Here is a 72089-nt window from a genome sequence, read left to right on the forward strand (position 1 = left end):
TACAATTCACCAACGAGTTCATCTTGGTGAGTGAAATACCAATGGAGACATTTGCTTGATTAGTAAATAAAAAAAAATTATATGTCTATTCTTGTAATTTTCAAAAATTAAGTGTTTCTGAAGATTAATGTCTTAGTTAATATGTGTTGTTAAATTTATTTTTATATTATGAATTTTTATTTTAAAAATTGTTTTAATAAACACAACACACTTAACTATTGTTTAGGTATATTAAAAGTTGTTTTTTATTTTGTTAGAATATAATTAGGATCAATTAAGATCAATTAGTATTATTTAATATATCTGAATAATACTAATTGATTCTAATTATATTCTGATCTAACATCTGAATAATACTAATTGATCCTAATTATATTCTAATAAATTTAATTTTATTAAATAAATATAAATATTTCAACTTTTAAAAAATTACTTTAGTAAGATCCTTTTCAAAGTTGTTTTTTTTTTCTCTTTTCTATTTTTGTGTACCAAAACCCAAAAAAACATATCGAAGAGGGAATACTTTAATTTATAACACGTATTGTATCATATAGGAGAGTGGCATTCTATATTGAGTTATGGGAATGATAAAATTACTATCCATATGATATAACAATCAAGAAATAAATCAAATTAAAATTCTGATACTTCACTCATATTCTTTACTACTTTCCACATCTTTATGAACCAAAAACTAAATGCATATGAGAATCAAGTAATTAACAAACTAACAAAACCAGAACTCGTCCAAAATTGAAGCAACTTAATTAGGGTAATATACTAATTATCCCTCTGTAATAAAGTACTATACTAATTAACAGGTTCAGCCATATACCTAAGAAAATTAACATTAATAATGGCCAAAACCAATGCTAGGAAAAAAGGAACAACTACTATTTCCATTACCATTAGCAGCAGCAATTATAGTATTGTTCCCAAAATCGCATGATCCTAAAGAATTCTGATTGTTACTGCTAGCAATTCCATTATTGGTCCAATAATCCCAATGTGCTTGTTGTTGTGGATGATGAACCGCGTTGAATCCAACATTATTCTTCAAGTTTGAATAAAAATTAGAAGAAGAAGAAGAAGCAGCATAATTCCAATGTTCTTGCTGTTGTGGATGATGAACAGCATTGAATCCACCATTATTGTTCAAGTTTGAATAAAAATTGGGAACCCTAGTTTGCATTGGAGGCATAATTGAAGAAGAAGAAGCAAGTGGTGGTGATGGCATCAATTCTTGGAACATGATCTTCTTTTCAGCGGTTGCAAATAGGTTAACCTTCAACTGTTCCAAGGATTCTTTGAACTTAACGAGCTCCTCCAAATCCATATCATCAATTGGATTCTCCCACCACTGCGATGAAAACCCTAAGCAACCGCCATTGTTGTTCATGTTCTTTCTTGCATTCTCAGCCTCTTCGAGTCGCTTCTTCTCTTCTTTGAGAGATTCTTCCAAAGACTCATATTGTGCTCTTAGGGCTTCCACTTTCTCCTCTTGCTTCTTCTTCAAGGCACCTACGGTGTTCGTGTGCGGAAGAGCGGAACCAGAACCAGAATTGGAATCTCCTCCGGAGAGGAAACGGTGGATCACGGCGTCCGGCGATGGATATCCGCAGGCGTAAAGCTTTCCGATTTGCGAGGAGACGATCAAGGCGGTTTCCGCCTGGCAAAGGATGGAGAGCTCGGTGACCTTGTTGAAAAGCCCTAATTTTCTCTTGGAGAAGGTGACGTGGCGCTTGTTGCTTTGTTCAACTCTTTTGATCTCAATCTTCCTTTTACGTGTTGCTTTGTCTGGGATTATTGCATGGGAAGAAGCCATTGTAATAGCAGCGACAAGAAACTCAAGAAATTAGGAAAGACGAAAAAGAAGAAAGAATTGATATAGTGTGAATTGAATGAGAAAGAAAATTGGTGAAAAATCTTTCACTTAATTTCCCTTTATATAAACTTGCTATTGAGTGTAAGAAATTAATTTCATACTAGTATTTTTACACGTGTAATAGGGCTTGTTTGTAATAGGGCTTGTTTCATGAGCTTTTAAAAATATTTTTTTGAGTTATTTTTTTCTAAAGATCTTATGAAAAAGTAAAAATAATTTTATGTTTGGATATTTCATTAAAAAAGATTTTTTTATTTATTAATTATATTTGGGTATAATAATATAAAAGTACTTTTTTATTTATTTATTACATGAAAAATATCTTTTTTTTAAGAAAAAAATATCTTTTAAAAAAAGATGTAAATTACAACTTCTAAGAAAAGATCTTTTTTTTTTTATTTTTCTAAAATTTTTATTTTTACCACTAGAAATTTACCAAAATAATGACTCCCAAACAAGCACATAATATTACGGGAATATAATTTTTTTAAAATTATGGTCTATTTTGTTCTGTTCATTATAGATTATGCATGTCATAAAAAATTTATAAAATTAAATTATTTTTACAATAAAAATCGTAAGTTAACAAAAATTTCTGACTAAAAAGATTAAGGTATATGTAGATAAAAAATTAAATAATAATATTTTTAGTTAATATTTTTATAAGAAAAAATCTGATTTTTTATTAATAATTAATTTTAATATTCGTTATCTAAAATTTAAAACAATTTAACGTGTATAATTTTACATTTAATTAAGTGTTAAGTTTATTGCACAAATAGAAATAATTAATTTTTATACTTGTTATCTAAAAATAATATTTTTTTCTATGTATATAAAAATATAATTAGATATTAGCATAAAAAATTATACTGATAGTTATAAAATTAACTCAAAAATAATTTTTTTTTAAAATTATATATAGAGTAAAAATAATAGAGAGAAATAAAAAAATGGAGAGAGGTAGATGAGAGAATTTATTAATTTTAAAAAAAAAAAATTCAATTTTAATAAGAGTGTTGTAACGACCCAATCCCTAGTAAGTCATGATCATACTAGAAATCAAGTGTCACCAACTTGTTCACATGAAACCTTTACTATGTATTATTAAGCCTGTAATCGGGTTAGCGTACTATCGAGTTTTGGATAAACTTTTATAAGAAAACTTGCAAGAACAACTAATTAAACATACACAAGCATAAGCATACAGGTACTGTCGTACATATAAGTATATGTATATATATATATATCCTGAGTTAGCATACAACCCTTCAGAAATACTACTATGCACAACCCAACACTCCGGGCCCTGGTCCATATAGAAAACCCCTAAACTGGCGCCCGAACTAGCCTAGGCCACTATGTACACCCTACTCTCTCAGTGAGTCTGACCAAAAGTGAGAGATTAACACAAAGGCTAGGCTAACAAAAAAAAACTAGCAAAAAGCACAACCGCAGCTCCCAGAACTCAGCTGTCATCGTCAGAAGAGATCACAACCACATCAGAACACTCCTCAGGATCCTCGTCCTCGTCATCGGAAATCTCTATAATCTCGGGAGGGGCACTGGCACTCGTGCTACTGATCTGACCAGCACTCGCCGGTCCACTAATAGAGGCGGTGAGCGGCTCCTCAGAAGATGGCTCGGAAGAAGATACTGAGATCTGCTCCACGGGGATGTCCTCCTCTGGTACAGGCTCTGGAAAATGCTCCTCCATGGGCTCAGGCTCAGGGTCCGCCTGATCCGCAGGCTGATCGGGATGCTGGTGAGGCACCGGCCCATCATGAAACGGGTGAAATGGAGCATCCGGGTGGAGCCACTGCAGTGGGAACTCATAGGGCATGTCGGGGTTAAACTGTGGAGTGTCAATCGGGTGATGGAAAGGATGATCACGCAGAATGTACATACGAGTCCTAATCTCCGCAGCTACTACATAAAACCTATGCTGTACAATATCCTCGTATATATAGGGAGGGTCCATCTCGTAAAATATAACTCCGGTCTCCATCTGAAGGGGAGGAAGAGAAGGGGTAAGAACTGGGGGGTTCTTAGTAAGGTCGGGGGTGGTTAGTTTAGTCAGGATTACCACAATTCAAGTAATTCACAACGAAATATACAAGTGTCACAAAGAAATATCTAGTCACCACTATTCAGAATAACATTAAGGAATGTATAAACACAAGAAGACAATCACAAACAATTTCACAATGTCAAGTAAAATGTAAATGCGCAACAAGAATGATGCATGTCTATTCCTAACGCAGGCCATGAGCTCATGTGTCGGTTGCCTACCCGCTCCCGACATTACCCGGGTACAAGTCCCAGATATGGCTTTCCAGATGCATACAGTGTGCTTATAAGTCGTACGGCTAGGCCGCATACAATGTGACTTTCCAAATCAATAAGCGTACATCTGGAAAACAGTTCTCAGTGTGTGGGCGTCCCCACTTTACATTTGGCACTAAGGCCCAAACAATGTCACATCTGCTCTCCTGTGGCAGTAATTTTGAATAAAAACTCAAAATAGCATTTTCCTTTCAAAACTTAGTTTATAATGATAAACATAACCTCAGTCTTTTTATAAAAATATAATGACATTCTTTAAAATAAAATTTCCAAACTAATATCTTGTCCTTCAACGAGACCGAAAACCTGTTTTATTTTGATCAAAATATTAACTTAAAAATTTATCCATTCTCGAGCTAACTAAACACAACTTCATCAAAATATCAATATACCAACAAAATTCAACAGGAAATGCAATCAAATTTCAATAACACTCAATCCAAACATCAATTTACTTTCAAATATCATTTAGTCGGTGAAAATTTATCAAAACCCTACCTTCGTACGTAATCGAAATACTCGAAACTCTAGAGAAACTTTCTGACCGTGCTGCTGAAGGGAAAAACGTCCGGAATCCTCCGTGCCTCCTAGAACTCCAGGTGGCCAAGCTCAAGGGGTAGGGGAGCTACGTCACCGTCGATTTCCACCGGACAAAAGTAACACCAACACGTAGAGGAGGAAGATACGAACACTTTTACCGGATTAGATTTTTTATTGGAGTTACAAATCGTAAGAAATCGAACTCAGAAGAGGTAAGGTTCCATGGTTTCTGATTCCTCTCACTCACGGCTTACTCTCTCTTTTTCTTTCAAAGTTGGTTCGGTGATGCATGAAGGAAAAGAAAGTATGATTAGTGATGAAGGTGATTAAAAAGGATTTGTGGTAATAAGGTTTATTAGGTGTCATTGGGAATTAAATGAATGTAACAGGTGTCATGGTTGCATAGACATATGTATACATATAAGCCACGACCCTTTGTTTCTCTTTTTCTTTCTAAAGGGTTCGGCTATAATGAATAAAAGTAATAAAAGAAAATGATGCTAATGAATGATAGTTTGTAGTGTAAAAGTATTATTAGGTGTCATGAGTTCATATAAGTATAATAGCATGCAAGCCACGTTCTTTTCTTTCTTAGTCCCTTAATGACATTAGTTATATATATATATATATGCACATACTTGTAAATGAGCCACATTTGGCTTTTCTTTATACATGTTTTCTTAATGGCTTCGGCCAAAAGAAAGAAGTAACTAATAATAATAATAATAATAATAATAATAATAATAATAACTATAAAAGATTAACTTAATTTTTGTCTATCAAAATAGTTTTTAATAAATAGTTCAAACTAATAAAATAAGTTATAATTAAATTAAACTTCGATAATCATAAAATTTTATTTAATTATCTTTGTTAAAAAAAAATAAATTTCTTAAAAACAAAATCTCAATATAATATGATAACTCATAAATAACTAATTACTTAATTTTTAAAAACAAAAAAAACCGAGATGTTATATCCTACCCACCTTACAAAAATTTTCGTCCTCGAAAATTGCTATAAACGAAAATTTTCATCCTAAAAGAAAATTTTGCTCTCAACATTTCCTTTACCTGTAAGCAGGTGTGGGTAAACGGTTCTTATCTTATTTTCTAGTCCTCAAGTATGTTGTGTGTCCTCATCTCGTCTCAACTTACGTATAGCAGTTAAAGAAAAACAAGAACTTGACGCACCAGAAACATAAAGTGCAGTTAAGGAGCGAGTCTTAACACAAAACTGACCTTGGGTCAGGGAGTCCGAGTACGAGCATCTTCAGTCATCATTGTAAATACTCTTCCTGGCTGCTGAGATTTAGCTGAATCTTGAGCAATCTTCTTCTCACAATTCCTCGCCATGTGTCCAGGCATACCACAAAAATAACAAACGCTCGAACCCAATCGACATGGATTCCTACCATGGTTCTTCCCACACTGATTACAAACAAGGTTTGTTAGTGCTGGCTGTGGTTGCTTTCCAGTATCTCGTCCTTGCCTATCGATATTGTCACGAGCAGGAAGATTACTAACTTGCTGATTCCCATAAGAAAGTGTTCTATTCATTTTAAAGTTCCTTCCCTGAGGGGCTAAATACCGATTAAAATTTTTCGGAGGTAATTCTTGACGACTCATCTTTGCTGCCGCCACCTTCTTGGTACAGTCTTCCACCAACTGACTCCTATTGACAAGCTCTGCAAAGTTTCGTATTTGCAGTGGTACCAACGAGTGCATTAGTTCTTCGCAGAGTCCTCCTTCGTACTTCAAACACTTCCATTCCTCAAAATCATCTGGGTTTCCCTGACAGATCTTAGAGAATCGGCACAAATCCTCAAATTTCCGAGTATATTCTGCTACTGACATTTTCCCCTGCGTCAACTGCATCAGTTCCATTTCTTTAGCATCACGAACAGTTCTAGGGAAGTACTTTTTGTAAAATTCTTCCTTAAAAGTATCCCAGTCAATCTCTTCCACCACCTGCCTTAACAAGCGTTGCACTCCATGCCACCAGTGTTCAGCTTCTCCTTCCAGCATATAGGTCGCAAATTCCACGTACTGTCTTTCTGGTACATGTTGCGCTCGCAATGACTTCTCAATACCACGGAACCAATTGTCAGCTTCAGTTGCAACAAGCGTCCCCTTAAACTTGGGCGGATTTACCTTCAGAAAGGTTGCTAGTGTCATAGGGTTATCGTGGTTTCCGACACCTTCATTATCATTACCGTCTCCACCACGCTCACCATTGCGTCCTCCGTTACGATCTCCGTTCCTCTCCCCTAAACGGTCAATTGCTCGCGTAGTAGCAGTTGCCGTTTCACGCACAGCCTCAGCCATGGTGTTCATTGCAGCTATAAAAGCATCTGCACCCCTCGTTGGTTCCTCTGCATGGTTCGCACCACGCCTACCATGTCCTCGTCCCTGTGCAGCCATCAAGATTCTGTGCACACCCAACATGTAATATTAAGGTGATCAGTCTTAACATTTCAGGCAAAGTGTGAATAGTCTCTAAAATGGAAACACAGTGACAATCATGCAATTCATATCACAACGATATCCTATGTGCATGAGACACAACTCAGAGAATGCAATGAAGCATGATTCAGTCCATATCCCCAGGCTTTAATAGGAACGAACTGCTCTGATACCAAGTTGTAACGACCCAATCCCTAGTAAGTCATGATCATACTAGAAATCAAGTGTCACCAACTTGTTCACATGAAACCTTTACTATGTATTATTAAGCCTGTAATCGGGTTAGCGTACTATCGAGTTTTGGATAAACTTTTATAAGAAAACTTGCAAGAACAACTAATTAAACATACACAAGCATAAGCATACAGGTACTGTCGTACATATAAGTATATGTATATATATATATATATCCTGAGTTAGCATACAACCCTTCAGAAATACTACTATGCACAACCCAACACTCCGGGCCCTGGTCCATATAGAAAACCCCTAAACTGGCGCCCGAACTAGCCTAGGCCACTATGTACACCCTACTCTCTCAGTGAGTCTGACCAAAAGTGAGAGATTAACACAAAGGCTAGGCTAACAAAAAAAAACTAGCAAAAAGCACAACCGCAGCTCCCAGGACTCAGCTGTCATCGTCAGAAGAGATCACAACCACATCAGAACACTCCTCAGGATCCTCGTCCTCGTCATCGGAAATCTCTATAATCTCGGGAGGGGCACTGGCACTCGTGCTACTGATCTGACCAGCACTCGCCGGTCCACTAATAGAGGCGGTGAGCGGCTCCTCAGAAGATGGCTCGGAAGAAGATACTGAGATCTGCTCCACGGGGATGTCCTCCTCTGGTACAGGCTCTGGAAAATGCTCCTCCATGGGCTCAGGCTCAGGGTCCGCCTGATCCGCAGGCTGATCGGGATGCTGGTGAGGCACCGGCCCATCATGAAACGGGTGAAATGGAGCATCCGGGTGGAGCCACTGCAGTGGGAACTCATAGGGCATGTCGGGGTTAAACTGTGGAGTGTCAATCGGGTGATGGAAAGGATGATCACGCAGAATGTACATACGAGTCCTAATCTCCGCAGCTACTACATAAAACCTATGCTGTACAATATCCTCGTATATATAGGGAGGGTCCATCTCGTAAAATATAACTCCGGTCTCCATCTGAAGGGGAGGAAGAGAAGGGGTAAGAACTGGGGGGTTCTTAGTAAGGTCGGGGGTGGTTAGTTTAGTCAGGATTACCACAATTCAAGTAATTCACAACGAAATATACAAGTGTCACAAAGAAATATCTAGTCACCACTATTCAGAATAACATTAAGGAATGTATAAACACAAGAAGACAATCACAAACAATTTCACAATGTCAAGTAAAATGTAAATGCGCAACAAGAATGATGCATGTCTATTCCTAACGCAGGCCATGAGCTCATGTGTCGGTTGCCTACCCGCTCCCGACATTACCCGGGTACAAGTCCCAGATATGGCTTTCCAGATGCATACAGTGTGCTTATAAGTCGTACGGCTAGGCCGCATACAATGTGACTTTCCAAATCAATAAGCGTACATCTGGAAAACAGTTCTCAGTGTGTGGGCGTCCCCACTTTACATTTGGCACTAAGGCCCAAACAATGTCACATCTGCTCTCCTGTGGCAGTAATTTTGAATAAAAACTCAAAATAGCATTTTCCTTTCAAAACTTAGTTTATAATGATAAACATAACCTCAGTCTTTTTATAAAAATATAATGACATTCTTTAAAATAAAATTTCCAAACTAATATCTTGTCCTTCAACGAGACCGAAAACCTGTTTTATTTTGATCAAAATATTAACTTAAAAATTTATCCATTCTCGAGCTAACTAAACACAACTTCATCAAAATATCAATATACCAACAAAATTCAACAGGAAATGCAATCAAATTTCAATAACACTCAATCCAAACATCAATTTACTTTCAAATATCATTTAGTCGGTGAAAATTTATCAAAACCCTACCTTCGTACGTAATCGAAATACTCGAAACTCTAGAGAAACTTTCTGACCGTGCTGCTGAAGGGAAAAACGTCCGGAATCCTCCGTGCCTCCTAGAACTCCAGGTGGCCAAGCTCAAGGGGTAGGGGAGCTACGTCACCGTCGATTTCCACCGGACAAAAGTAACACCAACACGTAGAGGAGGAAGATACGAACACTTTTACCGGATTAGATTTTTTATTGGAGTTACAAATCGTAAGAAATCGAACTCAGAAGAGGTAAGGTTCCATGGTTTCTGATTCCTCTCACTCACGGCTTACTCTCTCTTTTTCTTTCAAAGTTGGTTCGGTGATGCATGAAGGAAAAGAAAGTATGATTAGTGATGAAGGTGATTAAAAAGGATTTGTGGTAATAAGGTTTATTAGGTGTCATTGGGAATTAAATGAATGTAACAGGTGTCATGGTTGCATAGACATATGTATACATATAAGCCACGACCCTTTGTTTCTCTTTTTCTTTCTAAAGGGTTCGGCTATAATGAATAAAAGTAATAAAAGAAAATGATGCTAATGAATGATAGTTTGTAGTGTAAAAGTATTATTAGGTGTCATGAGTTCATATAAGTATAATAGCATGCAAGCCACGTTCTTTTCTTTCTTAGTCCCTTAATGACATTAGTTATATATATATATGCACATACTTGTAAATGAGCCACATTTGGCTTTTCTTTATACATGTTTTCTTAATGGCTTCGGCCAAAAGAAAGAAGTAACTAATAATAATAATAATAATAATAATAATAATAATAATAACTATAAAAGATTAACTTAATTTTTGTCTATCAAAATAGTTTTTAATAAATAGTTCAAACTAATAAAATAAGTTATAATTAAATTAAACTTCGATAATCATAAAATTTTATTTAATTATCTTTGTTAAAAAAAAATAAATTTCTTAAAAACAAAATCTCAATATAATATGATAACTCATAAATAACTAATTACTTAATTTTTAAAAACAAAAAAAACCGAGATGTTATAAGTGTCATGTGACACATTTGATTATTAAATTAGATAGTAATATATGATACATAATATAGGTATATTTCAATTTTAATTTCAATTTTAATATTTTAATTTTAATTTTAATGCAATTAAAGAATGTCATGTTGCACATTTTGATTGTCAAATTAGTATTTTAGTTGTAAAATTAGTAAGGAGGAGGGAAGAATTCTTTAATTTTAGAAGGAAAGATTTAATTTCAATTACAATGAGAGAAGACATGTGACACATTTTGGTTGTAAAAATTAGTAAGGAAGAGAGAAAATTTTCTTAATTTTGGAGGGAAAGATTTTATTCCAATTGTAATGAGAAAGTGACATGTGGCACATTTTGGTTGAAAAATAATAGATATATAATAGATATAATAAAATATATAATAGATAATAGATTGATAATGATATATAAGAGAGATAGAGTGAGTGAAGGAATGAGAGAGATAGATAAAGGAAGAGAGAAGAGGGGAGAGTTTTTTAATTTTGGAGAAAAAATTTTGATTTCAATTGCAATGAGTGACATGTGGCATATTTTGGCCTTAAAATTAGTAATATATAATAGATAATAGATATAATAAATTTTTATTTTAAAATTATAAATTTAATATTAATAATTAAAAATAAATTATAAAAAAATAAAATATCTTAAATTATTTAACATGTCAATTGTTAAAATAAACAAATTTAAATTAAAAATAAGATTAAAAAATATTAATTATTATTATGTGTAACAAAATCAATATAAAAATTTACTAATATTATTTAAAGACTAGTTATTTATAAATATTATTAAATTTATTTATTTTCTCAATCCTATTTAATTAAAAACAAATTTAAAAATTTATATCTAAAATATTTTTTATCTCTATCTATAATTCTAATAGATAAAAAAATATATTTCTTCAATTTATCTTAAAACTCTTTAATTATCTTTAATTTTATTATTTTTTAAAATTATTAATTTTTATTTTAATTATATTATCTCATCATATTATACACTATCTTTTCTCTTATCATATTATTATGTTGCCTTATTTTATTCTCTTTTATTGTTTTCTTCTTCTATTCATTCCAATTGCAATTAATTATCACTATACCATTGTCCCAACTTTCATTTTTGTTTATCACTTTGATCTATAACTACTATTGTGTTAACTTTTGAGTTATTAAAGATTTGCTAAAAGAATTATTTTCTTCTTTAATTTAGATATTTAGATGTATAACTATTATATAAATTCTTATTATTTTTCAGACTTACTTGTTAAGTCATATTTTATTGCTTTAAGAAAAAATTTAAGATATCAAATATTCAAATTTTTTGTTAATCAAATTATAAAATTTGTCAACAATTATAAAAAAATAATATCAAATATATTATATCTTCTTAAAAGAGTAATATTATATATATGGACACTAATATTTTAGCTACTATTAATATGTACAATTGAATATAAAAATATTATATTGTTAAATATCTTTTCTACTCTTAACACTTATTTGTAATAATTTTTAATCTTTTTCTAGATTTAATATGTGAACTTCTATATCTCTAACTAATAAAATTTTTAAGATTTTCTTAAAGTTTCATTTAATTTCAAAACAAAATTGTAATTTTTATATTGTTATTTTTTTAATATTTTTAGAAAATTAATTTTTATGTTTTTTAAATTATAAATTAGAGATAAAAAATAAAAATTTTAATAAATAATAAATTATTAATAAATAAAAATAAAAATAAAAATTTTATAAGTTTTTTTTATGTATAGAATAATGAAATTTAAATTAATTTAAGTATAATACTAAAATTATTATGTTGTTATTATACGTAACAATCAAGATAAAAAGTTATAAATTTATATATTCTTTTAATCTTATTTAATTGGAAGCAGATATAAAAAATTAAATTTAAAAAACTCTTTTTTCGCATAATTTCAATTGCTAAAATTTTTTTCTTTTAATTTTATATTTAATATCTTAAATCATCTTTTATTCTATTATTTTTGAAAATATTTTAATTTTTATTTTTATTATTTTTTTACTATTTTTTATACACATATTTATTATTATTTTTTTATTAAAAAAAATAAAGATAAGGAGAGAGTATTATATGTACTTCATAGAATAAAAAAAAAATAATATAGGTAGAAGTTATATTTTTTACCAAATTTTAAAATGATAATTATATTAATTACTATTTATTAATAAAATGAAGATGAAAAAATTATCTGGATATCAAACTTTTCTATTATCTTTATATATTGTTATAAATTTGGTGTCTTAATATATGTATTTGTACATTTAATTAGTGCATTGGCAGTGTAACAAGCACGTACCGATGTAGGACACATGAGCAAGAAAATTTTTGGTGTAGGGTACATTTCTTTTGTTTAATTTATTATAATTGATTCAGATAATTAAAGTCTTGTGTATTGCTAATTTAAACTATCCATATTTATTAGTAATTGGTTGGACTTTTTGCAAGGATATAACTAAGGTCATATAATAATTATAATTTGTTAATTAACGATAAATTTTTAAATAAAATTTTTAATTTAAAAGAATTAGTCTTTAATTTATTAAATTAAGAGATATTGTAAAAAATTTTGTGTAAGGATGTGATCAATAAGATTCGTGATATAGTAATTTAGAATTTGTTTGATAAAATTTTTAAAAGAGATATTTATATTTTTAATAAATAAAAAGTCATGTATTTATATTTGTAGTTTTTTAAAAATATAAATACTTTTAAAAGTACTTAGAATGAAAATTTTTAAAAATGATTTGTACTTAACGAATTTAAAAAGTTTAACATAAGTTTATACATTAATTCATTTATAAATTTAATTATTTCATTAATGTTTATTACAGTATTTTTTAATTTTAAAAAATATTTTATCAAACACACTTATTATTGTTTATGTTTATTGAAAGTTATTTTTAATTTAATTTATTAATTAATTTTATTAGCCAAAGACAAACTTTTAAATGAAATTTCGATCCGTGATAAATTAGTCTTTGACCTAATTTTTCTTTACATAGTGTGAATGAGAAAGAAAAATTGTGAAAAATCTTTTACCTGATTTCTCTTTATATAAATTTGGTGTCTTAAATAATGAGATCTAGCGTGTAGTAATTTATATTTTTAAATAAAATTTCAATCTATAAGAATTAGTCTTTAATTTTTGATATTGAAAAATAGAATGAAAAACTTCTTGCAAGGATGTAATTAATGAGATCCGTCGTATGATTAATGATATCCGTCGTATAGCAATTTAGATTACTTGATTTGGTAAATTTTTTGACTATTTATATTTTTGATAAATAAAAACAATCGTGTATATGTGCTTCTAGTTTTAAAAAAATATGAGTACTTTTAAAAGTACCTAAAATAAAATTTTTTAATAATAACTTGTACTTATCAAAGTTAAAAAGTTTAGTATAATTTCATATATTAATTCATTTTTAAATTGAATTCTTTCATTAATGTCTGTTATAGTAATTTTTAAATTTTAAAAAATATTTTATCAAACACATTTGTTATTTCTTATATTTATTGAAAATTATTTTTAATTTAATTTATTATATATAGATGTTATAATTTTTTTAAATGCTATCTTTTAAAAATTAATTTTTATAAGTTATTTTTAAAAAGTAAAACGTTATCAAATCAAGTTTTATTGGTCAAAGACAAATTTTTAAATAAAACTTTGATCCGTGATAAATTAATCTTTATTACATCGGATTAGAGGATACAATGAGAAAATAAAAAAATTCTAATTGTGCCAAAGAAATCTTGTGAAACAGTTGATTTTAGCAAATCAATGGATATGAATCCGTTAATGTCTTTGTACAATATGTAATATGAGCAGAACAATGCAAGTTTAATATTGAACATCTTTTCTTGATGTGTGAAATGACATCAAAAGTGTGGAGTTTCTTGTAACATACAGAGGCTTAAAAACTTTCATGAGTTATATTACATCATAGACTTTGTAGGAATGTTTATGAGTTGTTTTGGAATTAAAAGGAAAATTAAGATTCGAAAATACTATGAGTCAGATCATTCTTTGCAATCAACTCTACGATTTGAATTTGTAAAAACTCAATGGTGCATACAACCATTTCTAGCCCTGATAAAAAAAATCTATGTATTCTATATAACTTTTGAATATGTATGTGAGTTGGAATCAATATTTATGTTGGCTCTCTTTTTTTTTTTATCTTTTTTTAAATATTTTGACTTTACTCTGTATTCTTTATAACTTTTGAATATGTATGTGAGTTGGAATCAATATTTATTTTATATATATTAAGGTTCTGAGAATTAGACCAGTCATTAAACCGTTTTAATTACTGATTTATTAATTTATTAGTTTAATTAGTGGTTTAATTAAAAAATCATTTTAAATAAAATAATAAATAAATTATAAATAAATATCTTAAAATTTAATTATAGTTTAATATAAATTTTAAAATATCTTCTAAATTTAAAAGATTATATAAAATATCATCAACCAAATTCATATGATCTTATCAAAATACAAATTTTAGAATAATTTTGAATAACTATTATTCCCACTACGGTCAAACACAATATTTTCATAAAATCCTTAAGATTAAAAAACCATAACACTACTACTCTTTTGGTTGGTTTTAGAAAACAAAACTTTAATCCTCTCAATACAGTAATTCCACATAGATTCAAAGCAAGTAAAACCAAAAAATTTTAAACGTATATTCCAAGAAATGATGAATAAACCAAACGTGAGAGCGGTTTTCACATAAACTAAAAGTTAGTTGACAGAGTTACATAATATAAAGTTGTCAAAATTATTATGATATTTTTTTACATAGTATAATATAATACTCTTTACATAGTATGATATTTTTTTACATATGCGCATGTTATATTAAATAAAAAAAAGTTTAAGAGTTAATAATGTTAATTTATATTAACTAGTATTTTTAGTTAGTAGTCTAATATTTTAGTTTAGCAGTTCAACATATTCTTTTAATCAATATTTTTAAATATTATTAGTTAATTATTGGTAAAAAATAATAAATTTTATTGATTCTATAATATTACCCTATTAAATATTTAAATTGTAATATGTTATATTATTTAATTTTTATTATAATAAATATTTAGTCCTAAAGTTTTTAATATCAGACATTTTAATCTTTAAATTTTTAAAATACACAAAATAATTTTTAATATTTATCTCTGTTAGACAATATAGTGTCCATTCAATTTAATCCATTTAATCAAAATAGCTATTTTTTTTATAATTTTTCAAGTATTGTCTAAAAATCTTTTAAATTTTTCAAAAACTATTTTGTATTTCACTCTTTGAATTAAATTAAAAAGAACTATATTATCTAAAGAAATAAATATTAAAAACCATTTTATATATTTTAAACATTAAATACTAAAATGTTAAATTTTAAAAACTTCATACATTGACTTGGATAATTACTTTAAATATTATATTATAAAAAATTTGATCAATTAGGATAATAAATTGTCTTTATCAAATCTATTCACATAAAAGAGTAACAAATATATAGTCAAAATCTAGTCATGTAATAAGTAACCACCATGTAATATATCTGGCACCCATGCTTCTTCTTCTTAAGAATTCTTTCTCTTCTTTGAAGCTATGTATTCGTGTATTTGGGGAAACACCCCTCTTTCTTTTTTGGAGGATGCTCTCATAAAGATGCGTAAAATATCTTTTTGTAAAGACACTTATGTGTCGCATTATTATTGAACGTATTAATGAATTGATTATTTTTGAATTTTTAACAAATTAGAATAAAACCAATTTTTTTATAACAATAGTAATAAACCTAATTGTTATCAGATCCGGTCGAACCAACCAATTTACATAATCCACTAGATCATGATTTTAAAAAAAAAAACAAAAACAAAAATCAGAGATATATTTGTCTTTCGGGCCTGCTACACATACAAGCAAAAAGACCTTACAAGTGATACAAGCCCCCAGTCCACAATCATTCCACACGCGCAGTGAATAACATTGAATGGAGCGTCATTTACACGCGCTCTACCCAAACGGTTGCACTTCGCGTAAACCGCTCCTTAATGGCGCATTCTTCCACTTCTCAAAGCCATTCAAAGAAAACTCAACAGTTCCATTTTCGAGCAACATTCGAAAGCGAAGATATACAACTCGTCGTTCATATTCGAAAATTTCATCAACACAACATAGAACTCTCGATCGAGAATCTCCAGAAAAAACGAAGTTATAATACTGAAGGTACATTACGTTACTATTTTAGTCATCCTGTATACATTCCACATTTCGAAATCGAAGAACTAGGTTTTACTATTCTTCTACGTTGTTGTACGTTTTACTATTCTTCTTGTTCTACGTCTCATTTTACAGTTAATAATGTTCTACTTGTTCTAGTTTTTACTGTTATTCTTGGTTCTATATTACACTGTTCTACGTAGTTCTTCTAGGTATCACTGTTCTTGTTGTTCTAGTTCTACTGGTAACTGATTTTTGGGGGTATATTCCGTAGTTTGGTGGGTGTATATGGAGTAATTTGTTGGGTGTATATGGCATAAATTGTTGGGTATATATTTCTGAACTGATATATTGTAATAGTCAACAGTTGCAACTGTTCTTATATTTGCTTGTCCATGGGTGTATATTGCTTGACCTTGTAATATTGCTTGACCTTGTAAATTAATGCATGTTTGAGCGATATCTGACTGATATATATGGGTGTATCTGACTCATATCTATGGGTGTAACTGACTCATATCTATGGGTGTATCTTACTGATGTCTATGGGTGTATTTTTCATTTCAGAAAAAATGGCAGCGAGAAACTAAGCTGGAAAAAATGTAAGAACAATAATTTGTCTTAGATGAAATCAGTTTTATATAATAGAAATATATCTGACTATAATTTTGTTTTTTGTTTACAGCAAACCAAAGACCTTAAGTGTGCAACATATCTGTTAAATGAGAAATTTAGAAACATGAGTGAGGAGAAGAAAACGATTGTGAGGGATTTGGGATTCGGTGGCTTGATGCACATCCCGCCACTAAGGGTGAATCACCAACTATTAAGGGAGTTGGCTAACAACTTCAAATTAGGGGAGAACAGACTGGAAACCGGATACGGTTCTTTTAAAATAAGACAAAAAACAATAGGTGATGCGCTTGGCATCAATGTATCAGGTAACTCGCTAAAAATTATAGTGTATATTAAGTGATGCTTGGGTGTATTTAAATTGATGCTTGGGTGTATTTGAACTGATTTTTATACTATATTTTTTTCCTTTTTGTAGGAGATCTATTTCCTCAGAAGGTCAATTATAAGAAACTTTCTGAGGATGATAAAGAAATTTTTAGAAGATTTCAGGGTAAGACCCTCAAAAGTCTTACAGATGAGATGATGGATATTGGCGTTGGTAACGAACAGGATCGCCTAATGTTCAAGAGGATTTTCATCCTCTATATACAAATGGCATTCCTTTTACCAACAACAATAAACAAAATCTCACCTGTGTACCTAACCCCAATTTTTGAGATGGACACCATAACAGAGCGAAACTGGGGAGGGCATGTTTTGAGTTTTATCATCAAGGACATAACTGATTATAAGGAGGAAAAGAAAAAGGCAATTGATGGCTGTCTCTTTGCCTTGATGATAATTTACTTCATCTTTCTAAAAATAAAGACAAGAAAAGGGCAGAAAGACCTCCAAAACCATGGATTGCCAACTGGAGTAAGGAGCAGTTGGTCGAAAGAATGAGGGCGGAAATAGAGGAAAATATGGTAAGTCATCATAATATGTTGGGTGTATTTTATTTACCTGAATGCTGCTAACTAAAATTTCTAATGTTTCAGGGGATTGTAAAAATGACGGAAACAAGAGAAAAAATGAAAAAAATAGAGAGAAAAGAAAAAAAAATAAGAAATAAAAAAAACAAAAAAAAGGAAGGCAAGTTCAACATCGTCTTCGGAGACAGAAATAACTGATAGTGACAGTTCTACCTCTGAGTCTGAGACTTAAGAAGACTCAGAGGATTCACCAAGAAAAGAACCCAGCAAAAAAGGAAAAAAGTAAGTACCATAGTTAGGTGTATTTTCTTTATAAAGTTGGGTGTATTTTGTTTATCAAGTTGGGTGTATATTGTTTATGCAGTTGGGTTTATTTTGTTTATTAAGTTGGGTGTATTTTGTTTATTATGTTGGGTGTATCTTGTGCATTCATTTGGGTGTATTTTATATCTTTAGTATGTTTTAAATAATGATTGTTTGCGTTCCAGAATGGACTCCAAAAAAAGAAAGAAGAGTCAAGAGGATTCTGATTCCGAATCCGAATCAACTGATGAATAATGTTCTGAAATTATTATTCCTTTCTTTTGCCTTTATTGTCAAGATTTCATGTATTAACAGGGTGTCTCTTATTAACTTATAGAAGCGAGGAATCATCACCGGTGAAGAAGCAAAAAAAAAAAAAAAGAAAAAGACACAAAGAACACCAAAAAAGTAAGCACTTCTTTGGATAATATTTTGTGATAAAATTAATTTTTTATTTCTGATTCATAATTATTTTTTTCACCCAGGACACAATCCAAAAAAAAAAAAGGTTGTTGTTGAGTATTCATCTCCTGAAGAAGATCAATCCTATCATGGGTATAGTACTTTGTAAGCTATATTACCGTCTATCATCAAGATTATTTTTGTTAACATCTTCTTTTATGAATGTAGTGACAGATATGAAATAGGAAGTGAAGATCTAGATGAATTGTTAAGGGAAAACAATAAAAATTCTGCTGCACAGGGGTATGTCTTGTTGGGGTATATATTTCAGATTTTAGGGTGTTTTCTTTGCTAATAATTGTTTCTTGTTTCGCAGGGAGAAGGAAACTGACATGCGATCGACGGAAGGTCACTATGTCCCCTCTGAAACGTAAGAAGCTTTATTTGATAAAATCTTGTTATCATGATTTAATTGTATGATATTTTGTCTGAATAACATGAAATCTGTTTAGAATACCTGACGTAAACTTGGGAAGTGATGATCCTTCCTCTCAAGGACTTACAGAACAAAGCAGTGTAAACAGACCGACAGAGAGCATGTAATTTCTGTTTCAAATAACTGTTACTTTTGTTCTTTTATTACCTTCTACTTCTAATTCTGTATATATTTTTTTTTAGAAAAAATCCCTTTATTGTTTTATTCGAGAAAAAAAGGCAGGAAAAAAAAGTAAAAACTGCAAGTATGTAAGTTCTCAAAAAACAAAGTCTGTCTTTCTTATGAATTGTTCGGGTGTATTTTTGACTTTCTTTGGGTGTATTTTAGGTTGAGTATGGTTGAAGAGTCAGCCAGTGAGTCGGCTGATTCGAATATGATGGTTGTGAAGGAAGAGACACCATCCGAAAGTCTTGCCATGTGAGTTTTTCAAGAATATTTCAACCTTATAACTTTTTTATTTTCAAAGCCATTGTTAACCTTTCATTTTTCTTCTTGTTTAGAGTTTCGATTCAAGTTTGTCTACCAGTATCCCAAACAACCATTGAGCCAGAATTTCAAGAAACACCTTAAACAGAATATGAACCAAGCCCTCTGCTACAAATTGAAGAACCTACAAAAACGTAAGAAATAGTATTAGATGTATATTTTATTACAGTATGGGTGTATATTGGGTTACAGTTTGGGTGTATATTGCCCCTAAATAGTTTTTTTTATGTCATGATTAATTTTATGTGCCATGCAGCACTCCTGAACCCCCACCCCCAACAACTTCAAGAAAGCACACCCACACTTTCCCCAGCTCCATCGAAAATGTAAGTTCATTAGAGTAAAATCAATGTATGGGTGTATATTGGGTTACAGTTTAGGTATATATTGGGTTACAGTTTGGGTGTATAGTGCCCCTGAATAGTTTTTTTTATGTCATGATTAATTTTATGTGCTGTGCAGCACTCCTGAACCCCCCCTAATAAGTTCCCCCAGCTCCATCTAAAACGTAAGTTCATCAAAGTAAAATCAATGTTTTGGTTATCATCTGTATATTCTTATTGTTATAATATGTTATACATGATCACGCAGTAATCCAGCCCCAGAAGACGCTGCTGTGTTGATGATGATGGCACGGACAGCATCGTACATTCCTAAAACGGATCCGATGCCATCATTCAGCCTTGACTTCACTGATTCTAGCCAAGAAGAAATAACAACGCAGGAGGGAGCGTCAATGCAAGATGAACACAGGGCAAAAACTCCAGAAACCCTAAAATTGCTGGAACAGTTAGAGGATCTGGTACATAAAATTGCAAGTGGTGGGGTGACAAAAAAAGAAAAAAGTCCTCCAATTCCAAAGGAGAGTGGGGCAGAGAGTTTCGAGAAGTTTGAAACTCCTGTCAAGCCGAATTTAAATACTACTGACATGAAACAGAAATACTACCACTGGGCTATACGGGTGAAGACCTATTCAAATGGGAGAACTGATGAGTTTGACGACATCTGCAGACTCCAAGCCCAAGATAGATACACTCTGTCAAAATTCCACCTTGCATCACTCGCGCCTAAATCACATATAGAAGCTGAGGTAATATTACAACAACATTAAGTTTTGTATCACCAAAATTAACTACAATGCTGATTGATGTAAAATTGATTTCGGCATCTTTTTCTAGATTGTCACTGCCATGTGCTTCATCATAAACCAACAAAATATTCCAAGGTTTCAAGAAGAAGTATACTGTCTCTCCCCTGATATTTTGGTAAGGGTTGCTTCAACGAATTTTGGGTGTATTTTCTTCATACCTTCGGGTGTATTCTTTTTCTTATATTGGGTGTATTCTGTTTATTCATTTGGGTGTATTTTCTGTGTCCAATTGGGTTTCAGTTGTTTATTCGTTTGGGTGTATTTTTTGGATTCATTTAGTTGTTCACAATTTTTGCAGAACATGACCCTTGCAAATCATCCAGATGGCGTATTCTTACAGCCTAAAAACGATAAGCCATTCAGCGTGGAAGACTATCCAATGTTCATACCCTTCTTGGACCTTCAAAAATTAAAATTGCATCGTTATGTAAGTTTTCATTTATAAAACTACTTATTATCATTTTTTACTTACATGGAAAATAAACTAAAACAGTGTTCAATCTGAACATATTTCAGATATTTGCACCTGTTTGCTATTCACATTATTGGTGGTTATGGATCGCTGATACAAGAAAGAGGAAATTTTATATAGTCGACCCATTACACAACAAATCTCCTTCCGATACAAGAACTGCGCTGAATAAATTTGTTGTAAGTTGGTTCTGTATTCTGTATATATATATATAGTTGGGTGTATTTCTATTTAATATAAGGTGTAACTATTAGCTCCTTTGGGTGTATGCTTTTATTGAAATTATTCATGTATTACTGATCTGTTTTGTGTTTTAAGGGATACGTAATTTCACGAATTAAAGTATATGCTGGGGACACCTCTGAAATCAAAGGATATGGACAGGAAAATTGTAGCACCATACCTTAAGATCTCAGGCCAAAAGACAAGGTATAAATTTTTCACTCTGAAAATTAAACTTTTCTATATGTAATTTATAATTTATTTTTCTGTTTTCAGCTATGACTGTGCTATCTACGTATTGAAGTGGCTTGAGATATTTGAGCCCGCAAACATTAAGAGGCGGAAGTATGAGTGGGACAATTGGACCTAGGTAAATATGTCTAAAACTAAATAACTCTGTATTGCATTACTCAATTAACATGGTTGATTAAACAGAATATTCTTTTTTACTGTAGGACGAGGTGGACCACTTTAGAGTAGAATATGCTTCTCGGATTCTATGTCATGACATGAATCTAGACAAAGATGAAGCCATTAGGGGAAGTAATGCAATCAGACTGTCCAAGCCATCCTCGTTCTTATTGAGTCCATATTGTCAGATAGATTTCTCAGGATGTTGACACTGCTTAATGTAAATGTTATATAGTCTTGTAACAAATGGAAGACATGTTGTAAATATTTGACAATTATAATGCAGTTTATTGTGAAATTTCTTTCAATAATTAAACTCTGTCTGCTGTATTTAAAATGTATGAATTACAGGTACTATAATATGAAGAAAAATATCAAATCAAATATACACCCATAACCTGCCATTTTTTACACCCAAAGAAAGTTGATTATACACCCTGAAATGTATCACCCCTGATGCTTTATCCCTAAAATCCTGAACCCTAAACACTTAATACCATCCATATGCAAATTGTATTTTATAACATAAAATCCATAAAACGTTGTAAAAAAAACAAATAGTATTTTATAACATGTATATATATGTAAAATGTGAAATACAAGAAAATTCAGAAATACACCCAAACGAACACTGATTTTACACCCATATTCTGTAACTTTATACCCAAAGAATTATCCACTGCTGCTGGTACCCTGAACTGATAATTCATAACACGTGCTTGATATTGGCTAGAATTTGAATGCACCACTGATCAAAGAGGTTCAACTGAATATAAGGAACTCACATATTAGTTAAACTATTAACGAGAAAATTAAACTCAATCACCACGTACTTAAAGAACATCACTTTTACCTCGTTTAAAGCTTTCGTTTTCTTCTTCTTTGTGGCATTTGCAATCTGTTTCTCCAACTTTGAACCTAGCCTATTTTTTGGACGTCCTCTTGTTCGAATCCTTGGAGGGCTTTGAAGCTCGTTAACGAATTTCAAGTTGGCATCTTCGTGAGATAAAGAATATGTGCCCTTCCTTTTGGCTTTCAATGATTCCATCTCAACCATGACGTTATCGTACGCATGGTGTAGAATTGCAGTCAGCTCCTCAGATTCGGATGCGAATTCGCAAATATTTTGCGAACGAAAAACCAATTGGTCAAACCTCTTGCTTCTTGGCTCCAACAGTGGCTCATCGTGGCTGCTCTTGATGTGTGTGTGTCGCCTCTTTACCTTCTTGCTCCATCGTTCCAGTATATATCTCGGTGACACTTGGCTTACTCGTTCAAAGCTTAACACGCTTAGTGCGTGACGGCACAGTATCCCTCTCGACTCGAATAATAAACATTGGCATTTTACCTCAACTGCTACTGAGTCGTAAGTAACCACAAACTTGTTGAATATTGAGCTGAAAACTTGTTCTCCGACTTCGTATACTGAATAGCCTAGAGCGGAATTCGTTAGTCTAGTGATGCAATTCGCCTTTCCTCTGAATTGTGCTTGAACTTTCCTAAACTTTTGATGAGTGTACACATCTTGAAACTGATCTTCAATGGAGGATTTTGTTGCACACGGTATGACCGTATGAAAATCTTCAGTATCTGATTCTCTCTCTACTTGCTCCCTGCTTCCAAGGTAATTATCGTATTGTTTGACGAATTGAATAAGCGAACTGTTCCGAGTAATAAACTTGTTAAAAAATGAATGCATGCTCTCGCTCCTTTGTGTGCTTCTCATCCCTGCCCAAAAGTGGTGATCCAGATAGATTGGAACCCATATATGACGGTCTTCATAGAGATCTGCAGAATACACCCAAACATACATTATGAATACACCCCAAAAAACATGTGATTTACACCTCTGCTGCATATTTTAAACAAACATTATCTGAAAGCCACTTGTTGTCCACAAGACCAAAATTCAGCAGAAAATCGTTCCAATTCCTATCAAATGAGTCTTTGCTATGAGAGTTCCAAACAACTTGGCTCATTTCTTATTCGATTTCTGCATGTCCCTTGTACCCGTTTAATTTGCTTGGAATCTTCTTCATGATGTATCAAATACACCAACGGTGAATTGTTGTTGGCATACAGGCCTCTAAAGCCCTTTTCATTGATGCACATTGATTGGTGAGAAACCCTTTCGGAGCATTTTCTCCCATGCAACGAAGCCAACATTCAAATAACCATTTGAATGATTCAATTTCTTCGTTTTTCATCAAAGAGCATCCGAGAAGTGTTGACTGACCGTGGTGATTCACCCCGACAAAAGAACCACAAATCAAATTATACCTGAAACAAATTACCATAGTGCAGAGTGAAAAATCATTAGGTACACCCAAAAAATGCTTTGTATACACCAAAAAACACCCAATATACACATCTGCTGCGGTTTCATAAAAATACATTAATTTAGCATCATAAACAGGGACAGTTTGTTACCTGTTTGTATTGTAGGTGGTGTCAAATGAAATAACATCTTCGAAATACTCAAAGGCAGCTCTACTTCTTGCATCGGCCCAAAAAACCAGCTTAATCGATTGATCCTCCTCGAGTTCAAGCTCAAAAAAGAAATTCTTATTCTTCTCTTTTATTCTTAACAAATATTTTCCGAATTCCTTTGCATCTTCTTGTTCGGAAACATTTCGCACTTCTCTCGTAATGTAATTCCTCACATCCTTTTCGATAAAATTTAACTCGCGGTGACCCCCGGCAGCCGCAACAAATGATTGGTAGGTTTTGCTTGGTCTGATACCGGCCTCCTCGTTATTCTCTATTGTACGACGAATGGACATGCTTAGCTCCCTGTGCTGTTTGAGCATCTCTGCTTTACTTGGACAGGAAGGGTGTGAATGATCCAGCACAACCTTTGAAATGATCCAAGCACCAACATCCTTCAATGTGTGTATATAAATTCTTGCAGGACAGTTTAAACCGGCTGTCGGATTGGTCTTCTCGGTTGGAGATATTTTAGATTTCCATTTTCCCTCTTTGCTACATGTAATCAATTGATTCTTAATTTCGTTTCCCTTCCTATTTGTGCTCCGAACTCTTGTAGAAAAACCTGCAGCCTTGGCATAGTTCCTGTAAAATTTTCCAACATCTTCAAGGGTGGTAAAGGTCATTCTAACCTTCGGAACAAACTGGTCATCAACAACAGAGAGAGGCTGCAGAATACACCATGTCAAAAACTAAAAATACACCCAATCATTGCTGATATAATACACCCGAACCGCAACAACTCAACTAAAATAACAAAAAAAAACTATAAACTGTAAATACACAGGCTGCAGAATACACCATGTCAAAAATTAAAAACACACCCAATCATGTCTGATATAATACACCCGAACGACAGCAACTCAGCTAACATAACAGAAAAAGCCATAAACTGTAAATACACCCACACTTATCGCAAAAATACACCCAAAAAAGTTCTGATCTACACCCGAGCGTCTGCTATAAATTCCAGATAATTAACCAAAACTAATACATTACATTCAATCCACAGATTCATGTTAACGTGTTAGTTTCACAGTCAATGTTCACGAATTATTCAGCCACACAATGCTATTCAAATGACTGTAACAAAATTCAGAGTAATCATATGTAAATCAAACCTCAGGAACTTCGTTAGATTCAAATTCATAATCCACTTCGCCCTGATTCAGCTGACAATCTGAGGTTAAATCATCCATAATCTTCAAAACGAGTTCAAAGTTTGATTTCAGAAAACAACAAATCAAATAGAAAACGAAGCTGGAGTTGCAAAGAGAGGAACTAACGTAAATCACGAAAAACATACCAGTGAGAAAGGAGGGGAAAAGAACGATCGAGAAGAAGGAGGGAAGACGCGCGAGAAGAAGAACGAGCAAATCTGAAAATAAGGAGAACGAAGAAGGAAAGAAATCTTTTAAATTTGGTAGTTATATATACGCGGGATCTTATATAGCGCGTGTATTGGACGTATGTGTAGCAGCGTATTTTTTGGGTTTATTCCTTAATGAACTTGTAAAACATACAAACCCTAATAGCTTGTATGCAGAGTTTTTCTGTTTGTCTTTTTATCAAAAAATTTAAACATGATTCGATTTATTATTGTTGTTATAATAAATCGATTTTGTTCTGATTTATTAAAAAATAAATTATTAACCAATTTAATAAAAATGTCCAATAATATCATCACATATAAACATTAAAAAAAAGATATTTTTAGAATCTTTATCAAAATGATCTCTTTTTTTTACCTCTCTGTGTAGTCCGAATGTGGACCAACCCTCTCTTATTTTTATCAATGAAATAAAAGTCTATCTTCGCTTGAAAAGGACCAAAAGAAAAAAAAAAATGGTAACCACCCGATCTATATACACGCAGAACAATTTTTTATAATAACTTTTTTTTATCGGTAATCTTAATTTATATTTTTAGAACACATGTGAGTTAAATTTTATTAAAATTATAACTTTGTTAATTACCAAAAAAAAAAATTACAACTTTGTTTAAATTAAATTCCCAGGTATCCTTACCACTTTAGAATGGCGCCTATAATAAGAATGACTTAAATAATTAGGTCGTTTGTTGTTTTGTAAAATTGAGCTTATATTACTTAGATTGGTTATTGAGACTCTTCTGATTTTCTCTAATTCAAGGATAACAAGAGGTTAAGATTTAGTTTGGTAAAAATTTTTATTTTTTAAAATTAGTTTATAAAAATTAATTTTTAAAAGTTAATTTTTTTTAAAATTATAGTATTATCTGAGTTTGATAAATTAAATTAAAAACAGTTTTTAATAAGTATATACAATAAGTACATTTAATAAAATAATTTTTAAATTTTAAAAATATTATAATAGACATTAATATAAGAATTAAATTTTAATATTAATTAATGTACGAAATTATATTCAATTTTTTAATTTTGATAAGTACAAGACAATTTTAAAAAATTTCTCTTTAAATATTTTTTAAAAAGATCAGTATTTTTAAAAATTGCAAGTATAAATATATAAGCTTTTTATTTATCAAACATAAAATGAGATGCGCTTTTAAAAAGAATAAACATCTCTTTAAAAAAGTTTATTAAACCAAGTTATAAATAAATTAGAATATCTTTTGGTAAAGATGGGTCAAATTGAGATTGATAATAAATAAATAAATAATACCAACAATTAACAAAATCAAAATGCAAGTGATTGAAGAAGGTTCTAACATGGGTGAATTAATTTTAAAATAATTAAAGATGGCCCTTAATATATCATATATGTTGTTGACTCCTCTTTAATGTGATTGTGGCCCATATTAATCCATCAATACTACCTGCCTTTCAATCACAATTGATTGGTTTCTTTGTTGTATTAAAGTCGTCAGATCCTCTTACCATTCAACCTTAGCTGGTGTGTTTTCAAAAGGCAGAGATATGCTGACCAAAATTAAATATTAGAAAAGAAAAAGGTCAAGACATGTATATGTAGTAACATTTAAATAAATAAGTAATATTAGAAAAACAAAAAAAATTCAAAATTTACTTTATTTAATATTTATTAATTATAATAATTAATAAATATTAAATAAGAGATATTTTAATTATTTTTTATTAATTTTTTTTAGTTACTAAATATTTTTGTAAATAAATATGCGACACTCTGTACGATTTATATGCTTTTAAATATATACGCAAAATAGACTTTTGAGTGTGTCGGTCAGGGTTGTTGGTGAGCAATAAGTTTCATTTTTCAGTTAATTTTTTTTCATGATATTAGATAAATATATATATATATATATATATATATATATATATATATATATAGCACTGGTTAGCAAGCAAATTAAAACCTATTTTCAATTCTATTATCGATAGAGAATTACATATCCAACATAAAAATAACATAATATACTTTGAGTATAATTTAAAAAAAAATGTTTTGTAAATTTGTTTTTTTTTTTTTTGCACAACAACAATATTATATTTTTTTTAATTAAATACAGCAGGTAGTCAAGAATTAATCCGCAGCAAATTTAAGTTTCGTTTAGAGAAAAGGACAAATAGACCTTTTGTCTCGCGGACATTTTCGTCTCTAACCATTGAAAAATACTTTCAAGTCTCTGACCTTCACAAAACTTGGACGAATTAGTCCCTGACGGAGGCATTTGGACGGATCAGTTCCTGACGGATGCATTTGGACGGAAGGACTGAATACTGATCCGTCTAAGTTTTGTGAAAGTCAGGGACTTAAAAATATTTTTTAATGATCAGAGACAAAAGTATCCGCAAAATAAAAGGTCAGAAATCTATTTATCCTTTTCTCTTTCATTTAAAAATTTATTATTGATCAATTAACATATTTCAATCTGATTGATATATCAATCAGAAAATATTTCCATCAAAGCATCACTAAAAAGATGGTTATAAATAAGTAGATTGAAGAAGTAGTAATTATTAATAATTACGTCCACCTTTGAATTTGAATAAAAAATAATGAGGGAACTATAAACTATAAAGTTAAACACGTATGCCTTATGTATAATCGTGTCATGTGTGGGACATTATTGTTTTTAATTCCTGAGACAAACATAAAATTGAATCAACATATATAAACAATTTGAATGCGACAGAAAAAGTTGGTTTAGACATAAATATTTGTCTGTGTGTCTAACTCACCTTTTTGTGAGCCTATGACTTTTGCTATGATCAATTTCGAGGATAGGGGGTTGATTGGAACGAGTAATTACAAATTATTAATTAGTACTAAATTAGAGGGCAATAATTGAAGGAAGAGACAAGAGAGTGATGAGAGTGAAGAGAAACAATATACAGAAAATGTAAGAAGGATCAATTTTTTATTGTAAATTATAAATCGTGTTCCAATCTAATCAGATTGTCATTAAATTTAACAAAAATCTTAATAAGTTTTAGACGAAATATGATTGTGAGTTTAGTTTGAGATTTTCATAGCTGGTATATTGTTTTAAAACTTATTTTTATTAAATATTTTTTTATAATTGTTAACAAGGAAATTTTGATTAACTAAAACTCTTTCAATTCAATTTCAAGTTTTAATAAAATATTTTTTCATACTAGCAATAAGATAATAATTGTATGATGGAAAAAATATGAGTTTACAAAACTTTAATTATTTAAAGCTTCATATATTGGAGATATATATATGTGTAAAATCTACATACCTTGAGCTAAATGGAAAATGTTTTCTCCTTAAGATCCCAAGGTTTTATCCAATTAAATATTTAAAAGACGTCTATTAAAATTTTTAAAGTAGTAAGTTTTTGTGAAAGAAACAAAGATGGAAACTGTGATCTTAATATATGATTAATATATTCAAAATTTTAAAAGTTACTATATTAAAATTTTCAATAAAAATCATTAATTTTTTTATAAAAAAAATTACGTATACATAAAAAATTAGTTATCATATATTTATACGTATTAATTGACATATTTTTTAACTAAATAATCAACCACAAGAAATACTCAAATATATATAGCATAATAAAATAATCAAATTCTTAATAGACTAATAATAATCAAACTTGTTTAGTATAATAAAAAAGTTTTATAAGATATTAAATACATATTTATATATAATAAATTATTTTTGGTATATAAATAACTTTTGTTCTATAATCTATATTCATCATATAGTTACAAGATTCCTAATAATTGCACCTGCACTAATATTGCAAACTCCACATGTTTACTCCAATTTAACAACCAATCTTTTGTATCTTTTTAGCAATTTCTTTCTTCCTTTCTTCCTTTCTTTTTTTCTTTTTTCTCTTTAGTTACATCCATCCTTGGACATTGTTATGGGGCCTCCATCCAATGCAATTATACTCTACACACTTTAGATTTAAAAATTAAAATCTTTTTCTTTCTCTCTTGTTATTAGAGATGGATCACTCCCTTATCTCTAGTAACATATTTTGGCCTTTTCCTTTATTTTGTCCATTCATGATTAACCATTTTACAGCAAAGAGAATGATATAATATCTTATTCCAAATTCTTCCTTTCACTCTAATAGGCAAAAGTAAATTGAACTTGGATTTGCCACTTTACAAGTGTTTCAAATTCATGGGGTGGGAAAAATATAGAGAGTAAGAAAAAAAAAGTACCTTGTTTTATTGAAGGACCCCCACCCACCCACCAAAGGCAAAGATTGTAGTTAAGATCATCAAGATTTATATATAGATTAAAGAGGAACAACAACTAGCCAAGAGGGGTCACCATCAACTAGCTCAATTCAAGAAAGATGATGATTATGTTATTTACATTCAATTAGTTTTTGTCTTATCAACATTAATAGAAGAGAAATGTTATTTGTACACCAAAATCAGTCACTAATATATTTGTGTATAAATATATGTATGATTTTAATTTATTTTTAATATGTATTTATATTTCAGCATGTATTTTATATTGGTGGTTGACTTTGGTGGCTTATTTTAGTGTACATGTAATATAACTCTTTCTTTTTTTTTACCAAAGATATGAAGACTCGAACCCGCAACCTCTTAATTGAGTATGGGGAGACTATGCCATTTGAGCTATTGCTTCTTGGCAAAATTTGGAAAGATAGGAGACTCGAACCCGCAATCTCTTATTTTAGTGTACAAGTAACATAACTCTTAATAGAATGATGTATTTATTCTGTATTATTATTATTTTATTTATCATATGATATATTAGAATAAATATAAATTATTTTATCTTATAATAATAAAATATAAATAGATGATAAATAAAAAATCAGCCACATATATTTATATTATATTATTAAAAATTTGACTAATTGTTCAATTCAGTCTTAGTTACAAAATTTACATGAAACAGGTTTCAGTTAATTTTGAGACTTATTTTTTAAGAGATTAAATATCTATTACATGGAATTTTTACATGGGTAAATATTTTTTTGGGTAAAACACTCAAATTAATTCTCAGCAATTTTAGATTGAAATTTTAGTTCTTAATAAATTTTTATTATTCTAAAAATTCTTCAGAATTATTCCTAAATAAATAAGTTAGTCCTTTCATTGTTTTTATTACAAAATTTTAATATACATATTTAATAAATAATTTTTAAAAAAATATTATAAAACAAATTACTTCAATTCCCCTAAAGAAAACCAATCTATTTGATGATAGTTATTTTTTAAAAACTTTAAAATAAATAAAATTTAATTAAATAATTTGTTAGTAAAATTAGTCAATATTTTTCTTCCCACTTATGACGGGCATGGAGACAAATGAAGTGAGACCCCACACTCTCTCTCCTTTTCTTAGTTTCACTTCAAAAACGTTGAATGATGACATTTGGTGAGCTACAATGTCGTCCTAAGCAGGCCCCATGCATAATGCATGCGAATTGCCAAGCTCTACCTTTTTTTTTAAAATTGGGATTTACCTAATTCATCTTTCTTTTCTTAATGTTCTTTTTAACCTCTTCTATATTGATTTTGTTACTTACTTACTTTGGAACTACAGCTTGATTGATGGATATACAAAGAGTAATTTTTGGGAGTAAGTAATTTTTAGTATTTTTTTATTATTATTTGATTAAATTATTTTTAATAAATAAAATTTATTAATTTATGTATATAAATGATTAAATTCTAAAATATAAGTGTAAATTTAAGCTGTATTGATTTATGTGTATAAATTATAATAAATATATGTATAAAATATATATTTTTTATGTATAATTTTTTTTTATAAATAAGTATAAATTATTATTGATCAAATTAAAAATATTAATATTTATTGGCCGTATAACATTGCTCCTGTGTGTATATATATATATATATATATATGTGTGTGTGTGTGTAAATTTTCCATATAATGTAAGTGGGTGGGTAGGTGAAAATTTTGTCACAACAATGATTATTTTTATGCATACTAGACTATGGAGTAGTGTTATAGGAAGAGTTTGAGGTGTACGGGAATACCGGTGTTCCAGTTGTTTTAACCGTCGATATGAATTATAAAAAATATATAAATTGAAATCAACGGTTAAAACAACTGGAACATCGGTATTTTCTGGTACACTTAAAATTTTTCCAATGTTATAATTGGTGTATGTTAAGATGACTATTATTATAGTGATTATTATGATTATACAACTTTAATAATATTTAAAAATATTACTAAAATTAAAATAATATTTTTTAATATAAAAAATAAAAAATTGTAAGAATATAAAAAAAATTAATCTTAATTTTAGTAAATTTTTTAAGAACTACTTGTTAAATTTGTGTAATCAACATGGCTATCTTAATGATAGCTACCATAGGCTCAACTATTATAATTTTGATTAGTGCCTTATATATAATTTTTTTTTCTAAATTTTGCCTAAAAGAAATCTTTACTCAAGGTTTTTAATTTACATTGGTTTTTTCACATACCATATAGCAAAAGGTTAAATATTAGCGAGGTAATAATCAACTTGTATTTCAAATAAACCAATACGCCCATGTGAGTAGCTATTTATAAGTGAATGATTTATTTATGGGACAACAAAATCAACACAAGAACTTGCAAATACACGTACATTAGGATATTTTGGTAGCCCTAGTGTTCTTTTTATTTGATACATCATACATCATGGGTCCATTACCATATGTAGGAATAGGCACTGGATTTTACAGACTTCAGTAACTACTCAATTTGTATGCATACACACATAAAAATATGAAAAATAATAAATTCTACAGAGGAAATAAAATTTTCCCATAGTTAATTAACCCTAAGATAACTTAATGTTGAGACTTGAATAAATTATTTATTTAAAACAATATAATTTGGACTCAGTAAAGTGTAAGCCTGTGTGTAAGGTAACGAATTTGACATCTGACAGAGTTGTGGGCCGTGGGTACCCGCTAGAGTTAGCTGACGTCATCATGGACCCAATTGTGGGCCTACACTTTTATTGGGGCATTGATTTTTTCCTTCCAAACAAAAATTTATTAAAACAGGTTCTACAGAATCAGATGGGTTGGTCCTTCATAATGACTTAGTTTATTATTTAGCTCTGAGGCAGTAATTAATAATTTAATATTTTTTGCCCACAACAAACACCTTTTATCTTTTCCATGTTTTTGGACTTTGGCAAATTAAAGTAAATCGTCTTTTAAAATATTCGTACAAAGATGAAAATTTTAATGAGATGAAATTAGTTTACTTAATTGTTTTTTGTTTTTATAAATATTTGCTTTTTAGTTTTAGTTTAGTAAAAATTTTAAAAGTCTTATTATAGTTTCTACTGTTAATTTATTTTATTAAATACTATTGTGGAAGTTAAATATATATTGATTGGTCAAGTGTTGCCACGTTAATATAGGACAAATTAACAATAAAAAATAAAATATAAATTTTTAAAATTTTATTAAATATTTGTTTGAATGCCATTAAGTTGATAAAAAAGATTTTTTTTAATAAAAAAATATTTTTTTAGCATGTTCAGTAAATTTTTAATAATAAAAATAAAAGCATTAGAAAAATAAAAAAATATTTTTTTGAGAAGCTATAATTTATATTTTTTACGTAATAAATAAATAAAAAAGTACTTTTATATGGTTATATCCAAACATAAATAAAAAAATATTTTTATATGAAATATCCAAACATAAAATTATTTTTACTTTTTTATAAGATCTTTAAAAAAAAATAATTTAAAAAAAAATTCTTAAAAACTCACCTAAACAAATCCTAAACTAAAATTAGAAAAAAAATTATATAAAGACCAAAATAAAAAAATTAAGACCTTATAAAAATAAAAGCTTAATTAAAGTTTATTTATTTATAATAAAATATATTATTATATTTTTAGCAAAAAAAATTAGAAATAAATATTTTTTACTAAAATTATTCATGGAGAGTATATCTTCTCAATTTTTTTTCTAATGTAATTTTTTATCGTTTAATATTTTTTTGATATATTTTTTCTTCTATCTTACTTAAAGAATATAAAATAAAAAATCACATTTTACTAAATATATGTTTTTTTTTTCTATACATAATGCATGCATAGGGGATATGTTAGAATTAGATGTAGCCAGGCAGTGGTAGTTTTCTTTTCCCATGGGACATTTTTCTCTGTGTTGGCCTTAGTTTTTTATGACATGACAGGTGCCATGCTGTGTCCACTACAGTGTCTGTCCTCCATGCACATTGCAGACCCACAACAAGACACCATGCCCACTCTCAAATCCTCTATCACTGCTTCATGTATTTCTTAGCTACCAAAATTCCAACTCACTATCCACACAGCATTCCTTCCTTCACCCCCTTTTTTCTCTCTTGTATTTTATGTCATGTACAAGTGCTAGATATAACATTTTCCCATTAATAGTTATACAATAGCTTCTTTTATTACTAACAAATTAACTTTCATAAGGCTCTTTATTTATTAAAATGCACTAGGACACTATACCCTATGCTCAAAACTCCACCTCACCCTCCTGCTACTGCTTAGTAGTAATAAGTAAAGTAATAATAGATTAGTAATGTGGGTCTTCTCCCAATAACCTTCCCTTCCCTTCCATTAAGAAACAAATCTAACTCCTCTTTATATCCAAGTCCCCTTCACTCTTCACTCTTCAGTCTTCACTTCACCTAACAATGGCAAACCCTCCCATTTTCCTCTTCCTTACTATCTTCATTGCCACACTTCTGTGTTGTTGTTCTTCTTTTGAAGAAGAAAAGAGAACAACATTCATAGTCCAAGTCAACCACAACCTGAAGCCTTCCCTTTTCACAACCCACACTCACTGGTACCAATCCACACTCTCTTCACTACTCTCAACCAAAACTACAAATGGAACAACATCCAAACACGCCCTTAACAACAATAACCCCATTCTCCACACATACGACACCGTTTTCCACGGCTTCTCAACAAGGCTCTCACCTTCAGAAGCAAAGAGGCTCCAGACACTCCCTCACGTGACAGCACTCATACCTGAACAAGTTCGTCACGTGCACACCACGCGCTCTCCTCATTTTCTCGGCCTTCAAACCGCCGCTAAGACCGGCTTGCTCCGGGACACCGATTTCGGCTCTGATCTCGTCATAGGAGTTATCGACACCGGAATCTGGCCGGAGAGGCAGAGCTTCAACGACCGCGACCTAGGTCCCGTTCCCGCCAAATGGAAAGGACGCTGTGTTGCTGGAAAAGATTTTCCGGCCGCCTCATGCAACCGGAAACTCATCGGCGCAAGGTTTTTTTCCGCCGGATACGAGGCTACCAACGGGAAGATGAACGAGACATCGGAGTACCGGTCGCCAAGGGACTCAGACGGCCACGGCACGCACACGGCGTCAATCGCCGCCGGAAGGTACGTTTCTCCAGCTTCGACTCTCGGTTACGCAGCTGGTGTCGCCGCTGGCATGGCTCCGAAGGCCAGGCTCGCGGTTTATAAGGTGTGCTGGACCGGCGGATGCTATGACTCCGACATCCTCGCCGCCTTCGACGCCGCCGTCTCGGACGGCGTCGATGTAGCGTCGCTCAGCGTCGGTGGCGTCGTGGTGCCGTACCACCTCGATGTCATTGCCATTGGAGCGTACGGCGCCGCATCAGCCGGTGTTTTTGTCTCGGCTTCCGCCGGAAACGGTGGTCCCGGTGGCCTCACCGTCACAAATGTCGCCCCCTGGGTGACAACTGTTGGCGCCGGAACAATTGACCGGGATTTCCCCGCTCATGTGAAGCTTGGAAATGGTAGGGTTATAGCTGGTGCTAGTCTTTATGGTGGTCCGGGTTTAATTCCGGGTCGGATGTACCCGGTTGTATATGCTGGATCCGAATTAAGTGGCGGTGGAAGTACCGGTGGTGGTGATGGTTATTCGGCTTCACTTTGTTTGGAAGGTTCCTTGGATCCCAAGTTAGTGAAGGGGAAAATTGTTGTTTGTGATAGAGGGATTAGTTCTAGAGCTGCTAAGGGTGATGTTGTGAAGAAATCCGGCGGAATTGGCATGATTTTGGCCAATGGGATATTTGATGGTGAAGGCTTGGTGGCTGATTGCCATGTACTCCCTGCTACCGCCGTTGGAGCGATAGGGGGCGATGAGATCAGGAGGTACATTGCGACTGCGGCGAAGTCCAATCACACTTCGCCACCAACTGCAACGATTATATTCAAAGGTACTAGGCTTGGTGTTAGGCCAGCACCTGTGGTGGCATCATTCTCAGCTAGAGGGCCTAACCCCGTATCAACAGAGATTTTGAAGCCTGATGTGATTGCCCCTGGGTTGAACATCCTTGCTGCGTGGCCGGATAGGGTTGGCCCCTCTGGCGTCCCATCGGATAAGCGCAAAACCGAGTTTAATATACTCTCTGGAACCTCAATGGCTTGTCCTCATGTTTCTGGATTGGCAGCATTGTTGAAAGCGGCGCATCCGGATTGGAGTCCGGCTGCTATTAGGTCTGCATTGATGACCACTGCTTATGTTGTGGACAATAGGGGTCATGCCATGTTGGATGAGTCCACTGGGAATGTTTCCTCAGTGTTTGATTATGGTGCTGGCCATGTTCATCCTGAGAAGGCCATTGACCCTGGTTTGGTCTATGACATTTCGGATTCTGATTATGTGAACTTCTTGTGCAATTCAAATTACACCACTGACACTATCCAAGTGATCACAAGGAAGAAAGCAGATTGCAGCAGTGCGAAGAAAGCCGGACATGCCGGGAACTTGAACTATCCTTCACTGTCAGCAGTTTTCCAGCAATATGGCAAGAAGAAAATGTCCACGCACTTCATTAGATCCGTGACCAATGTTGGCGAGGCGAACTCAGTCTACAAGGTCACCATTAAGCCACCGGTCGGGATGAAGGTTACAGTGGAGCCTCAGACCCTGTCCTTCAGGAGGGTGGGTCAGAAGCTGAACTTCCTTGTTAGGGTGCAAGCTAGAGCAGTGAAGCTTTCTCCTGGAGGCTCAAGTATAAAGAGTGGTTCCATAGTTTGGTCTGATGGCAAACACACTGTCACAAGTCCCTTGGTTGTGACAATGCAACAGCCTCTTGATTATTAGTGTTGGAGGTTTTTTTTTGTATGTAGAAATTTTGTGCCTTCTACCCATCTTAGAGAGATTTTATATAAAAATCTAGCTCTATATATATAAATATATGTATGATAGAGAAAATGTTTGGTTTTCTGAAGTTTTTAGTTTTTATATTCCTAAGAACTGATGCAGGGTTGATTGTAAGAAAGTAAGAAAAAAAAAGGTATGGAGGTATTAGTAAGACATAAAGGTATTGAATTATATTTTCCCTGTTGTAAAATTAAGGATGTTGCTTGTATAAAATGCAGTGTTAAGAACATGGATATTGAGAAGATGCTTCTTTTTTTTTTTTTTTTTTTTTTTTTGAGTATGAATACATTTTGATCTTTGTTATTTTGTTGTGGTCAAACATTTGATCGCACCATGCATGAAGATATGATAAATGTTTTATGCTTAGATCAATAACATTTTGCTGTTGTTTTCTTTACTAATTTGTATGTATCTCATAGACTACACATTTTGAAAATCTATTGCATGTTTACTGATATAGAGTCCATAGATATGGTTTAAGGATAACAATTTAGGGATTCTAAATTCTTGAAATAAGATTCTTAGAAAGGTGTATATGATAGAGGAGATAGAAGTTGATACAAAATATCGGTTGTTATTACCTGTTTTGGATAGTGGATATTTAATAGTTTTAGACAAATCAGTTATTTAGCACAGAATCTTGGTTAAACTATAGTTGCCTGTTCCATTTTAGCACAGAATTATTAATGGTAATTAAACTAAAGACAAAACGGTATTAGACTATTACTGATCATTGTAAAATATTAAAAAAATGTTATTCTTTCAATATTTGATCTGTATCAGCACATACAAATCAATATTATAATTATAATTCTTAGATTAGCAGTGTTGAATTGATGGAGTATTTATCTGAGAAAGATTGTACACATCTTTGCATTGTAGAATTTAGAAATGATGGTGGCTTCTTTCATGAATCATAAAGACGTCTTTATGCGAGCATAGTATTGTAAATCGTTAGATGATTTAACATATTGTAAATCGTTAGATGATTTAACATATTTGACCGAATATATTTGATAGAACGAGAGTTTACAGGACCATTTTCAGATGAAAATGTCTTTGTAGGAGTATCCAACTGAAAGATACCATGTTTTTAAATTCATGGATACTTGTCAAAATTGAAACTGGCAAAGCAAGACAGAGATACTGCATTCAATTGGATGATGTGGGAACGTGAATGATGAAAGTTGACTCGGACAGAAAGCTAACTAATTTAAACGTTCAAAGGAAGCATCTTAGCTGGAAAATAAAATGCGGCTACTTCACAACCTCAAAAAGATATTTGTTCCTAATCTGTTTGTCTCAATGTGTATCATTAGGTTTCCTTTTTCTTTTGTTCTTCCCTTCTGGACATATAAAAATATTGTCCATAAAACTTATCAATCTGACAATAATAATAATAATAACAACTAAATTTAACAGAGTAGATCAAGTGAATTGGAAGTTAATTTCAAACTAAATTAATCAACAAAATTAAGATAAATGAAAATAGGGGAAGACACAAAGCAATGTCACGTTTTATTTAAAGAGATTGTGATGAATGAAATTTCTCTTAGGAAACTAAATATGGATGAGATTTCTTAGCTTGTCGTGTGTGTATCATTTGGTTCCCTTGGGCTGTGTTTGGTTTATGTATGGGTGAAGACATAGACACAAATACACAAAATATTAAAAACATATATATAAAGAGACAACTTTTATTTTGTTTGGTAACTATGCACAAGATAGAATATAAATTGCAAATATCAATATTATCCTTATCTTCCAAAAAAAAAAAATCATCACAATCACTACTATTAAGGATAAAAGTGGAAAAATTTGTCTTAACCTTTGTGTCTTAGTGTCTCAATAAAATAGCATTACACAAATTTTATGTATTTATATATCAATGTATACTATTGTATCTTTACTTATTTTATGTATTTAAAAACCAAATATAAAATATGGGTGTGAGTATGTCATTGTATCTCAAAATTTGGTGGACACACCCACTAAACAAACGGTGCGTTGTTTCTTTTGCTTTTTTATGTTATTAACAACACTAGAGACAAAACCATTAACAGGATATGCATTGTGCATGCATGGCCCTTCACAACCCTTTTATTATTTGTCCAACTCCGATTCCTTTTTTGTACAATTCAAGTGTAGCCGCTACCATTGCTTGCTTAATTTAAGTAATAAGCTTTTAACACTACTTATTTTTCTTTAAATAAAAGTTTTGGTGATTGAGGCTATCTAGAGAAAATAGAAACCAAACCACATATATAGATGTGATCAGAGAGAGTCAGAGAGTAATCAAGTTGGATTGGTTTAGTAGTTAGTTCATTAGTCCGCTTAAATAAGTGTCGGGATTCGAATATTGTCTTGTGTATACACCAATACAGAGACTATATTTACTTAACAATATAATACAAAGACCCCATGAGTATCTCTAAATGCACAATGATCCCAAAAAAAAAACCTGAAAAATTACAAAACAATCCTAAAAGTACAAATCTTATATTTCGCGATTTCAATTCTTTTCAGACAACACAACCCTACTAGTCGGAAAAGTTGTCGCCTTTTCGACCAGAAAATATGGCTCCCTAAACAGAAGCGAAACCCTAGAAGAACTCTCTAAGCTAGCTATATATCTCCATGGTTATACTAAAATAAATAAAAGAGCAATGCTAGGGAACCAAAAGGGTATTAGCCAAAAATCAGCCAAATATCTTTGGGTGAATTCAAAATCTCTACGAGTTAATATACATAGATGTTTTTTCTGCCAAGTATAAGAATGTTTCTTTTTCATACTAAATAGATGTTCTTTTATATTTTTTTGAATTTTTTTGTATTACAAATATGAATGTCTCTATTTCTTTAAGCATTTCATAATTTTTTTTAAATTTTATAAATATTTAATTATTTTTGCTAAAATATAACTGAATATTTCTTTTGTTAAATATTAGGATGTTTTTTTTCCATATTAAATAAATATTTTTTTTATATTTCTGTAATTGTTCAAAGACTCCTTTTGACTAAGATCAAATGTGTAATTTATAGTCTCTTTAATCATCAAAACAGCACCTAATATTCCAAAATAATATATTTTTAGATCTAAAATAATATATTTTTCATCCTTATCCATAAAAGAAAAAGCTCCCCCAGAATATCAGTGTGTTATTTAACGGTGCCTATGCTTTTTCCTTCATCGATCAATCTCCTTTGAAGAATAAGAAGGCGGCTATCCGAACCCAGATTTTTTTATTAAATTAATCCGATTCTCTACGAGGAAGGATGAAATCAGCACTGATTTGACCCAGTTCTACGCCCCTGTTTCTCGACGCAAGAGATGTTCATCGTCACATCTGGTTCATGAAAAAGAAGTGGCTCTTGTCGACGGTGGCGAATCCAACGAGTCAGATGTCGGTGATAGAAGAGGAGTCGCGGTGTGAAGGAGGAGAGGGCTTGATGGTGAGAGAGAGGAGTCTGTGTCTGATTGTTAGAGGTGAATAGGTTAACATGAGAGAGAAGAATAAAGTTTTTATAGGTTACTTAATCAATTTTAAATTTTTTAAATTTTGAATTTAAAAAATTTAAAATTAATGTGATTTTGTTTAATTTTTGTCTGATAAATTTTTGGTTCCATATACTTTTCCTAAATAAAATTGTGGACATTTTTACAAAATAAATAAAAGGGAAGGAAGCTTGGTGAATATATAATCACTTGGCCCAACATGTCCAAGTTCCAAGCAACATGCTAGAGCCCAAAATTAAATGTGCAAATTATGTAAGTGGACTCTTTACTGGCCCAAGATACTGCCTTGGTAAGTTGGTATATTATTTAGTAATTTTACAAGCCCACAATTCTTAGAATTTTTTTTCATCCCTTTAAAAAAATTGTTCCATAGTTGACAAACACGAAAAGAGAAGAAAATTTTTCTATACTTAGTTTTCCGTATGAACTTTTAGTTTTGTTGATTATGTTAATGCATAATTAACCCAGTTTTTTATAATGGTTCGGAAGATTAGTCCTTACGTTATTTTAGTTCCTTTTTTTTCTTGGTATGCATGCAACATGAAACCTAACCTAAGAAAACCTAGATTATTCTACTGATACGATGGGATTCAATTATGAATGATTCTCTTGCCTTCTAGAACTAGCATCCTTATCAACAATATATTGGATAGAACTGAACTTGCAAGTGGTCATAAAATACCAACATATTCAATACTAGTCTAACAATAAAATCAGTGATGATAACATCGCTATTTCCAAAAATTTAAATTTATAGAAGAAGATATAGTTATGTATTTAACGTATCGCTTTAAGTAAGAATTTCTTTTGAGTTTACTTGAATTTTTATATAAGTTTTTTTTTTTTATGTCTTATGCGGAATTTTTTTTTGGAGTTCTACAAAAATCAAATTTTAAATTTTTTTATTATAAAAATTTTAATATCATATCATAAAATTATTTCTCTTAAAAATTTAAACTGATAAAAAAATACATAAATAATTATATCTTCAATCATTTAATATTTTCCTAACCTTCGCATCATTCTGAAATTATGTCAAACACCTAGTAAGAAAGCCTTTCAAGTCATATAATTAAATAAATGACTAGAATTCTTGAAGTGATTGATCGATTGATCTTTGGCGACTTGATATCTTGTTACACATGTAACATTTATATCACATTACGTCAAATGATGAAATTATTGGAAGATCGATGATATTTCTTTGACAAAAATTGCATCGTGTGCAATGTGCATTCCAAGTGAATAATATGGTATGGAAACTTCATGCATGTTGCTATAGTACTTCGTAGGGCATTGTTTTATTTTGTGATGAAATTAAGATATTAATAAGGTATATAGGGCTTATGTGATCTTTTAATTAAATAGTGAAAAAACAAAACCCATTTCGGAACCCAATGCCACTTGTGTTAATATCACTTATTATCACTTTCATGACCAATGAGTAAATTAAACTTGGACATGATCATCATCAACACGTACTAGAGCTGTTTTTTCTTTTCTTTTTGTATTAAATTTTTTATATTATCTTTAGTCTAACACACATTAAAAACTAATTTGTTATAAATGAGCTCCAGTCTATAAATTTTTGTATGTAAAAAGTGAAATTCGAATACTCAACACTAATTTAAGGGAACAAATAAATTAATTACTTAATAAATTTAAATTAATTGAATATGTATTTGTTAAAATTTTATTCTATTTGTAGTCTAATTTATTAATATAAAAATTAGTCAGAATAGTATTATAATTATTAAAAAATTTTATCAATTAAGTGTATTAACAATTGATTTGTTTTTTTGATGAAAAGAAGACGATTATCTACAAAATATAATTTGGGTTCCTAATTCTAATTATTAAAAATAAACATTATGGTTTCATTTCATCTCAATTTGGTAGTTCAAAAATTGAAAATCTCAAATTTGAATTAAGAATTATTGATAATGGCTGGATCGGAAGTACTTAATGAAATAATTAACGTACTAACCAGTGAAACAAGAAAATTTCTTTAATGAAGAGTGAACAAAATTAGGTAAAAGAGTGAAGATTGTAACTAATTTTTTGAAGAAATTAAATGTGTATTACACATAATATCTTTATTTTTTAATATTTTTTGCATTATATAAAAAAAAATCATCACTCCTCACCTAACTGGCTAGCCTCACTCTTCATAGTAGCATTACCTGCTAATTAAACAAAGCCCAATTCAGATCCCAATGCCACTTGTGTTAATATCACTCATCATCATCATCACTTTCATGACCAATGAGTAATTTAGTTCAATTAAACTTGGACATGATCATGAACATTTACTAGCTGGTGATCATAAGATGCACAATAATAATTCTTTAATGCACCTTGTCAATAAGTGCACATAATCTTTTTGGCATCTATGTGCTTATTAAATTGGATTTTGGTATCAAAATCGCAAAAGGATCAAAATTAAGGTCATTAGCTTCTATCTTGCTATTATAAACACGTATATATACAACGATACAAACATTACTTGAAAAAGTTAGAAATGTCATATTTTTAGGTTTTCACGCATACACCTATAATGAATTGCTTAATTTAATTTTGAGGTAGTGCATGCCGTTTATATCAAAATATATTAGTGACATTGGGAATCAATGAGTTGAAAGAAACGTTCATTAGATTAATCTAACTTTAGCTTTTATGAGGTATAATTAGTGGGTTAAAAAATTACACCAACTCATTCAACAACTTGCCCTAGTTGGAATAAAAAATCTATAAAAAGAAAATTATATATGTGTTTTTGTCGATTATTTTTTGATCCGGTGATTACTAATGAGACGATTATTATGTAATTAATAGGAATAATAAGCTTTTACTTTTTTGTAGCTAGGTGAGAGTAGGGGTGAGCACGATTCGGGTTGGTTCGGATTTAAGGTTAAATTAGAACCGAACCAATTGAATTAGAATTGGTTCGATTTGGTTTGGATTTATATATATATATATATATATATATATATATATATATATATATATATATATATATATATATATTTTGTATCCGAACCAAACCAAACTGATTAAAAACGGATTGGTTTGGTTTAGGTAATTGAGTACCCAACAGAAATTCATAAAAAAAATAAAAAAATAAAATTTTTATCTTAAAAATTCTGTAAGTATAATAAACATGTAACATTAATAGAAATAATTCAAAAATGTTAAACATCAAATATATTAAAAACTAAACACATTAAAATCTAAACATATTAAACACTAAAGATATTAAAATCCAAACATATTAAAAGGCATATATATTTTTTAAATTTTTATTTTTTTATTTAATTAATATATAATCAGATCTACGGGTTGGTTCGGATTCTACACCCCAAAATCGTTATCCAAACCAATTGCTAGAGAGAGTTATTGGTTTGGTTTGGATTGAATCCGATTATCCATTAGTTCTAGAACCAATTTAATTGGTTCGATTTGAATTTGGACGGACAATTGAATACCCGCAACCTGTGCTCAGCCCTAAGTGAGAGTATGATTAACTTATATTTTGCTGTCTTTTTTTTTTTTTTTAGTTTTCTCTTTGTGGATGAATATCTTTCTTCTCCTTTACATAATGAATCCTATTGGAAATTGGAAAAAATAAAAAAATAAGAAATAAAAAAGACAAAATATGTTAACCTTTTATTTTCATAGGCCATTAATGAATAAACATTTATTTCATCAAGCAACTAGCTAGGGATACCATAAAGATCATAAAATCAACGCATAGGAAGTGACAATTTTTCTTGTCATGTTGCATTATGTAAAGTTATTAAAATTGAACTACAAACTTAAACTTCACTACTCCCTCTATCACCCTTTGTTTTATTTCCCTTTGAAGGGAAATAAAAAGGTGGAATTATTATATATTTTAATAATTGGAATTATTGAAGGATAGTAAAAAGCTATATATATACCAATTAACCCCTTTCTTAAAAGAAAAACCTATATAGGATCTTAATTATCCCATGGAAAATTCTAAAGATGATAGTAAAACCAAAAGATAATTTATGATGAACAAATTCTAGGTTGTTTCCCATGGTTAGATAACTTAGGTCACATGTAACTTGAATATTTGGAATTATGTGAATAATTCTAGAGCAATAATTCAATGTTGGCAATATAGGTCAGTCCAGCAGCACATGAATAAATGAATGTTTGGAATTTAGCATCTTCTTTCCCAATTTTCCTTCTGATCCTATCTTATGCTTTTCACACACGACACATTGCCTAAATATATGGCAAGTGGATGTGGGCATGGGCCATGGTTTGTTCGATTCTTCAAAATCCAGCCCGGCCCAGATGGGTCACCCTTTTACCTCTCTCCTGCCTTTACAAGGGAGACAGCTTGCTATGTGGGCCAGCCACTCCAACAATTATTTATACAATAAAGAGGAATGCCAGGACCAGTAACTTTTATAATTTGTAGCCATCAAATAGCCATCAATGATAGTTTTAATGGTGTGAGATTGGTGTGAGATTTCATCTAATAGCTCACTTTTCTTTGCTGGTTACATACTGGCCAGAATTTAACAAAATTACTGACTCCCTAAACTTTTCCTACAATAAAACTACACCATCAACCAACTTCTCTTGTTTGATTTCTTTTTCTCCTCATCCTTTTTTATTATCATCATTGACATAATGAAATTGGATTGGTCTAGTGGTTAACTCACTAGTCCGCTTAAATAAGTGTCGAGAGTTTGAATCCCGCCTTATACATACAGCAACCTATTGGCCAGTGACAAACCCCTTAAATAGAGTTCAGTACTGCAATTGATTAGTTCTTGACCTGCCAAGTTGGGAGATACTGTGAAAAACAAAAAACATAAAATATTTTGTGCTATGGGTAAATTTATATATTATGTATAAAAATTTTTATGCTATATGTTAAAATTTTTACTATGTGTAAAAAATTCTGTATTATAAGTAAAAATTTATATGTTGTGTCAATAAATTTTTATGGTCTCTAATAAATATTTCTGTGCTAAAAAAATACGAAAAAAAACAATAATACATGTTTTAAATTTGTGTCAACTTAATTAGACTTAGTTAAAAAAAAATACTTATACGTATAACATCACCATTATTTATATATTTATGAAATCCGGTTTATGTCAATAATAAAATGATTTAAGTTAGGAAAGTGATTTTGTCATTGCAATTGTTCGGTACTCTTTAGTATTATAGGATAAATTAATCTTTCTTATTATTTCTTATTTATGTATTTAATGCACAAAATATTTTTTTATATATTTTATTTGAATTAAACTATAGATAATTAACTTATTGCTTCATTTCTATTTTTGTGAAACATAAACTTTGAGAAATATTTGTGCAATCATAGAATATATTTAGTGCATCTTTCAAAGTTTTCATTTTTGTCTAAATTTTAATTATGTGTTAAATTGGTTAAATGTATTATTACTTTGTATGTTATATAAGCGTGCAAAATAAACCTATATTATATAATATGCAATAATTCATGAAAAGATGATAATTTATCCTTTATTTTTGGAGGGTTCATGAGCAATTGCCTTTTGTCATTATATAATGACGCTTTTTTATTCTATATTATTTTTAAATTATCTAAATTATCCTCGTTGGGAGGTTTTATGAAAAATAAAATAAATGAAAACTAAGGTAATTTAAAATAAAAACATACATAAGGCAGTGAATTTATCAAGTTTAGGTGTGACAAAATCACTCTCCTTTAATTTATATGAAGACGGAATGTGCTATATATTAATTTATTTATTATTTTAAATTAATGTAACTCAGCATTTTCTATTTAATTAACTATTGGCATTTAGGTATTATAATTACAAACTTGACTAATCCATCCCAAAATAACTAAACGTTGATGAAGTATATAATATTTTTTTTTTTTCAATTTTCAATATTTCTTTCCATTTTAATGAATTCGAACTTAAAATTTTTAGTTAAAAATCAATTTCTTCATTCCTTGGCATGCATTCTGCTACTATTTGAGATAGGGTGAAAATTTAGGTGCGGTTGACTTCACGTGAAGTTGATAGTTAAGAGCCGTTAAATAAAAATTTAGTCAAATCAATCAAATCATCTAATAACTCTCAGTTATCAATTTCACATTAAAATCGATTGCACTTGAGTTTCTACATGGAATAGATAGAGTATAATTTGAACGTATAATAATATTATATTTCTTCAAGAGGAGAATAGTTATTTATTTTTGGATGATGAGGATCACAAACTTAGAAATTAAATCATCATAGTGATGGGTCAGATATATGAATGACAAAGTCAACAGTGCAAATTCTGTATAGCCTGTCTCCATTGCAAGTGATGAGTAAAGAGGACCACTACTTTCATCAACTTGCTCACTTGATCTTCAATAACCATCATGTTTTCAATAACCGTTGATTTCAAATTAATATATATTATATATATTTTTTATAATTAAGATCAACGGTTAAAATAACTAGAATACCGGTATTTTTGGTACACCTAAAACTCTTCTTATAATATTATTAGCATATATTTTATCTCACACCCGCGTATAAATGTGATCCTCAAAAGATAGATTAATTATTAATTTTTATAAATTATATTACGTATACATTAAAAATAAATTATTTATAAAAAATATATATTATAATATAAAATATATATTAAAAATAAATTATATAATATATATTTTGTTATCTATTATATTTTTTAGTTTAATAAATTAAAAATTAATTTGTTATAAATTTAAATTTTATTTAAAAATTTATTGTTAATTAATAAATTGTTGGATATATAAAATGAAATTTAAATTTATGATATTTATTTAAGTGAATGAGTGAGTTAATTATTCAATCAACTTAAATTAATTTATAATAAATATATAATAACTTAGGGGTGTACATGGGCCGGGCCAGACTGGGTTTGGCTTAATCCAGACCCGATCCGAAATATAGATCGGGCCTAATTTTTAGACTATAACCCGATCTTACACCCGATGAAACCTACGCATCTTTGGGTCGAGTGAAAACCGGGTAAAAACCGGGTCTTTAGCATGTAAAAATTACCTAATTTCCAACCATTATTTCACAATTCACATAGTAAAATTTACTTAAAAAAAATATAACAAGAACCAACCCTTCTCTAAAATTAAAGCATAACCATAATCAATACTAATATTGTCTAATACACTAAATATTTAAATCAATACAAATAACGCAATATTATGCATTAGTCTAAAGTCTTATTCATTTTAAACATAAAACATTAACTTATAATCTTATAATGACTAATAACACAAAATATTAAGGTTTACAATATTTAAATTTCACATAAAAATAGCCATCATCCATCACTAATAACACAAAATATTAAGAGAAAAGGACAAATAGGTCCCTAACCTTTTGTCTCGCGGACATTTTCGTCCCTGACCATTGAAAAATACTTTTAAGTCCCTGACCTTCACAAAATTTGGACGGATCAGTCCCTCCGTCCAAATGCCTCCGTCAGGGACTGATCCGTCCAAATGCCTCCGTTAGGGACTGATCCGTCCAAGTTTTGTGAAGGTCAGGGACTTAAAAGTATTTTTCAATGGTCAGGGACGAAAATGTCCGCGGGACAAAAGTCAGGGATCTATTTGTCCTTTTCTCAAATATTAATTGTGTATGATGACCGGGCCACCAGGCCACCAGGCTGAGTTCGGGTGACTCAAACTATGGCCCAGGCCCGACCCAAAATAATGACCGGATCTATTTTTAAGACCCTTACCCGACCCTAAACTCGATGAAATCACACTAAACTAGTCCCTAAAATATTTGGGGCCGGACCAGCCATGTACACCCCTATAATAACTAATTTGATAAGGGTGTACTGTGTACACTACATACACACGCCTTTTGTTTGTCCTTTTCTACTCATCATCACCATTAATAATTTGCAAAGATGATAAGGTCAAATTAAATTAAAGTAGCGTGGTCTTTGTATACTTACCTCCTTTGAATTGATGAAATGATATTTGATATTTTATTTACATAGAGTGAACAACACCATGTGTGACATGAGTAGAAGGAGCATGGAAGCCACACGCCTTGCCCTACTTTTTATAATTGTTAATCATAATATATTTTCTTTTTATCTAGTTGGTACTTTTATTCTATTTTTGTGATTTTGCTTTTCAAGACTTGACTATTAGAACACCAAATGTGTTTAGTTGACTCAGAATATTCGGACCCCAAATAATTCATACTCTCATTTTTTAATTTCTAACATGTTTTTGAAAATAATTGAGGTAGCTTGTAACTTTTTTGGGCGAGTTATAGATATTGTTTTACAAGAGGTAAAATTGTTTCTTTTAGTGTAACTTCTATAAGAAAATATAAAATTTAAGAGAAAAAAATATAGTAACTTATGTTGGGTTTTTTCTCTTCTTTATAAGATTTAAGTCCAATTTTTTGAGGTGTATTCTTGCACTCTAGTGTCTCAACTCTAATCAGATTTTTTGGGGTCAATTTGAGAGAAAGAGAGAAAGAAGAGAGAAAACAGAATTTTCGTTTTTATCTAAAACAGTAAACTTCAAATGGCAGTTTCTCATTAGTTCACCGTTGGATAAGCTTGAAATTTGAACTGGTAGAGAGAGAAATTGGCTTCGACAGCAGCTCTGTTTTTTTGGGTATATTTCATCTTCTTGCTTCTCATTTGTAAGCTTTAGTGATTTTATGTTTTAGCTGGTTATATGCACGTTTTTGTGCTTTGTTTGAGACTCTCTTATACCTCATTTGATTATAGTGGAGCTATTTCATTGATCTGGACGACCTGTGATTTTTACCTCTTACATTGAGGGATTTTTCACGTTAAAATCTCGGTGTGTTCTTGTTATTGTTTTACTTGCTATATTTGCTTGTTATAGTTGCTGCCATATTATATTGTGAGTGCTTTCGTATTGTTCTTGTATTGAATATTTGTGTTATTTCTGTTGCTAGGCTCCTTTAACTTTGACTAATTTTTTGTAAAAGAAAAATTTTATTCATAAAAAAATTCAACCATATTTATAGATAGAGAAAGAAAACATTAGATCTAAATTTAAAAGAGAATACAAATAGTTTTTAGGTTAAGTTATATATTGAGTAGGTATAAAGTTTGATTACAATTAGTCTTTTAACAAGTAAGAAAAGACATAAATCCGAGTCTGTCTAATTTCTAAATCTATACAAAAAATACTTCAATGTGAGATATTTTTTTTAATTAAATCTGTGAATTTCTTAAATCTAAAAAATTGTCTATAAAAAAAACCTTCCTTGCCTATGTAGCTTCCTCTTAGGTCCAAAAGATCTGAATTACTATGTCCATATCACTCACAAAAGAAATTAATAGTGAAATTAATTTCTAAAAGATAGTTTATTTATTTTTGAAAAATTTTATCAATTAAATTGATTTTTTAAAAATTATAAATTAATTATTTTTGTTTTTCTATTACTCTAATAATAATTTTTATCAATAAATGATGATATAAAATATTAACTGATAGCATACAAAATACCTAATATAACATATTTAATTAGACATTGAATAAATATATTTATAAAAATCTATCAATTTAGTTCCTATGTTATATAAGATCAGATTTTATGTAATATTACATTAACCAAAGTTAACTTGAACCAAAATAAATGAATAATTTGAGACTACTCTTTTTAGGATTTCCAAGTGACAAGTTATGGGGTTAAGATCGAAGTGGTTGAGTTAATACAACAAGAATAAGACGATTTCTTAGTACATTCACCAACATGTATATAAATGCTTGGATGGTAAAACAAATGGTCTCTTAATAATTTATAAATGTAAGGTATTTTTTATTTTATGAATTAATTTTTATAATTAAATTAAGTCTACTCAATCTTATTTTAAATATGGTATCAGAGCTACTTATTTAATCCAATATTATTCTAATATGTTCTTTTAATTTAAAATGGTCACTAATCATAAAAAAAAAATCGTCAGTATTTTGCGTCTCCCTCATAGCGAGTAATGTAGTTTTTATGATTGCATATATTTTATAAATATGGTGGTTGTGTGAGCTTGTGAAGAAATGCATTAGGGATTTTCAAATAAAAAAAATACCAAATTATTATGAGCGAGATACAACATATGATATTGCATCCAAACATTTATATTAACTATGGTTGCATTTGTTTTTGAGAACGAAACAGGATAAGACACTGAGAATAAAATAGGATAAAATATTGATGGATAGAGACACAAAATTTTGTATTCTTATATTCTATTTGATAATAAACTAAAATAAATTATGAAAATTTAATTTATTCTTATTTTTTTCATTTAAAAATTTGAGATAAAAAATATAATAATAAAAAATATAATTATGAAAAATTAACAAAATAATAAAAAAAATAAAAAATAAGTTGTGTTTATTGTTAGTGTCTTTATATTTTTTTTGTCAGAATGAATACAAAATACATTAATTCAGTGCCTCTAGACACATTATTTCTGTCTATATTTTTTCTGTTAAACATAATTTTATATCTCTATATCTCTGTCTCAATATCCTGTCTGTCACTATTCACTATATATTAACGTAATAAGATTCAGTATAATATAATGTTGCATACATCGATATGATACGTATATAGCTTTCGAATTAGTCTCCACTACTCATCAGGAAATACTTCAATTTCTTTTCCAAACACAACATGCACGTTTCGTGTCAGTTATATATATAGGATTCTCCGAAATAATCCATGATTCATAACTAGAAGTTGCAACGTCTTGTATTGAGAAGACTTTCATATGGTTGGTTACATTTAACATATGATACTTTCTGAAGTTTTAAGTTTGGAATAATATGGAGCGGGGTTCTAGAATCTATGATTGGGCTAGTATTTAATTAAGGGAAAGTACGAGGAGCCAATAAAATATTTATACAATGTGTACAATGAAGGTTTAGGGAGTATTAGAGATATATTTATTAGTGTTACATTTTCTTATCAGCTGAAACTTTTAGGATGAGTGGTATCATGACATGGTATTAGAGCGCTAGATTCGAAAGGTCAAGAGTTCGATCTTTGGTGAACCCTAAAATCAATTTAAATTTTTAGGAAGATGTTTATTATCGCTAGTACTCGGATGATTATTCTAGATAATATGGGGGATGCTCATTTTCTAACTCAATAGCCCTTGTACACATTGTACAAATAGTCTATTGTCTCCTTAGCGGGATCCATTAATTAATTTTAATACTATAATATTTGACAAACAATAAAAAATCAATTCAAATAATTTAAAATGATCTTATTTAATATTTATTAATTCGTTAGAATAATTATGTAATTTTAAATGTAATAAATATATAATTATAGATGTTATGTTATATAAAATAATTTTAAATATTATTTCTATAATATTACCGATTCGAATATAAGTTCAATTTGATATTTTTAAATTGTAAATTTGTTTTATTTTTGTTTTTAAAATATCAAAAATATTAATTTAGTTTCTAAAAATTATATTGTCTAGGTCATCATCATTTTAATTTTTATCATTGGACTACTGTTTTTATTTAGATTTAGTTAATATATGTCATATAGACATACACATGATAAATTTATTATTAATAAAAAATTTTAATACTTTTTATTTAATGAATGTAAAATAAATATATTAGAAAATTTAAACATTTTATATTTTTAATGAAAATTTTTTTAATTTATAAATTTAATATGTGTTTTTATTAGGTCACAAAATAGATAATTTTTATTTTATTTTATTGATTTGTCAATGTATAACCATATGCTAAGTATATACAAAAAATAAATGACTAAATTAACTATTCTTATAAAGACATATATATTTTATACGTAACTAGTTATTTTTTTTATGTACAAATAATTTTGTTTGTCAATATATAATATAGAGTTGACCAATAACTTGACAAATTACATGACAGTAATTATTAATATGCATATTAGCGATTAATAGTCGACTAACAATTAATTAATAGGTGACCAACAGAAAAAACATAAACTATAATTTTAGAGACTAAAGTATAATATCTTTAAAGTTCCTAAGTCTAAAATTTAAAATGAATTTATTGTTCATTGTGTGTTTGTTGACCCTCCTTTGAAAGATCGCAAATTGTTGGATAAAATATGAAAGAATTATTATTGCGTCCCAGCTAGTTTTGCAACTTGCAATCTTTATAATTTAAAATACTTTTTTTTTGGTGACTATAATTTAAAATAAACTACTTATACTTAGCTTGCAGCAATAAATTAATGAATAACAGAGCCAATAAGTAGCATGAAAAATTAAAATTAATTAGTCACAAAAATTATAAAATAGCTAGAGAGGATTTTCCACCAAAACTAGAGTGTGATGAACACATCTTCATATTCCAATATCCGTTTAGAAGAAAAGGATTTTGTATCTTATTAACAACCATATATTGGTCATGAAACAAATCTTTGAGAGCTCACCCATAATAAATTGATCAATAAAAAGACCTATAAAAATTAGTATTTTTAATTAGAGTTTAATTTTAATTTAGTGATAGTTTAAAATATTTATATAATTATTTATTTTTTTAGATAATTATTTATGTAATTAATAAAAAAATTATTTTTACTCATGTGATAATACATAATTAAATACACATATAAAATTGTCTTGCATTTATAGCATATTAAAATTAAATTCTTTTAAGAATCTATCTCATTTATGTCTTAAGGGTATATTTTAAAAATATAATAATAAATTTTTTTTAATATTTTTAATGTATTCAATGCATTAAAAACGTAAAAAACAAAAGTTAATTTTTATAAAAAAAAATGTATAGTATACTTAACATATATTCTTAGGACACAAGTTGACAAAATCCTTTTTTTAATTATTGATGAAATTTTAATTAGCCTCTTAGTTCGCTTCCTTATTGTTGTTAATTAGTCTTTGGGTTTAATTGACATATATTCTAAAGACACATGGTAAACTTATCATTAATAAAAAATTTTAAATATTTTTATTTAATGATAAAGATAAAATAAATGTGTTAAAAATTTAAATTTTTTATATTTTAATTTTTTTTAATTTATAAACTTAACATGTGCTCTTAAAATATAAAATAGATAAACCCTTAGTCTTTTAATTTCTTCAAATTTTTTAATTAATTTGTGTTTTAAAGACACATTTTAAAAATATAATAATAAACATTTTTTAATATCTTTAATATATTTAATACATTAAAATATAAAAAAAAATATTTTTTACAATAACTTTTATAAAATATTTTTGTTGATATGCTTAACTTATATTTTTAGGACACAAATTAACAAAACCTTTTTAATTATAATAAGATATTTCATGTTGCATATTAAATATATTTGCTAACACTCGTTTGGGTAAATAACTTAATTAAATTTTTTTTGAAAAAAGAGTTTAAATAAAGTAGTTTGTAAATAAGTTATTTTATATTTGATTTTTTTTGTTTTAAAAGTATTTATTATTTTTAAAAAAATAATAAAAAACTTTTTATTATAAAAAAATATTTTTTAATTTTTCTATAAATACTTAAATATTTTTAAAAAAAATTATAATTTAATTTTAAAAATTACACCAAACATTAATACTATAATTTTTTATAAATTAAAAATAAAAAAGTTACTTATTAGATCTATCTAAATTGACCTTAATTGTTTTTCTATTATTACTTTTAATTACTATAAGCTCACATGCGTTGATAACTTCAAGTAGTTCAACTACTTTCATATTCTTTCACTATCTTATGCAAACTTTTTAAATCTCAATTAATCTTTATTTTTGGCAGTCATTTTATTCCCCCTCTTGATGTCCGTTGATTCCATTGGATTTATACTATAGATTAGAATACCATACAATTAGAATATACACTTATGATTAATATATTAGGAAATATATATATATATATATATATCATAAAAAATTTAAATAATAAAAATCCTACATCATTATCTTGTCTTATATTATTATATACATTAATTATAAAATTACAAGATATAATAATATATTTGGTAATATTTAAAATACAAAATAAAGTATTCTATTATTTTATAGATTTATAAAAATATCTGACTTAAATAATTAATTTATTAATTTTTTATAAAAGCAAAAATTAATAATTATAAAAATTTAAAATAAAAATTTTTCAAATTAAATATCATTTTTATATTTTTAATAATATTACTCCACATATACTTACATATAAATTTTTTATATTATATGTTTATATAAATTATAAAAAAAAGAATGAGATTGGAATGACAATATAATATCTATTCTTCAAACTAGAATATCTTTTTTCTTTTGTCCCACGCTCACATTTTTAACGCTGTTATATATACTGTTAAGTACAAATTAAATAATTGAACTATGAAACTTAGCTGATTTAGATCTAACAATGGGATTAATGGATTATCATATATAGAAAGTGACAAAAATTTAAAAAGGAGCATGAGGCTCTATAATATAATTTGCATTCACCAATTTACTATTTAGTCCGTTAAGCAGTGTACGTTTATTTTTAGATACTAGAATTTAGATTTAATATTATATTTTGCGAAAATCAACTTGGGTTGGTCGAGTGGTCAGCTCATTCGTCCGCTTAAGCAAGTGTCGGGTGTTCTAATCCCGCATTGTGCATGCAGCAACCCATTGACTAGTGATAAACCCTTAAATTTTAAAATACAAAATTTTAATTCTTTTAATTTATTACTTCCAAAAAATTAAAACACAGGAGATCTGACTAAAGCTTTTAGAATAAAATTAAAATATTTTTTAAAAATATTTTTATTTAATATTTTAATTTTAAATTTATTTTTTAATTTTTATATTTATTTTAAATTAAATATAATATTAAAATAAATATAACTCAATCAATATATTTTACACAAAATACAAAACAAATTTTCAATGTCAGTATCTGGTCTCAGAGTCTCAATCCCTCTTTCAGATCATAACGAGACACAGAGACAGTGTCTTATGGCACGTTGAGAGTTGTGGCGGTGAAAGAGAAGAGAGAGGTGGCAGTGAACAAAGCATTCAGCATTTCTGTTTCATGATTCATGCAAACGCGTGGCTTTACACTACTGTCCAGGAATGGCGACTACTCTTTGAAACTTGAACCACCTCAATTCTTTTCTTTCTTTTTTCACAAAATAGAGATAAGCAATGTCATATATATTATTTTTATTTTTTTAATATCAATATTAAAACTGACAATAAAACTATAAAAAAAATAAAAATATATTTTAAAAAAATAATTTTAGTTGTATTTCTTTTTAATAAGACATACAATAATTTAATAAATTAAATTTTATTTTTATTATTTATGTAAAAATATTTTATATTTATTTAATTATATATTATCACATAAAAATAAATGCTTTCTACTATTATTATATATAGTCATAAAAAATAGGTAAAATTGAATGAATGTTTAGTATATTAAAATTAAATTATATATATAGATAATTAATTTGATCGTATTTAATTCTTAATATATTTAGTGTTTAATTTCCTTAAGATAGGTTATAAAATAACCATTATTATCTAATGACTTTCAAAGATTATAAATATTTTTCAGAATAAAATAACAAATAAATCTTTGAAAAATTATATCTTAGACAAATTAATTTTTTTTAAAAATACTAATAAAATTTTTTAAATTACTAAATATAAACAAATTAATTTAACTTAAAATTTTTTACTCTAATAATAAGAATTAATTAAAAAAATAATATGTATATATTTGCTATCTTAAAAAAATTTATTAATATCTTTTTAAATTATTTTTTCAAAATATAAATCTTTAAGATATTTATTTATAAATGAATTTTGTTTTTTTATGTAAAAATCCTTCTTACTCGTTATGTTAAGTAGGTCCCATATCCACATTCCACAACCTTACCATTCTCTAAGCAGAGTTTTTGGATTTGTCCTTTTGCTGGGTATATAATATTTTGGTGCATGCACTTGGCTTGGCACCTCCTTTGCGAACCTTTATGACTTTTTTAATTAGGTACAATGACATTTTTATTTATTATTAATAAACTCATAATCAATAGTGTAACACTACTTATAATATATAATATAATGTTCCACTTTTATTGCCACAAATAGGAGAGACACGGCGCAGCTAACAATTTATGTTTGTTGAATGGTTGTTCGGAAAATGTAAAAAAAAAAAAAATATATTCTTTTTTTTCTTAAAGTAATTTCTTCAACATGTAGTTTTTTTTTTTTTTTTGAATCATTTTGTTTTTGATAAAAGATGAAAACTCAGATGCAATCTACTTTATGTGAAGTTGATAATTGAAAATCGTTATATAAAAATTTGGTCAAATCAATTAAATCATCTAACGACTCATAATTATCAACTTCACGTAAAGTGGACTGTACCTAAATTTTTACCTCGGTAAAAAAGGTTTTAAATATGATTCTGACCATGGACGAAAACGGGAAGGATCCAAGAGTGTGTCACGGTATAAGGAATTAAGCGGGATTCCAAGATTGTCCTCCATTTTCGGCTGATTTTACACATATACCCATTTTGTTGGTATTTTACAAGATGAATTTTTGTAATTTTAAAAAAAAAATATTTTAAGTAATATTTTTTAAAAATTTATTAAATAATATTTTAAAATACTATGACTACTATAATTAATTATCGTAATATAAGTATATTAAAATAAATCAGTATTATAAATACATTTTGTTTTTTTTTTAATTTATCAAAGATAGGAGACTCGAACCCACAACCTCTTAATTGATAATAAAATTGTGAAAGAATAGGAAAATAAAAGAATTGTGAAAAAAAAAGATGAAGAAATTTTATTGATTGTTGATTGAATGAATTGTAAACTATGAAGGTAAAACTAAGTATATATAGAGTATTGGCATATGAAAGATAAAATTAGATAAAGATAAGATATAGATAAAGATAAAGATAACTATAAGATAAGATAAAGACTAAATTATAATTTAATTTGTGTATTCTGTTGGGCTGAATTTGTGGGCCGTGAGACGTCTTTATTGTTGTCATGGGCTAAGGTGGAAGAGTGGTTTAATACGCCCCCGCAAGCTGGAGGATGAAAGATGTCAAGAACACTAAGCTTATTCAGATTAAGATGGAAGGGTTGAGGAGACAAAGGCTTGGTGAAGATGTCAGCTAGTTGCCCAGAAGAGGGAATTGGGAGAAGTTTCATCACTCTAGCTTGAGCTTTTTGTCGAACCAAGTGACAATCAACCTCTAAATGTTTGGTCCGTTCATGAAAAACCGGGTTAGCAGCAATATGAAGAGCACTCTGATTATCACAATATAAAACTGGTGGGCGAATAGGAGAGATGCGTAAAAATTGTAACACATTTAGTATCCATTGAAGTTCACAAGTTGTGTTGGCAAGTGCACGATATTCTGCTTCCGTGGAAGAGCGGGCAACGGTGATTTGTTTCTTGGTCTTCCAAGAGACTAAAGAACTGCCTAAGAAGAAACAATAACCTGTTAAAGATCGCCGAGTGTCAGGACATCCGGCCCAATCAGAGTCACTGAAGCCGAGAAGCTGAATTTCTGATTCCCTTGGAAAGAAAAGTCCTTTGCCGGGACTAGTTTTCAGATATCGTAACACATGCTTGGCAGCTTGAAGATGAGATTCAGTAGGAGATGCCATGAATTGACTTAATTGTTGAGTGGCATACATGATGTCCGGTCGAGTAGTGGTGAGATAGACAAGACGGCCAACCAAACGACGATATACAAAAGGGTCGGATAGCAAGGGACTTTGGTCTTGATATAGTCTTGTGGTACTATCCATTGGAACAGAGGCAGGTTTAGCACCTAATAAACCAGAATCCTCCAAAAGATCAAGGCAATATTTTCTCTGAGATAAGCAAATTCCCTTCTCTGATTGAGCAACTTCAATACCCAAAAAATATTTTAATGGGCCCAAGTCTTTAATTCGGAAGTGTTGATGTAAAATAGACTTAATGGCAGCAAGTTCAGAAATAGAATTACCAGTGAGAACAATGTCGTCAACATAGACTAAAAGGATAGAAATTTGATCACCAATGAATTTGACAAATAAACTATAATCAGATGAGGTCTGCTGATATCCATGAGATAGCAAAAGATGAGAAAGTTTGTCATACCACATACGACTAGATTGTCGTAAACCATATAGTGACTTTAGTAGCTTACAGCATTGATTCGGTTGAGGAGATATAAATCCGGGTGGCAGAGTCATATAAACATCCTCAGAAAGATCCCCATGTAAGAAAGCATTATTGACATCCAACTGATGTATAGGCCAATGCTTCATAGAGGCCAATGCCAAAACTAATCTGATAGTGGCAGGCTTGACAACAGGGGAAAAAGTTTCCAAGAAATCAACACCTTCAGTTTGAGTGAACCCTTTAGCCACAAGGCGTGCTTTATATCGATCAACTGAACCATCAGGCTTGCGTTTGATGCGATAGACCCATTTACAGCCAACCGGCTTAACCCCTGCAGGGCAATCAACAAGACGCCAAGTTTTGTTCAGCTCAAGAGCATCCAACTCATCTTTCATAGCACTACGCCAATTAGAGTGTTGATTGGCGTCCTTAAAAGACTTTGGCTCAACGTCAGAATGTAGAGATAAAAGAAACTTTTTATGTGAAGATGAAAGAGAAGAAAAAGACATGACTGAAGATAAATGATACTTGCACTTTGAGGGAGATTGATTTGTAGAGATGAGAGAGGAATTACACAAGTAATCAGAGAGATATGCTGGAGGTCGGTGAGGCCGGTCGGAATGACGAGGATGGGGTTGCTCAGGTGGTGAAGAAGGTGACGGTGGATGAGAAGGTGATGGTGGGCTGGTGTCTAGTGTTGAAAGGGATTCGGTGGTCATGGGTTCAACTTGGTTAGGAAACGATAGTGAGGAAGAAGGAGAGGTTGTTGGAGAAAATAAAGAACTAGGTGGAGTTGGGTCAATGGGTATAGGTGAGGGTTCAACTGGAAGACTAACTGAATCTTGTTTTTGAGAATGTGTGTTTGGCAATGTTGGGTTAAGTGTCTGGAATTGGACATTTTTTGTGACTAAGGGCAAGATCTTTTCATAAAAAATTACGTTTCTAGAAATCTCAATTCTTTTATCTTCTAAAACATAAACAATATACCCTTTAAAACCAGATTGAAAGCCAATAAATACAGCCTTTTTGGCTCTTGGATCAAATTTTGATCTATTTGCCATTTGGGTAGAAACAAAACATAAGTATCCAAAAACTTTAATGTCATGATAATTTGGTGGAAGATTGAATAAAATCTCAAATGGTGTTTTAAAATTAATTGCGGATGATGGAACTCTATTAAGTAAATAAACAGCATGTCTAACAGCATAAGACCAAAAAGATGATGGTAAATTAGATTGAAACATAAGAGCACGAGCTATATTCAAAATATGTTGATGCTTGCGTTCTACCCTTCCATTTTGTTGAAGAGTTTCAACACAACTACGTTGATGAATAATGCCCTTTGAAGCATAAAAATCAGGTAAAATAAATTCTGGTCCATTATCAGAACGAATAGTTTTAACTTTGGAGTTGAATTGTGTTTCAATTAAAGTAATAAAATTTTTTATTTGATTCTGTACTTCTCCTTTTGATTTTAATAAAGTAACCCATGTAAAGCGGCTAAAATCATCAACAATAGTAAAAAAATATTTATGATTATGAATAGAATTTTGTCGAAACGGATCCCAAATATCAAAGTGTAATAAATCAAAACTTGCATTGGCTTTGTTAAAACTTTGAGAAAAAGAAAGTTTCTTTTGTTTAGAAAGATGACAAATGTCACAAGCCTCGTCATGATGCATAGAGATAAAAGGAAATTGTTTATGTAAATGATTAAGTCTTTGCCCAGAAAGGTGTCCTAAACGAAAATGCCATATATTGGAAGGTGTAATGGGTGGAGATTGGATGGAATTTATGGAGTGTGTAGTGGATGAATTTTTACCGAAATTGGGTTCAAAGACATATAATCCCTCTCTCATTCTGGCCAAATCAATTGTCCCCAAATTGTTGCTCTGTAGAGTGCAAGAAGAAGATGAAAAAGTGAGTTCACATATGAGTGCTGAAGTAATTTTTGAAACAGAGATAATATTAAAGTTGAAATGAGGTAAATAAAGAACATCATGAAGAACCAAGGATGGTGAAAATTGAACGATGCCTTTATAAGAAACAGTAGTTTGAGAACCATTTGGTAAATGAACAATAATAGGAGAAATTTGTGTGTAAGAAATAAACCAAGACAAATTTGATGCAATGTGATCTGTGGCACCAGAATCAATGATCCAAGTATTCAAGGATGAATCTCGATTTGAAGAATTGTTAACAGTAGAAAAGGTATTGAAAGAACAAAGATAATGAGTAGTTGGACTTGGCAGAAGTTCAAGTTGGTTTGAAGGACGAGCTTCTTCATTGAAAAGAAGTGCCATGAAAGAAAAGTGTTGGGCTGATGAAAGGTCCAAAAGAGACTCCGAATGAAGTTGCTGGTGTGCCCTTTCTCCTTGATCCATGGATGTCAGCAGAACTCAAGAGGAGCTCTGATACCATAATAAAATTGTGAAAGAATAGGAAAATAAAAGAATTGTGAAAGAAAAAGATGAAGAAATTTTATTGATTGTCGATTGAATGAATTGTAAACTATGAAGGTAAAACTAAGTATATATAGAGTATTGGCCTATGAAAGATAAAATTAGATAAAGATAAGATATAGATAAAGATAAAGATAACTATAAGATAAGATAAAGACTAAATTATAATTTAATTTGTGTATTCTGTTGGGCTGAATTTGTGGGCCGTGAGACGTCTTTATTGTTGTCATGGGCTAAGGTGGAAGAGTGATTTAATAATTGAGTATAGAAATATTATGTCATTTAAACTATAACTCATTAGCACATTTTACTTGTTAGTTGTTACATGTAAAAAGTCATGAAATAGTTGTCTTTTGGTGAAGGTAATTAATAGATAAAAAATAATAAATATTAGTTGTATGATGTTATATATAAGTAGGCTTAAATAAGTTTAATTTTTTACCTCTTGATACCGTCGTCATAGTTCGATCATACACAGGGCGGAGTTACCTATAAAGAAAGGGGATAATTGTCTTCTCTAATTTTAATTTTTTACATGTAAATTATATATAAATTTCAGTTTAGTTTTTTTTTTAAATTTTATTTTAATTTTATTTTATTGTATAAATATTTTTGGCCTCACTCTAATATTTTATCTAGCTCCGCCCCTAATTATACATCATGATTCAATTATACATGTTATAAGTTGATTATTAATAATAGTCATTTAAACGAATATTAAAATGTTCAAATATGTTATTATTCTCCGTTTAAAATATCATTATTTGGAGACATGACCGTTATTTTTTATTTCAGATATAAAAAAAAAAGAAAATTGTTTTTGTAATTGGCAAAACCTATTATTCACTTACTGATTTGAGCGTCGAAATACTTTTTGCAGATATCTACTTTTTTATTCTCTTATCTCATCTAGACAAAAAACTTGCAAATACTCATACAAATTATACAGCAGTCAACTTCCGTAAGAACAGTTCTCATTAAAAATTTAGTCTTTTATTTTAAACTTTTTATTCTTTTGTCCAGTTAAATTACAAAAATTGTCTATTTTAATTTTTGATATTAATTATTTGTTCTTTTAAACGATAATGCAGCATGTTAATGTCAGTGTGATAAGTTAAAATATTAATAAATGCTCAACATTTTTATAAAGATAAAAACAAAGAATGAATATCTTATTATGAGGACTAAAAATTTATTTAAACATATATATAGTCAAAATTCAAAATTATTTAAATTCTATATTTATTACTTAAAAGATATATAATTTCATAGTTTAATGGTAATCCATATAAGATCATATAAGCAATATTCTCTTTCTATCATTCCTATAATCCCTTCAATTCAACAAGCTAAGTGATTGTAATTAATTAGTAATTACTCATCTTTAAAAACGAGTATATGTTATTGGTACGGCGTATATATTTTAATATCATTATGAAATAAAGGCAAGTAAATGAAAACCTAACCCAACATCAAATTTGAGTTCTATTAATGGCATTATGATTGTCTAAGTAGTTGATATTCCTCTTCATGGTTTCAAATTAAACTAGGTGAACTAAATGCTAACACAATTTAGTTAGATGATGATAAAACCAACATCATATATAGATAGACCTCAATATTTCTACATCACCTAACAAAATAAATTAAGCCTCATATTTATTGAAGCTAAAAACCTATGCTTGCTTTGACCGAATAATAAATCAGCGATATCATTGGTCAGCAATAGACTCTTAAATAGAACTCAGATTCGCAACAAATTAATTCTTGATCTGTCAAGTTTGGAGATACGGACAACAAAAAAAAAAGTCAATGTTATATTTATTTATTTTTTTTGGTGACTAATCAGCGATATATTTGGTCTGTGGTTCGTCAAGTCAAATGAACGCCCACCATTTTTTTAAGAATAATATTATATATTCAAATTTTTTTATAAATTAAATTTAATTAAATTAAATAATAAAATTTTAAAAATATTAACTATAACTAATTTTTGTTATATTAAATTAATTTAATTAAATTTAATTAATAAAAAATTTAAATGTATAGTATTATATTTTTTTAATCATTTTTTGTTCGATTTACAAACAAAAAAAAGAGTCTTTTAATCTATAACTCATTTTTTTTATATTGTTATAAAAAACAAATCATAAACTACAAAATAATTATGAAGACATAACAATTATATCTTATTATTTTTAACATTATTCAAGATACATAAACATACATAATTTTAGATATTTATTACTGTAATCCAAATCTCACTTTTATTTGTACAATTTTTTCATTCTTTTTAGTATCTAATAATTTTCTCCAAAACCTTATTACTTGTCACTTTTTTATTTTTAAAGATTCTGCAGTTACAGAATAACCCAAAATATAGAACACAACAAATTTATCCATCTTTTTCTGCCATTTTCGGTCCACGTTAGTCGCACCAAGATTCAAGATATATTCTAATTTTCATTGGTTTATTTTATCTAATAAATATCCCTATTTGCAAACCTCTTTTTTAAAAACATTCCACAAAACTACAATGTAAAAAAAAAAATGGTTTCATTTTTATCCACCTACTTAATCATAAAGAGTATATTTTGCTTCATTTGAATTGATAATGTTAAATTTTATTAGCCTCTTTTCATATTCGTTTACAGTGTATAAACGAGATAAGAGAAGGATATTTATTTCGATAAATATTTTTTAAATTATTTATTTTAATAATTATTATAAGTAATTTATTTATTTAAATAAAAAATCCCTATCATTTTCACTCTTGATAGAACTATTATTTCTCTTCAAATATAGTTAAAAAAGTGTTTTAATATGTGAATATCCACCGCAAGGCAGTGAAAGTCCCTGGATCCTATAGGATATGTTAGGTTGGAAAAGAAAAAAGTGCATTTGAATTTTTTAAATGTTTTATTTGTATATTTGGTAATTTTTTTATCATTTAAATGTAGAAGTGATTTAACTCTTCAACTCATATTTATTAGAAGTTACAAATTCTTGTTTTTTTGTTTACTTTTTTATGTTAGACTTAAAAAAAATTTTATATATCAATTATATCTTTTATTATTTATATATTTGTTATTTATTTTATAATATTTTTTTTCTAATACTCTTCATGCATATTATTATTTTTTATAAAACTCTTATTATTTTTTGTTTATAAGAATTTTTTAACTATTATTGTTATTTTTTTTATAGAATATTTTTTTTGTTGTATTATAATTCTATTAATCCTATTAGAATAAAGAATACTGAGAATACTAAAAAAATTAAAATTTATCTAGATATCTAAAATAAAATATAAGATAACATAAAATAATTATTTAAATTTATGTTTCTTTTTGTAATTTTCATCTAAAAGTGATTTTAAATAATATAATCTAAATAATATTTAGTTTATTATAATCCATTTTAAATGAAAATTACCAAACATAACTAACATTAATACCAACTCACTTTTAATCAAAATTAATTTTACAAACTTAATTTTATACAAACCTCCGTTTACAAACTATAATCTAAACACACACAAAATAGTGGGACAAACTGAATGGTGAGAATCTAATTTAGATTCTGTTTATATTCTGATCCGAATCACCGACTCGACTGAACCAAAAGATCTCGTTCGAGATCAACCTCAGCGTTTCAGGTAACTCTCAAAACAGATTCATTATTTATGTAAAAAATAAAAAGAATGAATATTTTATTACTCGAACCCGTAACCTTTTAATTGAGTATGGAAAGACTATGCCATTTAAACTATTACTCATTGGCAAGATCTCTACCTTAATAAAAAGGAAAAAAGTTTCAATACGAATAGCGAAATTTAAAACAACAACAGAATATCATGCACATTAAAACACAATATACTAAGTTACTAACTATACAATAATTTTTTGATTAAAATTTTATTACTATTTATCACGTACAAAAAACATCCTTATTTATATCTAACACTTTTAGAATCATTTTCTGATTTTATAAGTAAAATTTTTTGGGTTAGCTTTTTCAAATAATCAAAGTGATCTAATCTATAGGATAAAATTATTGAATTTATTGTTCTAAACTTTTGATAATCCTGATTGCTACTCGAAAGAGTATTATTCTGTTGTTTTGAAAATGAAAAACTTCAATGGTCGTAGTAGTGCTTCCTTCAACACACACTGAACTATAATTTTTATCTCATCCACCATTGCCTTTAACCTGAATCCTGCACATACAAACTCACAATAAAAGCACTACCTTATAATTAGGACACTCTACTGTACAGATTAGAGTGGTATAAAAAGAATATAATATTTTTATAGTTATTTTTTATTATTTTATTATTATTTAAAATATGAGTTCTACCTTTATTAATCTCTCTTTCATTTTATTAAAGAAAAAATCTGTAAACTTATATTTTTACCATATAATTCACCTTATAATTATCATCAAGCAGATATTTTCTAATAGCAAATTTTTGTTTATCCTAAATAAATTCAGAACGTATCTAATATGTTCTCTCCACAATGCTTGTGTTTGCCAATTTTATGGATCTCCAATTGTTTTGCCTTTTTGAATTTTTGTTCTATTTTCTCTGATGATTTAAAGTCTCTTCCCATACACTGCATCACTTTATTTTAAAAAATTTATATATTTCTAATTTTTCATGTAACCCATATAATTGTAAAATATTAATTTATCCATCCTTTTTTTTCAACCTACACACTTCTAACTCATACAAAGACTCAAAAAAATTCTTAATATCTCCTAGATTTGCCCAATTAGTTTCACCCTATTTTAAAACTCTACACCAGAATTTATAAACAAAATTATAGTAAATAAATAAGTGATTTACATCTTCATCATCTATACTACAAAGACTAAAAATCACCTCATTAACATTTATGATATTTAGTTTTGTATATCTTTTTTTTAGTGTTTAATCTTTTTAGGATTGCAAATCATGCCATCATCTCCACTCTCAAAAGTGTCGTCCTCTCTAAATATTATTGAATAAGTATCTTGATTCTATTACTTTCTATTTTTCTCCATGTTAACAAAAGACTTGACAAAACAATCACCATCTTCAAAAAAACGTTCAAATCCCGCTTCATCTTTAGTACTTGCATTTAAAATCACTTGTTACAACAAAAAATGTAAATCCTCTATTAACAAATTTGCATTTTTTATTGTGATATCTCCAACACCAAGTCCTTTGTGTTTTTTTTTTTTTTTTGAAATTGTACTCCAATTAATAGTAGAAATTTTTTTTTATCATTTTTTGTTCTCCAAATAAATTCCGATTCTAGAGAAACTACTTCTTTGATAACTGCTTTGGGAGCTTGAATAAACTAAGATAATAAATAGAGAGATTATTGATGACTAATTTTATCATGGTTAATTTGTTAATTCTAGATAACAAACTCGCCATTCACTTGTTCAATTTCTTTTCAATTTTTTCTATAACTGGCCTCCACGTAGAGATGGCAAGTGGGAAAGCCCGTCCTGTCCCATCCCAACCCGCCAAAAACCTGCCTTTTTGAAATCTTTATAATTATAAATATGTAATAAACATAATCATAAATCAAGTTTTTTGAAACAAAATAATAAAATCAACATTGTCCAAAGTAAAATAAATATTGTCCAAAATATATAATTAAACATCTACAAGTTTAAAACATAATCAATCAAACGTAAAATATAATCCAAAATACTAAATTAGAACATCTTCAAAAAAACCTTGAGCCCGGCGGGGAAGTCCGCCTCGCCCCGCCAAATTCCACGGTTTAAGCGGTGCGGGTTAGGCGAGCTTTTGATGTGTAGCGGTCTCAATTTTCCAGTCCGATCTGCCTTTTTTGGTAGGTTACACAGACTGACCCGGCGGGTTTAGACCCGTTTGCCACCCATACCTCCATGTTTCTACCCTTCTTAGATTTGCACCCAGTCGGATACCCAAGTGTACCACACAGAGCTTTACGTTTAAGTCGTAAAACAGAGGTGGTGTGGTATTATGACCTCTAAAATAAAATATAATACACATAATAATTTGAAAGAACGTAGTATAGTTGGAGCCTTGAAGAATATGTAAAGCAAAATCATAAAATTAAAAGCGCAACGCTCAAGAACAACGTAACTTGCGTACAAAGAAAGCTAGAGTTCATAAACATAAACATATAGAAGGTAAGAATAGAGGGTCAAGAGTACAAAATAACAAGCTCCTAACTCAACCTGCGAAACTAAGGCTAGCCGGAGAATATTTACATACATATATATATACCCCAAAACCCGACAATATATATATAATAAATCCTGGTTCTCCATAAACTTCTAAGAGCTCCAGATGCCTAGCGAGGTGCATCTCGACCTGCATCTGAAAAACAACAATATCATATGGGATGAGAACCGGGGGTTCTTAGCATGGTAAAGGTGCCACGTACATAAGATATAAGGTCCTGGGAATGCCAGAGGCAATCCTAGAATGCCGACACTCTAATTATAAAACTTAAAGAACTAAAACAGAAACCATGAATCAGGGTGGTTCTCTAAGGCTTTCTAAACTTAACCAATTCCTTAAATCTAACTAAACTTAACTAGAACCCTAATTGTCTCCGCCTTTCCTCCGTTCCTCCATCTCCGGTGAAATTATAAAGACAAACAAATAGACAATGGCAAATACAGGTAGAATACAAGTAATACAGATAGCAAATATAACAAAAAGCATATTATAATCACTTAGGCAATCACAATTAATGCACAAGCAAGCAATTCAAACAATATGCATATTGTGCATGCCTGTCCTATGGCTGATGAGTCTCATCTTTCGGTTATCAAGCCAACCCGACAAGTCCGGCTGCTAAACCCTGGACTGTCCCCCGACGCGCATCCCCAAGAGTCTATGCATAGCTTTTTCTCATATATATATATATATATATATATATAAAATTGCTCAATGGGGGTTAACCTTCCCGGGAATTTATAAGTGCCCGGTCACCTCTTACGTCGTAGGGTCAACAGAGTATCGAGTCTCAACCTGGAACACGTGGTGGCAAGTCACGGTACTTTATCCAGGGAAACTCGTATCTCAGATAATCATTTCATATTCATTCATAATCATTTATTATGGCCATATCATCACTTATACATCATATAATTGCACTTTTTAACTCGGAGCAAGTGGGACGAAACCACAACCCTTACGTCTATCCGGAGAGCCTCTATACTAACCAACTTGGAGCAAGTAGGACAAAACCACAACCCTTGCGTCTAACCAAGAGGTATGTTCTCATATGCCCAGGAGGAACCAAGGAGGGGATCCTAACCTCCCACCATCTCGTTGGGGGAGATTTTACAATACCAGGAGGAACAAAGAAGGGGATCCTCACATTCCACCATCTCCTGTGGTCGCACTTTCAAGAAAGAGTACTCAGATGTAACATTTATTCCTTTCTTTATCCAGTTTCATAATTTAAGTAGTATTTATATATATACATATACATATGCACCCTACCTCTTCATACCTAAATCATCACTTCTCAAACTTTTTTCATCTCCAAGTTACCTCCTATTCCTAGCTTCATCTCATTACTAGACTTACTAACAAGATCTAGGACCAAAAGAATGAAAATAGAGATTTATAGGTTTGAAATTAGGATTTAAAATACAAAATTCACATTTGTTGAAATAGGGGCCACACGTATACGCATGGGGGTGCAGTTTATCCCATCTCGCGTACGCATACCCTCGTCTGCGTACGCATGTACGCTGGACAGAAACAACCCTTCGCAAATGAGGGGTATGCGTACGCATACACTGCAGTTTGATCAGAAATGGCTAAATCTGCAGAATTTCAGTTTTACATACCGAACTTCCGACACGCATAACTTTCTCATTTTAAAACATTTTTCATCCGTTTTTCGAACGGCGTAAACTTCACGAACCCAATTTTCATATAAAATAGATTTGAAATAATTTGGGGGTTCAGAAGCTGAGTTATAACTCGGCAAAGTTCGGCCAAAAATCTATTTCACACAAAAATCTCAAACTTCAATTTTCATTAAAAACCAAACTCAAATCCAACCTAGCTATACATATATTCAGCACAGTAGCACACCATTTAAAATGCCAAAATCTCCACATCCTACCTCAATCAAGTATACCCCTATATATACAATCTCATACACAAATTACTCAACTAACCAATAAGATAATCATCATTCATCACATATACATATTCATTTCTTAATACCTTGTCAATTATCACTAATTCATCATATAGCATTATATTCCATCACCAACATTAATTACCAAGCTAATAATCAACCGATCTCAATAATTATTATCAAAGTACTAAATATTTAATGCATTCATACCTAACCTATGGTCATCTAGCCTAAATTTTCACAAAATCTTACATATTAAATACGAGAAACCAAAATCATACCTTGACCGATTTCTCTCCTAAGCCAAAAATACCAAAATTTAAGCTCCAAGATCCCCAATTCACACCCAATAATTCCAGCCACCAAAGATTGTTTCAATAGCTCTAATTTGACAATTTCAACTCTAATTCAACATAAATTCAAACTAGTTCATACAATTGAACAATTTAACACTAGCGCACATAAAATTGAATAAACCACAAAGGTTTAGAATTTTTTTACCTTACCCATTGATGATTGGAGTATAATCCAACAATTATCCAATGTTAGATTGCACCTAAACTACTAAAATCATCAAAATCACTCAAAACTCAAACTAATTTCGCACAAAAAGGGGCACAGAAAACTGGGCATGAATTTGAGAAAGACATACCTCTTTGTTTAGATAGAATTGAAGAAGACTCCGAGTCGAACGCATGGTCATAAACGGCTCATCAATTGAAACTCGGGTTGAAAGTTATGGACGAAATGAGTTGGGAGTGAATAGTGCTCTTCCAAGGGTTTTGCTCCCCTTCAACCCACACTATTTAATGAGCTGAAAGCTCATTGTGGGTGATTAAATGGGTTGGGCCATGGTCCCAATATGGGTCCAGTTCAACCGATTCGACTCGTTCGGCCGAATCTTGAGCCAAATTCTTTGAAATTAGTGTCAAAATTCTTGTTTTAATTAGCTCTATCCTATTTTACTATGAAATTTCCATTTCTAATTTCTTTTGTTAAAAATTAATTTATTGATTAATTATTTGCTAATTTTACGGGGTTTATAGAAGTCGCCCAACCGGACATTGCATAATCCCAGCCAATATAGATGCATCTTCACTCGAAACATTTAAAGGAATCAATGTGGACTTGTGGTAATTGATTTCTAATTCCGACATCAATCCAAAAGAAGACAAGATTCTTCTATAGTTTTTAAGGGTTTTTCTGTTCGGTGGGCAAAAAAATAGTGTTATCAACAAATTGGATGTGAGATAGTTGGATTTTGTCTTTTTTCACCTCTAATTCAAGGATAAAATTCTTCTCCTTTGCCAATAATAACATAAACGATTCAACACTTCAATCACTAAGATAAAAAAAATGGTAAATTTGGATTACCTTGGCGTAGCCCTCTTTTCATTGGCAACGGTTCTGTTGAAGACCTTTTGATGATGACTGACATCGCAACCGTATTCAGAAGACCCTTAATCCATCTTCTCCAAATTCCTCTGAATCCCATTTTATCCAAAACATGCTCAACAAAAGACTATTTAACTGTGTTGTATACCTTTTTAAAGTCTAATTTCACAATAATCCCTTTCTTGTTATATTTCTTTAACCATGCCACTATTTCACATGTAATGAGCGCGTCATCTAAAATCTATTTGTCTTGAATGAACACTGATTGAACTTCTCCAACCAGTTTTTCCATCACCTCTTTCATTCTCTTGACCAAGATTTTTAAAATAGTCTTATAAATGCAACCAACCATACTTATCTGTCGGAAATATTTTATCTCGACTGGTACATCTATCTTTGATCTAGAGTCACCTAAGTCATATTAAAAGTTCTCGGGAGCACTCATGTTTGAAAGAAACTCATCACTGATTCACTAAACTCTCTTCCAATGATTTTTCATGTCTTTTTTATGAAAACATATTAAATCTATCCGGCATAAGGACTTTTGACGATCTACAACTCCATACAGCTTCCTTTATTTCCTCAAAAGTCGGCATTTTTTTTCAATTTCTCTGATTCTTCTAGTGAAATCTTACTGAGTAACCCTTCTTTCACTTTTATCTCTTGTCTCATTTCTTATGCATACAAATTTTTAAAGAATTTTCTAACTTAATGTTTGATTTTTTTGGATTTTTGACCAATTTATCCTCAATTTTAAGTTCTACACATGTTTTTTCCTATTTCTAATTGTATCTATAGTGTGAAAATATTTAGTATTTTTATCCATTTTCATGATGTATTGCTTTTTTGATATTTGTTTTCAGTATTCTCCTTTTTTCTTATATCATATCTCCAATTGACCCTTTAATGCCTTCTTTCTGCTGAGATTGAGTTTTGATTCCCTTTCTTTTTCGAGCATAGCATCCACTCTAGCAATTTCATCCTCAAATCTTATTATTTTGTCGTCAATGTTACTAATGACTTCACAATTTCACTTATATAAGTGCCTTTTCATCACTTTAATTTTTTTTTCTACCGGCATGTTGCCTATTAATTTTGAGGGTTATGCTAGGTAACCAATGACTTTCTTGAACAACATGAATAACGGGTCCTAAAATTGGCTCTATTCAAGTAAAACACACTACACCCCAAATTACTCACCTAAATCTTAATATTAGAATAAT

General features: G+C 29.9%; 3 protein-coding genes across 3 annotated transcripts; 1 reads left to right on the forward strand and 2 right to left on the reverse strand.

Moving 5' to 3' along the window:
- Positions 1-3104: 3104 nt before the first annotated feature.
- Positions 3105-5105, reverse strand: LOC140177272 (uncharacterized). Its single transcript, XM_072210434.1, has 2 exons — positions 4730-5105; positions 3105-3893 (listed from the first exon to the last, which is right to left on the reverse strand). The coding sequence occupies exon 2, from the start codon at positions 3891-3893 to the stop codon at positions 3354-3356; it is 540 nt and encodes a 179-aa protein (XP_072066535.1). The 5' UTR covers positions 4730-5105; the 3' UTR covers positions 3105-3353.
- Positions 5106-7651: 2546 nt separating this feature from the next.
- Positions 7652-9616, reverse strand: LOC140177273 (uncharacterized). Its single transcript, XM_072210435.1, has 2 exons — positions 9241-9616; positions 7652-8404 (listed from the first exon to the last, which is right to left on the reverse strand). The coding sequence occupies exon 2, from the start codon at positions 8402-8404 to the stop codon at positions 7865-7867; it is 540 nt and encodes a 179-aa protein (XP_072066536.1). The 5' UTR covers positions 9241-9616; the 3' UTR covers positions 7652-7864.
- Positions 9617-34205: 24589 nt separating this feature from the next.
- LOC112726689 (subtilisin-like protease SBT1.5) lies at positions 34206-37362 on the forward strand. The gene has a single exon (XM_025776179.3). It carries the CDS (start codon positions 34652-34654, stop codon positions 37058-37060), a length of 2409 nt encoding a protein of 802 aa, XP_025631964.1. The 5' UTR covers positions 34206-34651; the 3' UTR covers positions 37061-37362.
- Positions 37363-72089: the final 34727 nt, after the last annotated feature.

The sequence above is a fragment of the Arachis hypogaea genome, chromosome 12 (assembly GCF_003086295.3).
Source record: "Arachis hypogaea cultivar Tifrunner chromosome 12, arahy.Tifrunner.gnm2.J5K5, whole genome shotgun sequence".
NCBI classification, from domain to species: domain Eukaryota; kingdom Viridiplantae; phylum Streptophyta; class Magnoliopsida; order Fabales; family Fabaceae; genus Arachis; species Arachis hypogaea.

Bases quoted from the DNA above. Each gene is read 5' to 3' on its own strand.
- LOC112726689 (XM_025776179.3), top strand. From the start codon at position 34,652: ATGGCAAACCCTCCCATTTTCCTCTTCCTTACTATCTTCATTGCCACA.
- LOC140177272 (XM_072210434.1), bottom strand. From the start codon at position 3,893: ATGGAGACCGGAGTTATATTTTACGAGATGGACCCTCCCTATATATAC.
- LOC140177273 (XM_072210435.1), bottom strand. From the start codon at position 8,404: ATGGAGACCGGAGTTATATTTTACGAGATGGACCCTCCCTATATATAC.